This window comes from Cydia fagiglandana, chromosome 18, assembly GCF_963556715.1.
Source record: "Cydia fagiglandana chromosome 18, ilCydFagi1.1, whole genome shotgun sequence".
Lineage (NCBI taxonomy): Eukaryota > Metazoa > Arthropoda > Insecta > Lepidoptera > Tortricidae > Cydia > Cydia fagiglandana.
The window spans coordinates 11,006,082-11,078,170 of NC_085949.1; the positions used below are offsets into that span (position 1 = coordinate 11,006,082).

The following is a 72,089-nucleotide window of genomic DNA, read 5'->3' on the forward strand; positions in this document are numbered from 1 at the left end:
AAAGCATTTTAGTATGCCAAGGCTGATACTCTTCAAAGTGCTAAATGGATTTTTATGAAACATAGCTTAGAACCACGCAAGGAAACTCGCTTTGACATAAAAAACCGCATCAAAATCGGTCTATCCGTTTGAGAGTTACAATGCCACAGACAGACATTAGCGTCAAACGTAAAATAACACCCCTTTTTTGCGTCGGGGGTTAAAAATAATGTAGATAGAGCTAGATCAAGAAAAGTCTGCAGCGATTTAAACAAGCGTTATTTAAACGTCATCATTTCATAGATTTTGACGTTTAAAATAACACTTGCACTGCGTAGGCTATCAAAATCTCTGCAGACTTTTCTTGGTCTAACCCTAATTTATCATAGTTACGACTGTGAAGTATATACCTACTTCATAGTATTACGTACTTCATAGTATTATGCTTACCGGTAGTAAATAATTGCGCTGAAACTGTATTTTCTGTGACATTATAGTAATGTTATACTGCATTTGAAGTGCGGTTGAAAATAGGTCAATGGAATCGCGTAAGACAAGCGATTACAGCCAGGAGTTGCTAGCTTCCTATTGAGCCACGAAAATGTTATTAGGCAGAGAGAGAATAAAGAATGACTGACCAGGCGCATTAGTCTGTTCGAGATCCTGAAAACGGTGAAAACTGCCTAACTTGAAGCAAAAAATAACTTTAAGATAAATTTCTACAAGTATTACATGTGTTGACATGTTTTAAATACACCATATTTAAAAAAAAATTTCAATGAATATTTAATACCTTTAAAATTATATTTAATGTTACGCAATCGTTTTTTCACGCCGCGCGCGTTTCTCGAAAATGAGGCGCGGAGGGCTGTGTTCAGCGTTGAATAAAAGGTATAAATAATGGAGATACAGTTCTGCAAGTATAGAATGTTTGATTGGAAATATCCTCCTCTTTTATAATATTAATATTGGTTTCTTAAATATTAATACTTTTGAGATATTGGCGAAATAAAAAACAACTACTTTTTCTTCCCTTTTTTTGTTTATAACTTTTGATATTTTTTGGGTGCTAATACACACTTCAAATACATTTTTCTAGACGTCATGACGAATCTAATGAGGTATCACACGTATTTTTAGGAGTAGTATCTTTATTTTTTACCGTTTTCAGGATCTCAAACAGACTACATGGTTTTCTATGGAAAGCATCAGGTGACCGCCTGTCATGTCATAGAAAAGTAAGCGCCAGAAGCTCCGGCCCGGACACGGCCCGGTCTAACGTCATCCTTAAATGAAACAATTTTTGCGATAAATATTTTATTTCACATTAATTAGTTTCTCAAATAGATACTTATTCTTCATTATGTACATAGTACAATAATATTGTCATAAAAACATTTAATAAAAATTGACTAGGGCCTGACAATATCTACATAATATTGTATGTACAAATTTAAGCTCCGGTTAAAATTATTATATAAATACATCAGTCTGACTAGATTTATTTAGACTAGATTTATTTACATTTTCATAACTTTAACACCGATCGAGTCAACTAGCTAAAATAGCTATATTATTGGTAACAATGTACTTAATACTCATAATGTCACAACAAAATTGAACCGAACCCGGAGGAGTTAACCCTTTACCAGGCCGCACCAATCTAGCGCACAAGGTTTTCCCAAATAAATTAAAACCGGGCAAGTGCGAGTCGGACTCGCGCACGAAGGGTTCCGTACCATAAAGCAAAAAAAAAACGAAAAAAATGCAAAAAGAAAACGGTCACCCATCCAAGTACTGACCACGCCCGACGTTGCTTAACTTTGGTCAAAAATCACGTTTGCTGTATGGGAGCCCCACTTACATATTTATTTTATTCTGTTTTTAGTATTTATTGTTATAGCGGCAACAGAAATACATTATCTGTGAAAATTTCAACTGTCTAGCTATCACGGTTCGTGAGATACAGCCTGGTGACAGACAGACGGACGGACGGACGGACGGACGGACAGCGAAGTCTTAGTAATAGGGTCCCGTTTTACCCTTTGGGTACGGAACCCTAAAAAGATCAAATATATTCGAATTAATTCAGCTTTGATGATTCATTTGGAAATAAATCACATTTCCTGGAAGGGCAATCTAATTTGAACATTAAATCGGAATGCTTAAGTTGAAATTCTATTGGCGCATATGTGGTCGAAAAATCGGACTAAATATGTCTGGAAAAGGGTTAAAGAAATATTTCCTACACTTAACTATAATTGGGATAAATGGTACAGGGGATTCTAATGGTGCCCCACGGCGCGATTCGGGAAATGAATTAGATATTCACTAGATATGAAATAGTAAAGATATGTGACGTTCCACGGAAAAAGGTGCCTTATGGCGGCTGGCGTTTACGCTAATATTAATGCCGCTCCAATATGCAGCCGGGGCAATGGTACCTTTTACCTTGGAACGTCACATATCTTTACTATTTTATATCTAAAGAATGTCTAATTCATTTCCCGAATCGCGCCGCCAGTCTCGAGCGGAAAGCTGTGCCCCAGACTTCATTATTAATTGCAAATATGTTTCTGAAATTTTATTTTTCACCACACCAGCCCGGAAAGGCTTACTTTGCACTTCGAAAACGGATAGCAAAGTTGCATTTTATTCACATGTGAGGTAAAGTAATCAAATGCAAATTTTCAGTTGTGTTCTTATGTTTGCTGGTAGAATTGAGTTTTAAATGATAATTAATAATATTTAATAACATTCATTTGGATTTGATTTGGTTTGATTTTGTTTGATATTTTACATTTCATATTTGCTTCGGCTTGGTGTGGTGAAAAATTTTGTGTTTCACTCGGGGGCAAATTTTGTTCAACCCTCGTGGTTTGATATCCTCGCAACTCTCAAATTTTCATTTTACGAACCACTCGCTATACGCTCATGGTTCAATTTTGGAATCTTTCGCTTGCTCGGGTATCAATATTAGCACGAGCGGTTAAACAACAACTTTGCCGCCTTGTAAAACAAATAACTATTAAAGGTTGGTAAATAAAATAAAAAATATCTTTGGCAATTTTTGGGTAGTATGCGTTTTTCGTCTTGGGCACATTTTTGAGGCCGGGACTTGACGGACAAAGGATGTACCTACATGAATCGTAATCGTGACCTCGGGTGACCATTATTCTACTTTTCTATTTCAAAATAAGTTAGCTTAGTTTGCCAATTGGCTACAATTAGATACCTGTCAATAGTGAATATAGAATATGAATTGAATATGAACTATTTCAGTGTAAAATGGCAGTAAATGAATCTTTAGCTAAGTTATATTTATAGTAATAGAACAGACCACCTATCTACTTAATTTAATTAACTATTTAACTTAATCTATTTGAATTTGATTCAACGATTTCTGTTGGCAACGAGTCATAGAACAAGGGCAGTGATTGTTACAATCTGCGTGACTTTAAATGTCTATTTGGCACATTTTGTGGCAAGATGTTCTTCTATAAAATTAACATGACACGATTCTTAACCTTTTAACCGTTTAGAATTTTTCATCGAGCGTGCTAGTGTCGCCGCCGCGCTGGTAAGAAGTAACACGAAGTTTTGGCTTATTTATCAGACTGCGGCGGTAAAAACGTTTAAATAATAACTGCACATTAAGTCATGTTCAATTGATCATGCATTAACATTAACTCCTGGGGACCGATTTTTGAAATTCGACCACTCGATTTCGTGTATTTCATTAAATAATATCTCCACTACTAGGCATTTAAATTCTACTAATAGAATTGAAAACGAGTGGTCAATACCACTAGATTCCCAATTTCTATCGCTCGAATTTCAAAAATTAGTATTTCGCCGTTTTCCACCGATTTTCGAGTGACAAAATCGAACGATCGAAATTCAAAAATCGGCCCCCTGGTCTCCCGCCCAGGGGTTTAAATATGACAAAAAGAAACGACTTTGAGGTAATAAATTTAGAGTTGAATTTTGATTTCTTAAGCGTTCATTATGACTTAATGTGTTGTAAAGGTTGATTATAAAAGCCTTAAAACTTAATTTAAATATTTAGTTTGCAACTCTTATTACAAAATCATGAACTGGCTATAAAAATGGAAGAACTAATTTAGTAAAAGAAAGCAAGCAATCAGGCCGCGTAGCCAAGATGCCAATCGCTAACGCTCCGTAGCGATCGAAACGCAACTGTCACTGTCACACTAATGGGGAAGAGTGATAGAGATACATAATGCTTTTCGTTGTCGAAGCGATAGCGATTGTAACCTTGGCTAGGGGGCCTGATTGCTTTACGATTCGTGGCAAGTGAAAAACATTTAAATAGCCTGTTAATGTTTTTTTACAATAAGCATTCCATGTAAGTAATTAAATATTTTTAGATCCAGAAATAATAATGTTGGTTACTAAAATGACGTTATATGTCGTTAAGTGGTCAGATAGATCCAAAGTACGTGTTTCTAAATTTTATTTTAATTTAACTTGTTTATTACGCTGTGTCTTACGTAAGCGACCAACTCGCAACGCGATGCGGCGCGCGGCGCGGCGGGCCCAAGGCGTTCGCAACGATATCGCCCACGTAGGACACTTCTATAGGTATCAAAGCATAGATTCACCCCGCGCCGCATCGCTTCGCTTCGCCTTCGCGTGTTGTTCGCCTACGTAGTACCTACCACTGCGTTATGCGATATGCATGTTTGTTTGCAGCCGTTCACGCTAGCTGTGCTCGTGATGGGTCCGCGGGGACAGTGAGCCGGGTCCGGACTCGGCGCTGGAGTCCCCGGCATACACTTCTGAGAATCCGCCCCCGCTGCCGCCTCCGCCTCCGCTGCTTGCACCGCCTAATGATAGTTATATTAATGTAAGAAGAGATTTAACTGATAATAAAACGCAAATTCAATAACAGGAGATTAATTCAGGTAGATGTGAGCACGCAATTTTCGAAACACAAATGAATCAATTAAGTTAAGACTAATCACAGCTTCTTAACTGCGCTTAATTAGGAACAATTGTTTTCAAATCACTCATATAGCTTTGGCTTTTCATACAGTTCTTGATATATAGGTATATTTATGTTCATCGAGCATTTTTTGAGCAATGTTTCTTTTATTGTTTCAAGCCGTTTTAAGTTAGAAAGAAAAATAATTTAATACTTTTGGTCAAGGTTGTAGGACGTCATCATCATCATTAACTTAAGAATTATTCTCTTGTCGGTGGAGTATCTTCCAGCTTTCCCTATTAGACTTATATCGACCGGGTCCATAACCTATAACCCGGTCCATATCGCGGTCGATATCTGTCTAGTGAAACTAACCGTTAATCAATCAAAACTGTTGCTGTCATCATCATCATCATCTCAGCCATAAGACGTCCACTGCTGACCATAGGCCTCCCCCTTGGACCTCCATACGTTTCGGTTGGAAGCGACCTGCATCCAGCGTCTTCCGGCGACCTTAACAAAGTCGTCTGTCCATCTTGTGGGTGGACGTCCTACGCTGCGCTTGCTAGTCCGTGGTCTCTACTCGCTGTTGCTGTAGGATGTGTTTATAAAATGATTAAAATGTAATTACCATGGTGTGCGAGAGGCACGCAGTACGAGGTGCCAGCGCAGTGTCTCGGCCGCACCTTCTCGTAGCGACTCAGCTGCTGCAGCTCGCAGTCCGAGTGGTGCTTCTCGACTGTTAAACAAACACGCTTCTATTTATAGACCGACCGCTTGAATGAAACTTCGCCTCGCCTCGCAGGCGAGGACTCATTTAAGCGGTCGGCCTATAGAACAAATAGGCGGGTACAGAGAGCCTCCCGCGAACGACGAAGGTCCCAAATTTCGGACATCTTTATCTTTTAACCCAATGCTCTCTCCTGACCGATTTCGGCCACAGCGAATGTGTGGTCTGGAATAGGCAATTTTTAACTCGTGTTATTAGAGTGTAGCTGATCCACTCTAAAGGCGAAATTAGAGTGACAGCGATAGTTGGTCAAAATGTACGAACTTCGATTTTCGCGGTTATAGCCCAGAAACTATAAGCGTTCGTGGTTCATGAGACACTGGCATTTGCAAACACGTACACGAGATAAAAATAAAACGTGATGTCATGGATTTTTCAAGTTTTACTATAACATATAAAATTTTGTAACCAAAACACAAATATGTATTATCAACAACCCTTTCGAAAGTGATAAGAAACTATGCTTACGGTCTCCCCAAATATATCGATGCGCATTCGGCAAAAGCCGATAGGAAAAAGCTTTAATTAAAACTAGTCGTTCGGCTCGGCTCGCATCGGCCGGCACCCGTCCATACGTTGACGGCTTTTTCGCTCTTATTGCGCGGACATAAAGCTTTTTCTTATCGACTTTCGCCAAATGCGCGTCGATATATCTGGGGAGACCCCAACGGAACCGTCAGGATACCTACCATACGTCTTACCCTCAGGCCGATCCCGGTGCCTCTGCGGGTGCTTCCTGCACGGCCTGTGAGGAGGAGCATCGTTGTCGCGATGACCGAAGGTCCGGAACTGTAAAGTGTGGTCCAGTGTCGCTGCTGTTTCGCCTCCGACGGCGAAAGTTGCGTATGGGCTTATTTCGTATACATCTGTGTGTACAGAATGATAAAATTATTACGATTAATTTCGATCGGAAGATACAAATCTTTTACCATACCCCAACACAAACACTTGTGTGTATTCAGGCTTATTGGTACGCTGTATCATAGACATGGGATAGACACAATGTAAAAAGTAACAGTGGTCCGACGGCCGTTGCCGTGTATCAAGCTACTAATAATGGCGATTACAGCGATGTATGCAGCTCGGGAGCGCGCGACCCTCCCTCCCCTCGTCAAATGTATAGACTGTGGTATATAGACATACGAACCCGAGGCCGGAGACAGCTTGTCGTGCTTGTAGTCGTGCTGGCAGTTGCGCATGTTCTGCTGTTCGGGGCATGCTGACTTGTCGGTGCTGGCAACCGAGTGGCTGCAGCGGCGCGTCTCTTCATCCCACTGTTTCTCATAGACATACGAACCCGAGGCCGGAGATAGCTTGTCGTGCTTGTAGTCGTGCTGGCAGTTGCGCATGTTCTGCTGTTCGGGGCACACTGACTTGTTGGTGCTGGCGACCGAGTGGCTGCAGCGGCGCGGCTCTTCATCCCACTGTTTCTCATAGACATACGAACCCGAGGCCGGAGACAGCTTGTCGTGCTTGTAGTCGTGCTGGCAGTTGCGCATGTTCTGCTGTTCGGGGCATGCTGACTTGTCGGTGCTGGCAACCGAGTGGCTGCAGCGGCGCGTCTCTTCATCCCACTGTTTCTCATAGACATACGAACCCGAGGCCGAAGACAGCTTGTCGTGCTTGTAGTCGTGCTGGCAGTTGCGCATGTTCTGCTGTTCGGGGCACACTGACTTGTCGGTGCTGGCGACCGAGTGGCTGCAGCAGCGCGTCTCTTCATCCCACTGTTTCTCATAGACATACGAACCCGAGGCCGGAGACAGCTTGTCGTGCTCTTAGTCGTGCTGGCAGTTGCGCATGTTCTGCTGTTCGGGGCACACTGACTTGTCGGTGCTGGCGACCGAGTGGCTGCAGCGGCGCGTCTCTTCATCCCACTGTTTTTCATAGACATACGAACCCGAGGCCGGAGACAGCTTGTCGTGCTTGTAGTCGTGCTGGCAGTTGCGCATGTTCTGCTGTTCGGGGCACACTGACTTGTCGGTGCTGGCGACCGAGTGGCTGCAGCGGCGCGTCTCTTCGTCCACTGCTCCGCCACATGGCCATAGCGTACTGGACAAATATACATATTTGTTATTAAAAATTTGTTTGAAGGGGCCATCGTCAAAAGTTTGAAGGGGCCGACATATTTCATACGAACAGTCGCCATCAGATATATGGGACCGGTCGAGGTGTTCAAAAATATCTGAACACGCACTCTAACGCCTTGACAATAGAGACGAGAGGAGCACCTTGGCCGCTCCGATATTGATGATGGCGACTGTACATGCGTATGGTTTACCTGGCCCCTGTTTCACCAACGTGACAGGTGCGACGAATTGTAAAATCACTGTTGCTGACGTCACAGGCATCCATGAACTACGGTTACCGCTTACCATTACATTACCATCATTATATTATTAAATAAAACTTTATGATATCGGAAAAAAAACAGATATTTCTCTTGCTAAGTTTATGACAATTGTCACAAGAAACACTACAATTGTCACGAAATTCCGACATATAACTCATTACCTGTCAAGAATTACCTACAATTCTTCTAAATCTTTGACAATTGTCAGAAACTTCGCAGGAGTACGGCCCGCCCGATGGTAAGTGGTAATCGTAGCCCATGGATGCTTGTGACGTCAGCAATAGTGATTTTACAATTCGTCGCACCTGTCACCGATGTGAAATTGGGGCCTGGTGTTAATTATCGTAATATTTGGACACATAATTGTTGCCTTTAGCTGAAACAGGCCTTACCCTAGCCCCATACCTATCGTATCGGCGTCTGGTTTAATTAAGATTAACCTTAATAAAAAAAGAAACGAATTAATGTCAACCAAGTACTCATTTGTAGTCATCTCACAAAAGTAAAGGAACAGCGCATTAATTAGCTAAAGAGATAATTACGATTACTGCACAGGATACAAATACAATATTGACTTTTGTCGTGAAGAAGAAAATAAAATCCACTGTTAACATTTAAAAACTAACGCGTTTAGCGCATGTAAAATGTAGTGCGAACAAAATAAATGGAAACAGAGCTAGCGTTCATTTGCGCTTTACTGGATGCAAATGCCTGCGCTCACAAGCGTAGTGTAGTGTGGCGAAAGACGAGCTAATAGAAAAGACTCCCCTTCATTCATAAAGTACCTATAGCGAAATGCTGTTAAAGTTTGTCTCTTTCTAACAAACGTAAAGGCGACATCCGTTAATTATGTACGTCACACAAAATTTCGAGTTATTGGAAAGAGATAGGAAAAAGGGTGACAAGAGGGGGGCTTGTCATGCATTTTCCTATCTCATTATGTGTAGGTACTGTCACATTTGGCTTAATTGAGTACCTAACGCAATTAATCATGGCGATATGATTGAAATACACTGTATGGAGAGTGACATGAAGACATGCAGTGTAGGGTCAATACCTAAGTTGTTAGTGTAATTAACTTTGTTTGTAATTAAAAATATTATAATTAACATTGGACCTAAAAGCCTTAGCCATAGCAACCCTATCCCATTTCCGTACTATTTCATTTATCGTCAGTATCGTCACATACTTATATCAGCGCTGGAAGCCACCAGCAACATGCTGAGATGGGGCCATTTCGTGGCACTTTAATCTTATTTTGTGTTTTCTTTTTTATTATGTACTTATCTACTGTTCTATTCTATTCTATATAGTGTTATTTTTCCTATATGTAGGTATGGGGTATAGATAAGCGCTCTTTGTTGTCTATATTTATTCTTGTCTCTGGCATGACGTGTTGCCTTTCGCGAGTTTCATTTCCGTTGCAGTAGCAGTGTAGTAGCGCGTGCACCTTTTCAGAGATTTGTACCTGAAGTGTACTTACCAACGAGACTACTTTTAAACGACTTTTAATCATATAAAAGCATACCTTAACTACCACTGCAGTAGTACCGATGTAATGCATAATTGTTTTCCATCGTACTTTCTCGGAAACGTTCGTATTTGTCATGCTACTTCTGTCAACCTCAGTACTTTTTGTACCGAGACCGCCTGAAATAGCAAGACGAGTTCGTCGTTCGTACGTTTCCGTGAAAATAAGATGGATTCACGGAAAATATGATAATTATGCACTACAATTCTAAGTAGGTTAACTCCTTTTTCATTTCTTTTTTGAATTCACCTTTAGTAGAACGATATTTTTATCCTTTTGTTGGTCCAAAATGGCTGCCTACGAGACACCGAAGAAGGCGCAGGCCTGGGTGCAGGCAAGCCGAAAAGAAGTGTGACGACTTGAACGCAATCAAACGAATTAAGTATTAACTGACATGACCGAATGGAAAAACAAAGGAGAGCCATTTCCCAGAGAACCATGAATGTTTTTTGTTCTGATAACTTTATTTTAAACAATTGCTTGTATTCCGAGAATAGGTACACCCTTCGTGGATATTGGGGAAAAATCATATTTAATGTTATCTGAAGCCGAAAATACAAAAGGATTGTTAAAGTGCATAGCTTAAATGCAGCGGACAGTCTTTGTTTGCTCTGCAAACTTAAGCTACATGACTAGGTACACTGTACCTACCTATTGTTCAAGCTTACCCAACTGCTTTCTGATATAAACGAGCTACCTATTATTCCGGTAACGGCCAGCATTGGATGCATTCAGGGCACAAATCGCTCTCCAAAAGCGGGTTAGTAAAGTTAAATCGTACTTGAAGCTGGGTTTAACTGAGTCAGCGATTATAAGGAGTTACACATTTAACATTAAAGTTAAAAGGAACTGTCATTGTCGATGTTCGTAGTTTATACAATTATAACGATAAACTTAAATGTTTAAGTACAAGCGAAATGCACTGCGATGGATTTTAAAAGAAAATTAAAATAACTTAAATTTTTGCCGTGGCAAGTTCGTCTATATCAAATCAAGTTTTTACTTTCGCTGCTCCGACTACCCGCTAGGCTTCAGCGTTGCTTCTAACTGTTCCTATCAAGCTGCATTTTTAAAATGCTGCAAGACGTTAATCTTACCTTCGCTTAGCCAATAGAACAAGTATCAAAGCCGTGACGGTAACGGCAGCCAGTGCTACGAAGGCGAGCGACACTGCTCTGACTACCCGCTTGGCTTCAGCGTTGCTTCTAACTGTTCCTATCGAACTGCCTTCTTGAATGCCACCAGTCGTTAGTCTTACCTTCGCTTAGCCAGCAGGACTAGTATCAAATCCGTGACTGCGACAGCAGCCAGTGCTGCAAAGGCCATTAATACTGCTCCGAGTAGGTACCTGTTCGGCCTCGGTGTTGCTTCCAACCGTCCCTACTGAGCTGCCTTCTTGAATGCCACCAGTCATTAATCTTACCTTCGCTTAGCCAGTAGGACTAGTATCAAAGCCGCGACGGCAACGGCAGCCAGTGCTGCAAAGGCCAGTGATACTGCTCCGAGTACCCGCTCGGCCTCGGCGTTGCTTCCAACCGTCCCTACTGAGCTGCCTTCTTGAAATGCCACCAGTCGTTAGTCTTACCTTCGCTTAGCCAGCAGGACTAGTATCAAAGCCGTGACAGCGACAGCAGCCAGTGCTGCAAAGGCCAGCGATACTGCTCCGAGTACCCGCTCGGCCTCGGCGTTGCTTCCAACCGTCCCTACTGAGCTGCCTTCTTGAAATGCCACCAGTCGTTAGTCTTACCTTCGCTTAGCCAGCAGGACTAGTATCAAAGCCGTGACAGCGACAGCAGCCAGTGCTGCAAAGGCCAGTGATACTGCTCCGAGTACCCGCTCGGCCTCGGCGTTGCTTCCAACCGTCCCTACTGAGCTGCCTTCGGATTGGAAGGCCACTGGTCGTCGAAGACGCTCTGAAAAAAATGTTATTATAAGCGACGTCCCGTGATTCAACAACAAAGACTATTCTATACTTAAATGAGGAAAGTAGAGTATAAAAATTCTACCCCACTTCGTATAACAACTGTAACCGCCATTGGAAAAATCATTGTAGCCTTAGTATTTAGTAGCTATAAGATGTAAAATCAAATTAACGGTTCACGCACGCTGATAAGCACGCTACATTTATAATTTATAAATTGATTTATTCTAGAAGCAACATTTGACATAAGTATTAAAATTGCTTAATCGTTGTCACCATCAGATATACCGGATATAAGGTGCTTGAAAACATCTGTGCAATTTAACGTACCAAACTATAACTACAGTCAAGAGTGACTACTAAGTTATACAATACAATACAATGATAAAATGAGTACCAATTCAGTTATAAATGTTATCCGCGCCAGTGTATACCGTTTATGCCATTGAGAGAAAACTTGTAAGAGCTTTAAACCGAACAATTTAACTTAATTGCAACTTGTTACTTTGTTGAACCGGCCAGACAAGCAGGACGGTGTCATAACAATCGGAAATGTCTCGCGAGTTAAGGTCGAAAAGTTTGAGCGATGGTATGGGCAAGTTAAATTTAATCTCTAAACAACGTACTTACAAACGTAATGCACGTATCCTGGACGGTGCGCTTTGTAAAAATATGGTATTGTTGTGATTTATTGCTCATGCTAAAGTTCCTACACTAAGTCTGAGGAAGCGATTTTCACCTCGATTGCCTCTCACATCTCTGCGCCAGGCCAGATGCCTCTGCTTCTGCTCCCGAATCCTTGGCTTTCGCGATCGACCTGTGATAATGCGAAATGTCACATTTGGAATAGCACTGTCATGTGTAATACCTCCAGCGTGGGTAGTGGTTGCAGCGTAGATTATGGCTTGGTGTCTCGATGACTCCGTGGACGTCCACAGCCGGAGGGCGTACCACGCGCCCGCCGTTAGACCACCGATTACCACCTGCCCAACAGGCGAGTATATACTCGTAAGGGTCAATAATGTCATACAAAATATCTACTTAGTTAGTGAAGGATATAATCCAAGTACAGTGTGATCAAAATGAGTTGTAATAACGGCAAGTCCCTCTCTCTTCCATTGCCATGATGGTCTTAATTTGCAAACCTATTTGCACACAAACCCACGAATTTACGCCCCACGGCCCTTCTAGCGTCCAATTCAAAGACTCTGCTATCTAGGGGAGACCGAGGTGAGTTTTGACAGATGAGAGTTGTGACATTGTCGATTTTTTGGAATCTATGACTGTTAGCGAGCTCGCAACAGCGTGCGTTTGTTAGCTCGTAACTTGAACTAACAAACGCGCGTTAATCAACGATGTCACAACTCGCCTCTGTCACAACTCACCTCGGTCTCCTATTGCTACGTTTGTCTATGTAACTATTAGGTATACTCGTAATCGCTCACCTCCCTATGATGATGTAGTGACGTAAGGTCGGCGTCTGTCCACAACGCAGCGCCGGCGTCAGCTCGTCGCCACTGCAGTCTCACTAGGCGCGCATTACACCGCACGGCCCTTCTAGCATCTAATGCGAGGGCACTGCTGTTGCTCCATATCGCCGCTTCGGCGCCTTCCTCTTGGTCGCGCCGGTCTCCCCCTCCTTCCCATACTAACACTAGGGGAAGCAAAACACATTATCGTTTTATGAGGTTCTTCAATCACTTCAATGTCGTCATTATATATGGACTGAATAATGCATAAATACCGGAGAAAGTGATGGAATTAATTCATAAACTGTGCATGCACTTTTGCAGCTCGCTGTATAGGTATTCCAAGACGGGTGGTTTTTTCCCGACTGGGTTTCTACCAATATTTTAAAACAAGAACCTGCATAAACTAAACTGTGCTGCTATAAACTAAAGATTTATTTAATTAAATATATTAACTAGCATTGTAAGACTGTAAGTACAGAGAAAATGTAAACATATTACTGGACAACAAAGTCCGCAGACATTAGCAGTTAATCCAAGTTGAAGACTTCAGACGCCTTAGTTAATTTCTAGCTAAGTTTAGGCCCTGACACTAAGTAAGTGAATGCACTTAACGAAAGCCTTATCCAAATAGAAGCTAGTCTCTTCTCTGGGTAGGCAGGTAAAATTGTTGTAGGTACAAGTATCGTAAAATGGGAATTACGAGGGCAGTTGGGTTATGAATGGGGTGAGAAGGGATAGTAGAGGGTATTTTTAAACCAGAGTTATCGCATTGTTACGCCCCACAGGACAAATACCTTGAGCATTACACTGGACGCCTATCCACCAGCTTCCTCTCTCCTACTCCTCTTAAACCAGCTTCTACGCTGTCTTCGCGTACTGGAACTTACCATATTTTAAAACCTAAAAGTAAAATTATTGTTAAAGTATCCTAACCTGGCGGTTTCGTCTTGACCAGTAATGGCGCCGATGGTGGCGACGGCCCCGCTCTCGAATGCACCACCGCGCGTACAGAATAAGACGCCCCACAGGACAAAGACCTGAACATTACGCTGGATGCTTCCCCACCAGCTTCCAGCTTCCTCTCTTCTTCTATCGACCCAGCCTTCAAGCTGTCTTCGCGTACTCGCACTTACCATATTGTAAAACTAAAAGTAAAATTATTGTTAAAGTATCCTAACCTGGTGGTTTCGTCTTGACAAGTAATGGCGCCGATGGTGGCGACGGCCCCGCTCTCGAATGCGCCACCGCGCGTACAGAATAAGACGCCCCACAGGACAAAGACCTGAGCATTACGCTGGACGCTTCCCCACCAGCTTCTAGCTTCTTCTCTTCTTCTCCTCTTGAGCTAGCTTCTAAGCTGTCTACGCTATCATCGCGAACTCGCACCCACCATATAGTGAAACCTAAAAGTAAAATTATTGTTGAATAATTCCAAAGTAATATGCATGGTGAAACAAACGTCTGTTCCGGTTACCGGTTACCGAAAACAGAAAGTTTACATAAAGTTCCATAGCATTAGGTATCTAGTGCTGGTGAACTATCAATTTCATCACCAAGGTAAGGAGCATCTAGGTATATCGCAGATTTGAAAGGCTTTGATTTCCAACTAAAAGTAAAATAAAAACTGAAATTGTACTCGTAATCCTCTAGCGGCAATGGTATTAGAAAATGGAATTGAATTTGTTTTGTTTTAAAATCGTACGAAATAAAACAAAAGCAACTCTGTTCCATTTAATGATTATTTAAACATTATAGGTAATTAATAATTATAATTAATACTAGTATTAGGACGGTGGGACACAAGGTTAAGTTATCTCAATTTAACAATTTATACTGACCATGTAGCTTATAGATACTAGTAATTTTTCTCTCTATTGACCCATTTGTATCACTCTTTATTACGGTATCCAATAATATTACTATATTATTTATTATGAACTGCAATTTAGCATGGGTTGGAATTATACATTAATTATATTAGACTAACGTCGTTCAGAATCAGAATATAGGCCTTTTAAAGACTTTAAAAGTAGTTAGAACACTAACAATAACGGGGTGAATCGGAACAGTCATCTGGATAATTTCCGCTTGCCATAGTAACACAATCACGTATAGGAGCGAGCAGTCGCAGACGGCTGCCGTAATCCGCCAAGTGACTTGACGTGCTTAAATTGGGTCTGGGTACAAGGATAGAGAGACGAGAGTTATTGTTAACTAAAGTTTCGGAAGGTAAAATTACTGATTTGTGATTTTCAACCGAAATATTGAGGAGAATCGTCAATTTTTCCATTTTGTAATCATATTATTAAAACTTTAAAGGCAATTTAGAATTAAATTTTGGCATCGCCGTCAAGTACCTGGTTTTGTGTTAATTTACACTGAAACACTGTGCCATGACTGTGTATAATCGAACACAAGGTTTTGAATAGACTGCACCAAAATATGTATTATATGTAAGTTTCGGTTGACTTTAAATAATCTGCTGAACTGAATCGAGTAAAAGTGGATTAATTACACGGGTTACAGCAGGCAAAATTACCGACTTGAATAACGTCAAATATGGTGGCGGCAGCTATTGTCATATCAATATTTTTTTAACGAACATTGGCGGACGGTTAGGTGCAACCGGTCCCAAGGTGCTTATGAACTTGCCATGTGGAGGCGCAGCAGGATGGTGTGTGGTCCGCCATGTGAGCTTAGCTTCCCTGTGCGCCGCATGGTCGAGGAACAGCGCCGGTGCAGCCGGGGGCACGGCACACTCCACCCGGTACGTCACCTCCTCGGACCCGAAGGCGTTACGCGCTGAGCATGTATAGTTGCCGCTTGTTGATGCGTCAACTTCTGTTGTAAATTAAAGAAATAAAATAGTGTAAAATTGTCAACCGTTGAACACAAAATATTGTTATGGTGATGAGACAAAAATATTGATATAGTGACTGAACTGTAAACTGTAAAGCACTAAGATATGGCCTTCGTCCGCTACTGTCCGCACAAGAGCTCCAAAGATTTTTGAGTTAAGACAGCATGAATGTGCGTCGCACCTTACAAAAATCGCGCGGGGACCTGAGGAGGAGTTCATGTGCAGACTGTATGGTGACACGCCCAAGTTATTTGTGCCTAACACACCTTAAATGTAAGTTTACTGGACTCACCAAACTAAATACCAGTTACTTAACCACACTGACCATGTATAGCAAGATGTCCATGCGGCGTGAGATGCGTCCTCGGGTCGTGTGTGACGGGTCGGTCTCCCCGCAGCCACCGCGCGCGCGGCATTGGCTCTCCTCGCCACACGCACGCCAAACGCAGCGAATGGCCGCATTGTACTCGTGCCCACACGCCGAACGAGAGCAAGCGTACTCCCGCTGGATAGAAATAATGATCCCATATGTAGCTATTCATAAAATAATCGAAATAAGAGTAGGGACCTATTAATGGGACCTTGTACGTGGCATCTTCGGACAAGAACTTCAACTCAGTTGAGCAGCCTGAATCCACGGACTTACCTCTAGAACTAGTAGTTGCAGGTTGAGGAGCGGACGGCTCGCCCTCACCAGCTACAGAATGCGCGGCCACCCACGCTTCGTATGTGGCGTCTTCGGACAAGGACCTTAACTCGGCTGAGCCGCCCAAGCCCACTGTTGGATCACTGTCTTCAGCCTGTACTGTTGTGGTTTGCGGAGGCCTGTCCCTAATTAAAAAAAACAAAACTTATTACGAAATTGATATTTGTTAAGTATCAACTTACGAGCAGAACGAAGTAGTGTTAATAATTTCAACTCTCATTAACACAAAGAACGACATGAAACTGTAGCGCTTTATTTCACAGCATTTGTTTAGTAGACAATCGAAATCAAATCGGTAATGGATAACTCACGACCCATTTTTTAAATCATATGTAAACAAAGCACAAACGTTGCTAACACGCGTGTCGGCACTCACTTTCATTTTTTATTCAACTCCTTAAAAATATCCGTAAGGCAGAAAGAAGTATTTACCTGCCAAGTTCACGATAGAACACTGTGTAATACAGCACTGGTCCATTAGGGCGACTTGGAGGCAACCAACTAATTGCTAGCGAAGTCACTGACGTTGCGACGACCTTCACAGCAGCTGGGGGTCCTGGAGCTGTAACATGTCACTTTAGTTAGCAGTTTTATTTACCTATAACAAGAGTCGTACGAGTCTTGTCATATTTTGGGCAAAATATCTGGGAGACCGAGCGTTGCTCGGAACACATAAAAAGATTCAAAAATGCGCGTTTACCCAGAGATAAGACCTAGCTAGATCGATATTTCGCCCCTGAAAACCCCCATATAGCAAATTTAATCGAAATCGTTGGAGCCGTTTCCGAGATCCCCGAAATATATGCATATAAAGAAAGAATTGCTCGTTTAAAGGTATAACATAAAGTTAAGTCCATAAAAATGAATGAGAAAATTACCATCTTGTTGCGTTATACAGTGCACAGGATGGGCCGGCACACCATCCCCTGCCCCAGTATACGCCAACGCTTGTATCGTATAGTTGGTGTACGGCCTCAGCGCCAGCAGTAGCGTCTCCACGCCCGCTACCCTCTTGACCTCCGCTCCCGCTCCTGAATTGCCCCCGCCGCTCCCGCGCACCTCCCACTCCAGCCACTCTGCCGCTGCCGACAAACAACTGCCATCATTCAGCTTGGAATATTGAGATTGTTTCAAGTTTGTTATTTGTTAAGTGGTATCCAGCCGAGACTGATCAAATCGGTTGATTTGATCAGAAATAAAATTCAATCTCCAATTTTAGATTTCTGGTGATATTAGAGCACTCTAAATTGAAAAAATGCGCCAGTACGAAAATACTGGCCTCACAAATTGGTATTATTGCATCTTCACGTAATATCGGTCATTATCGGCGGTTGAATTAGAGCCGAATTGGTATTTGCGTCCGCACTTCCTGATTCGATCGGGCAATTGAATCAGATCGACGAAAAATTTACTAATCTGGATACGCCTTTAAATGCAACGGTTCATTTCCAATGAGAAATGTGTTCGCGTGATTGCGTTGAGTTTATTCGAATTGCGTAATTAAGGAAGCAGTTTGCGTGAGTTTATTAAGATTAAGTTATTGCTGAACTTTATAAAACTGTGCGCACGTTTATGAACCATTTAGCGCCCCAGAGTTATTGTGCAGTTAAAGAACACTTTAAGTATACAGTCACTTGAACGCAACCTACTATAATATTAAGATATCGCAGCTGGTATGGTGTTTAATTTAAATGGGGAAGAAAAAATACGAGTTTTAATATTATTTATACCTATATCATGATGGAAAAAGGTTAGGTAGGTTAGACCTTCAACAATAGACGGGGAAAAATGATTGGACATTTGTTACGGCACGACAATTTTTTTAAAACCATCATAGAAGAAAGAGAGGCAGGGGCAGACCAAGACGTAGCTATGTATAGGTAGACCAAATAAAAGAAAAAACTGGTGTCGTGCCGTATCAAGAAATTCCACCGACAAGAGGATACCTCTTAAATAAGGGATATTACTGCAATGTTTTGCCGCCAGAGTGCAGCACTACCGACTGTAGTACCTAAATTCATAGACTAACTTACACATACTGTGCCTTAAACTGTTTTTTGACAAGTTTTCACAGACAATAAAATATGACATTGATGCATTAAGGCGGTTTGTTAACAAGAGCCTACCGGTAAACGCGACATCGAAATTTAGTTATCTGCCTCTTTATCGCTCGAATAATATCCAAGAGTGATAGAGAGATTAGATAACGAAATTTCGGTTTTCTTGTTTCGCGCTAGACCCCCAGATTGTGACAGATAGTGGTAGTGGCGCTACCTACGCAGAGTTTCGCGTAATATTCCGTATTGAAGAAGAAGCTTGGAACCTAATAACTGGTGCAAGTCTACACACAGGTGATCGTTCATTTCCTCATACTCACTGTGCTCAGGACGGTAGAGCAGCTTGTACCCGAGCAGCGAGCCGTGGTGCGCGTGCGCCGGCGGCGGCGACCACTCCACCGTCAGGTTCTGCGGGGACACGGCGCGGCACCGCACGCCGCGGGGCCCTTCTGATGGCGCCGCACACAAGTGGGGCACTCTTGTGCAAGCCTACACACAGGTGATCGTACATCTCCTCATACTCACTGTGCTCAGGGCGGTAGAGCAGCTTGTATCCGAGCAGCGAGCCGTGGTGCGCGTGCGCGGGCGGCGGCGACCACTCCACCTTCAGGCTCTGAGGAGACACGGCGCGGCACCGCACGCCGCGGGGCCCTTCTGATGGCACTGCACACAAGTGAGGCACTCTTGAAATTACATGAACGTTCAAACAATCTAAGGCAAATATTACTATTAAAAAAAAACACTTTTTACTTATGCAGCATAGAATTATACCAGATAAATATTAAAGAATTTAAAACAAGGATAAAAATAAGTCAGCATGCTGGAAGTTCTTGGAATAGCGAACAAAGAAAATTAACATTTTAATTATTAATTAATGTCATTGGATTCTTCTTATTTCAGAAGATTAAAACATTGATTCAGGGATAGGATAGGTAGTAAGTATTGCTGATATTGATAAATCGTATCTCTCTGCTGCCTATATTTATTAGGACGTGACTGCGTGGTACCTACCTACTGCGCTAACGATGTAACTCAGCCATGTAGTAAATCTGGTTGAATCAGTGGATGGAATGGCAAATCCAATTGCAGGTACTAACTTCAAGTAAATCATCTACCCTAAATCAACAATCAATACAGCAAGAAACGGGAAATTTGGATAAGATCAATGCAAAAGTCTTACTAAGTACTTCCATCGTTCTTTACTACAATTCTTATATGTTTGCAGATTTGTGATATACAAATTGTTACTATGTTTTTAAGTCGAATTTTAAAGCAAAATTATATAACTGCATTACAAGTTTAACTCTAAGTTCAGCACTAATTACAAGTTAATTCGTAGAAACTCTTTCCTTTATACAATTAACATTCCTTTCAGATTATAATTGGTAGACGCGCTACATAAATCCAAATGCTCGCTTTTATAATATTTTGAAGCATTTTCCTTGTCTATTCACTTAAACCCGAGTTAAGCGGGTTCCTGCTCATGAAATCCTCTTAAAATTTTGCATTGAATTGTAACATTGTTGGGTTTTGTCGACACCACAGCGGTGAGATAATATTATCGAATAATACGTAGTATTGTTTCAAAAGTTACTTAGAGAACAAGGGTAATGCAAGTGCAGATTTATCAATAAAATTCGGATTTTTAGATGAAATCAAATCTCAAAGTTAGCACATTCAGTGCCGAAAAACCGACTATCGAGTATTTTATGATTTCGCTCCCAGGCTGGACGACTCAGTAGTCGGGATCGTGGTACTACTGCTTTATATGACGAAATTGTTGTGGCCTGGCGCGGATGTCTTGTTTGCCTGGATGGCAAGGAATGTGTTAACTAGATTACTACCTAATGTAGTAAGGTAAACCTTTTTGTTCATGATTCGCGTAAGCGCAAACGGACCCCAGAATCTTAGCGTTTGTGAGCACGCCGCACAGACAATTTTATCAAATTGGTAATAAATTACGCACAATTGATTTGGTTGCTGTTAAAAGTGCTATAGTCGCACCAATAAAAGTCTGCAGCGGATTTGATAGCCCACGCAGTGTAAGTGTTATTTATACGTCATAATTTCATAGAAATTTGACGTTTAAAATGACATTTGCACTGCGTGGGCTATCAAAATCGCTGCAGACTTTTTACGGTCTAACTATAAATATATGTATTTCAATAATCGGATTTAGGAATTTTAAAACTGGCCGAATTTCAAAAGGCTTGTTCAGTCTGAGTCGATTCGCATAAGAAAAACTCAAGAAAAGCTATAAAAGTATTAATCAATTCCGTAGAGTTCTCGAAGCAATAAATCGCACGTCGCTTACCAACGCCAGACCACTTCCTCCACATATTGCCGCTCTCATAACTTTTGTATGAGAACGAAACCACTAATTACAGGGTGGGTAACCAACGCGCAATCGTTCAGCCAACGAAACGCAACTGTCACTGTCGCGTAATGCCGGCTATACACGTAACTATAAATTTATCTTAGATAAAACTGCGCAAATCGGACTGCACAGATTAATCGCTACGATTTATAGTTAACGTGTGTAGCCGGGGTTAGTGTGGAAGATTGGTAGAGAGATATGAATACGATACGCTACGAGTGAAATTTAACTTGCAAGATATAATTACAGACCCACACGGACAGACAATGGGACAGGTGAAACTGAATATAAGCTTTTTAAAAGTATAAACGTTGTACTTTTATGCATGCGGAGTCTAATAGCAACTGTGCTTACCACTTTCTTGAGTCAACGTATTGACGGGCGCGGTGGCTGGGCCCGCGCCAGCGCTGTTGAAGGCTCTGACGCTCACGGAATACCTAAAACATTACAGCGGTTTCACAGTGTTTCGTCTAGAACAAGCTAGGTGGACAAAAGTCGTTATCAAATTATCTCTAATGAGTCATTAGATATGATAAACAACATGTTGAAACCCCCAAACCCATTAATAGATTATGTCTAACTTTCTAATTTTATGAGCCATAGGGTGCAGAAGTCAGCTAATGAGGTAAGTGCAATTGCACAATTTAATCAGTTGCAATTTTGTGATGCGTTCAACGACATCTCTTACAAGTAAAACGTTATTTTATGAAAAGGTTTGGTAATAGATCTTATAACTGAAGGTAAGCACTTTATATTTTTCATAAAAACATGTTCATATCAGTTGTAATAATGCTCGTATAGAGCAATAAATATGCACTTAAAAACGTGGTGATTTTTTCTTCATTTTAGAACTTTGATAGACTAGCAAATACTTGACACCGCTTGACACCGGTCTAGATTTTTGATATTATTTACTTGCATAATTCTATTTTATGATGGTGTATATTTCATTTTGCATAAATTTGCATAACATTTTTTTTTCATTTTTTTTGCAGAACACGTTTTCTCTATTTTAAGGAAGGGGTTTTTGAAGAATGGACAAATAAGGGGAAAAACGACGAAAATTTCCACCTTTATCAGTTTATATTGGTAAAATATGAGTTACGAGATTTCAAAGAAGAGTCTGAGAGACGGTTAAAAAATATTTTAACCAGTTATTCATCAAAACTGAATACCAAGTGGAATAGTGCGTCAAGATTTAAAGAAGCAATTTGTGGAAAAGTTTAAAAGTGGTATGGATGGCCAAAATATAGAATTACGAGTGTACATAACTAGACCAAGTGCATCAACGTCGTCTGAAAATGTTAATCCTGCAGGAAGACCCAAATTAAACTTCAAAAGTTCCCCTTTTGAAACGGAAAAAACGCTGAGTTAAAGATCTGGTACAATTACGTACCTATATTTTAACTGCTGCCGAAATCCCGATTGATTCGTGATCGACAGAAAATAGAACACGGCAAAAATGTTAAAAAATATTAGAGAAAGTCCACTTAAGCCAACGTAGTCTTGTTCTTATGACAGCAGTAGGTACTTCAATGAATTCTAGGCAGCTAAGTGTTACTGAGGCATTAGCATATTATATTGAGTCAAAATCGACAAATACAAACTTACAAGCAGACTAAAATGTGGTCAATGAAGGGTGATTATCATAAATATTCATCATATCATTATTTGCCCAATGCAAAAGGTACAAGCGTGTTATATCCTTCAGAAGAACTTTAAAAAACTTACGCAAAACAATTATTATTCTGATATAATACATGAGTTAGAACAGATTATAAGTTATTAATAATTAACAGATTAATTATTAATAATAAGTTAAGTTTTAATTAATTTTCTATATTACATTTTTATTTTTTTTGTATATTTTAAAGTAAATACTATGAAAATAATGTATCTAATGAACTGTAAAATTTTGTTTATTATTGTGTTAATAATTTATTTGCAAAAAAATATATAATTAATTTAAATATATATTTTATTTTTATTTTTTTGCTTTTTTTCATGGTATTTTAAAATTTTTAGTAAATTATATTTAATAAATATTAATAAAATAATTTTGTCCACCTAGCTTGTTCTAGACGAAACACTGTGGGTTTGTGCTTGTTTTCCTAAAAATAGGTTTAGGCATACCTAATTAGATGAGAGTGCAAAAATATGTCACTGTTCTTGGAAGTTTTGGAACTGTTTTCACTGAAATTCTTCTATAAGTAAGAGGATTCATATTATGTACAGATGTACCTGCTGCATAATTATGTTCCATCGTATTTTCACGGAAACGTACGAACGTGTCTTGCTATTTCAGTCAGTCTCGGTACAAAAAGTACTTAGGTTGACTGAAGTAGCATGACAAATAAATACAAACGTTTCCGAGAAAATACGATGGGAAACAATTATGCACTACATCTGTACCTCCTTTGTCACCATTTATTGTGTACCTATGTGCGCAATAAATGTTTTTGAATTTAAATGGGTTGAAATTAATTTTTGAAAATAATCAGTTAAGTCACATTGTGAAAACCAGTCCCAGTTTAGTCTCAAGACGTTTCAGAAAACTAGTTTTAACTAGTGAAAACACGTTTCTACTAAAAACAGATTTCACGGTTACATACTAATATACGAATACAACTCAAAGTTTCCATAATTCACTTGACTAAACTAACCAAAATGTTCACTAACCGAGTATAATGCTCCAGCCCCTCAATAGTATATTTAGTGATCTGCCCCCGCACGGTAGCGAACTCCATCCCAACGTTGGCCCCTCCTGACAGCGTGCCGTCGGCGGAGGCCCACCACCAGACAGAGTAGCCCAGGAGCTCGCCGTTCCACGATGAAGACGGCGGTGGCTATAACAATAGAAGGTACTAAGTATATATGTCGGCGGCCGATCGTATAAGATCAGGCATATCGTGAAATTCCTAGGCATATCGTGAAACGTGAAAATCTTTGATTCATTCCCTAAGTCGACGGAGCTCCTCTACGCGGGGCTCCTATTTCTGGGCAATTTGCCCTTCGGGCATCTGAAGCAACCTAACGAACCTATCTTACTTATATATTGGTTTTATGTAACTATCCTCAAAACAATACACAGGAACATTACAATCTGCCTGATCTTACGATCGGCCACCGACATATATATCAACGTAGTTCAGACGTCGACGTTAAATAAATATCAAGCACATATTGGTGGTCGACAAAGAGATTAATTTCTATTCTATTCTAATTTTTATTGCAGTAGTAGCGCTTTTACCGGCAAATCAGTCTTTGGATAAATACGGATAAACGGATAAAAACAAGACAATCTTCTTCCCGTCTATCCATCTCGTTAGTTTCCGCTACCGCCCTATTTTTGTATCTTATTTTTGTGGTGACGTGTAGTGTTTTTTATTTTCTGTGAAATATTCCAGAAGTTTTGGAGAGCTTTCCTAACATTTTGGAAACTTTTGCTATAATAATATCATCTCTGTAGTGGAGCGTAGGTTTCACAATATAAATAATTAGGTCATCTCATTAATCCTATCATGAATTTAATTATCACTACTAATATTTATAATGCGAAAATAACTCTGTCTGTCTCTATGTTACTTCTCCACACTTTAACCAAACCCCGCCTTCGCTTCAGGGGTGAGAAGGTGGGGTGGAATTTACTATGGAAGTGGTATATGAAAATACTTATTCTAACTATGCAGACGAAGTCTAGGGCAGAACCTAGTAGTAAATAAGTAGTAACCTTACCTGCCAAGCTAGTTCAATAGTGGAAGCCCTCGGAGCCGAAGCCCTCAGACTCAGCGGCGCACGCGCCGGCGGTTCATGTGACGTCAGAGCGAGCAGCGCTCTCGTATGAGTCGACGCAAATTGAGCCGTCACTGTGCGAGCTCTGACCAGGTAAGCGGTGGCTGGCTCGAGGCCGGATATCGTGGCGCCTTCGGTTCTGTCACAGAATAAATAATAGTACTACGTAAGTACAGAAGATTCACTCTCTAACAAAACGCATCTGTTACGATTAGGACAGATATGACCGCTAGGTGGCGACAGCGCCACGCGCGGCTTATGGCTAGCCACCAAAATTGGTGTGGGCCGGATGTACTTCTGTGTACGGAGTGAGCCACGCCTGATTCTGTTGTGAAGGTTAGTTAATGAATATACCTTGTAGACAATGACTAGAAATGTAACCACATGCAAGCAGGATATCACACAAGGTGGACACTTAACAGCCTGTCTCAGTTTGAGTTATCATTTATCATTATCTCCCAAATTCTACTGAACCCTTACTAAGGATGTCAGAAATTACGCAAAATTAAACTCGATCATTTTTTAATGAAGTCTAAATTGTGGTGGTAAATATATAACTGTTGCCTTAGGGGGTAACGTTGGCTCTGAATTCCCCCCACCCCCCTCCCCACCCCTCCTACAACATTGAATAGTTCAACATACTCAGAGTAACTGTCCAAGTTATGCGCCGAGACCGACACATTGTGCGTGTCCGCGTCTCTCCAAGTATCCGAGCTGGTTGAGTCGTGTTTCCGATACTGCACGACGTAGCCCAGCACGGGCGAGTTGCCGTCGTAAGGGCGACGCCATTGCAGGCGGACCGACCTCGATGTGGTCTCTAACACTCTGAAGTTTGACGGTGGCTCCGGAGGTTCTAAGAAAACGTAAAAATATACATTAACAATAAATATAAGCTATCATCTCCTCTGTTTTATACCAACTTGCGTCTTTTACTAATAATCTCTCTTTCCTTGGACGGTCCCTCATGTCTGAGGATCGTGGTCAGTATCAGGGTTGCATCTGGAGCGGATGATCTGTCTCCACCGGTTTCTGTCCAACGCGTCTCTGACGACCGTATAGAAAGCAGAGGATGACGAGTCTTTAACTTGATCGGTCCATCTTATTGGTGAACGACCGCGTGATCTTCTGCCTTCGGTGTGACTAATAATAATAGGGTCACCACCTGCCTCGATAACGTGTTATGGCAAGTGTCCAGACTTCTCTACAATAGCCCAGTCTCATTGTCCATCCAAACTTCAAGCCATAGACCGGTATACTATTCACTTTTTCTACAATAGTCCCAATGCCTGCTGCGACCGGTTCATGGGTGTTTATTGTTGCGCCTGTGAACGGGTTCCAGCAGGCGTTCTATATGACAGTAAAGCTCTCCAAGGGGCCTCTACGTGTTGGATCTATATCCCCACGCAAGCCTATGAAAAGACCGGGATTTGTAGGCCCGTGTAGTCCAAAAAAGGGTTATAATAGTGTCAGTTACTTACCTTGAACTGCAAGATGAACGAAGTGGTCGGACCGCCCATATGGATTGGTCGCCTGACACCGGTAGACGCCGGAGTCTCTTCTGTCAGCCCGCTCCACTACCAATTCACTTCGCAGGCCTTCTGCGCTTCGGGTTTCTGATATGCTCATTCTAAAAACATGTTTCAGTAAAAAATACAAGAATACAAAATAAAGATTTAACTATACTTATAGATTAAAAGTTAACTATTGTAAAGAATTTAACCCAGTTATAACATAAATGGATGAATAATTTATCCTGCGGGCGTATGATGGAACGGGTCATCCACGCGACAAAGCAAATGTCACTTTTTAACACCGCAGGATTGAAAGAGACGGACACATTGATTATCACATTGTCACGTAGACAAAGACAGACAAGAAAGACAAGCTAAACAATTCTACACTAAGCGATAGTGGAATAATTGGCAAATAAAACAACTACTAGTAAAATTACGCTTTTATGATAAACCCAGTCCGTCTTCGCAGCTACAATTCTCTTTTATGACTCTCTTTATGTAAGACGTAAATTGCCTCCGTCCGTTTTTCCGGTTCAGGAACGGAAAAACATCGGATAAGGTATTTTTATGAGACAACACACATTAGCCTTTCGGTGTGCGGGTAGCTATGTTAGACTTTGATTTTACTCGCAGCAGAAGTTGCTAAGCGGGATGTTTAAAATTACCTTGACGCGCTCTTATTCTCTTAACAATAAAGTCGCGTCAAGATCATTTTGAACACGTCGCCCGCTTAGCAACTATTGCTGCTGACTGTACAAATCCTACAAAAGCTTTAACGTAGTGTGAACCATAGCATTATTGTTCACACTTTGTTTTAAAATTAAGATCCATATCTTCGACCATTCCTTACCTATTCTTATCTTATTGTTTTCGGTGGTCCTTAGGGATACACTTCGACTCAGGGATCTTTCCTTACCTATAATCAGAATTAGGCAGGGCGCGTCCAGAGTGACTCCACGTGGTAGAGAGCGGACTGTCTCCACGGGCTACACACGCCAGCCTCACTGTGTCGCCGAGCTTTGCAGTCACATTCACCGATGGCGTCTCGAATCTTGCCGGCTCTAAAACATTTATTTTTTATTTTTTACCTTATAGGGCGATAACGATAACGCGAATTACTATATGAAGATATATGTACTAGCAGAATATATTATAAGAGCATGTCTTACAATATAATACTACATGCAGATGTAGTGCATAAATAATAATTTTTCATCATATTTTCATGGAAAACGTGTCTTGCTATTTTACTCAGTCTCGGAACAAAAAGTACTGAGGTTGACCGAAGTAGCATGGAAAATACGAATGTTTCCGATAAAATACGATGGTAAACATTTTTTTTATTACCTACTCAAATAAATGCCACAGCATTACAAATTAACTAAGGCACTGTGAAACTACAAAATAAGAATACACGAAAACAACAAAAAGACTACAAATAAAAACCAAAGACAAATTACTTAAACATTAGATTTGGGCGACGACGTAACAGCGTTACTCCGTCTGTGTTAGAAATATAGCAATGTAATTGCACCTTTGTGGTGGTTTATTTTATTTGTGTCGATGACATGTAGTTTAAAACTTACTTCCGGTATCCGACGTTCTATGTCTAATGTCACTCGTGCCTAATTCTTGCTAATATGAGTAACGTGTAATGGCGATTCTTATATAAAATAAAACTCACATTACCAATTTAAACTGTTTTCTTTATTTAATTCTATCAGGTTATGGGCCCAGCCACATATTCCTGTAAAATTATCTAAAGAATTCAGGAAGTTCATCGCCGAAAGAAATGTGTCGGCGATCGGTATAAAAGTGAGGTCTGGTACGGACGCCATTGTTGGAAGTACAAAATAATTTACTTGCTCGGCTGAAAGGGTAAGGAAGGACAGCAAGATGGATTTAAATCTCAATACAAATAACAGCTTGATAAAGCTGGAAGGATCCAGTAATTGGAATATATGGAAATTTCAAACCACCGTGTTATTGCGAGGTCAAAATTGGTTGGACATTGTCGAGGGAAAGAGCGTAAAACCCGAAGAAGCTGGTAGTGCTCGAAATACTTGGGAAACAAAAGATGCAAAGGCCCAAGCCTTGTTGGTTACGCGTATGAAGGAGAACACCATGCTGCATATTATATCGTGTTCAACCTCGGCTGAAATGTGGAAGAAACTGCAGAGTGTTTATGAGCAAAAGACGGAGACAAGTATCCACATCGTACAGCAACGTTTCTTTCAATTTAAATACGAATCGGGAACTGAGATGTCTACATTCCTATCAAAGATTCAGGAAATGCAGAATCAGCTCAAACAGATGGGCGAAGAAGTCTCTGATAAGTTCGTTATTACAAAAGTCTTAATGTCGTTGCCTGATGAGTATAAACACTTTGTATCAGCTTGGGAGTCTGCCCCTGATGACAAGCAAACTATGGATAACTTGGTGGCGAGATTACTAGTAGAAGAAGAAAGAGTAAAAGAAAAAGGTGAAGAACCTACCCCGTCCTCGTCAGCTTTCCTAGCGAAGAATAAAAAGAATGTAAAGTGCATGAAGTGTAACAGACTTGGACATTATGCCAGTGAGTGTAGAAGCAACAATAGTAACAACAAGAGTGAAGGACATAATAACAAGTGCTTTTACTGTGGTAAAGGGGGACATACTAAATCACAGTGTTGGTTTAGGAAGAACAAAGAACAGAAGAAAAGTAACGCGTTTATCGTGTCTGAGTCGTTAGAACCGTGTAATAAGACTCTCTTTTTGGTTGATTCTGGATCGAGTGAGCATATATGCCGCGAGCGTGGACTATTTTCAACATTTACTAGAGCAAAAGTTTGAAAATCAGCGCTGCGGCTTGCTGTAGCATTACGCTGAGTGGGGGTCCTTTTAACGTCCATCAGACCTATATATTGTTTTAATTTAACTGATTTTGTAACTAATGATGACGTGAATAAATGTATTTTCTTTCTTTCTTTCTTTCTTTCTTTCAAAAAATGATTGGAAAGTCGAAGTAGGTAACGGTGCGGGACTTAGTGTGCTAGGACATGGACAGATGGCGGTAGAAGTGCATAACGGGAGTGAATGGGTTGAAACAACCTTAGACGACGTTTTGTTCGTTCCGGAAATGAAATCAAATCTATTCTCTGTGGACTGTATGACAGCTAAAGGTTATGTTGTTGTGACAGATGATACGTCAAGCAAAATTTGTAAAAATAACGAAGTTTGTGCGGTCGCAAAACGAATTGGAAAGTCTTGTTATTTAGAATTTCGGTTTAAAAACAATGTGGCGAGTGTTGCTAAAACATTGGACGGTACCTTGATCGAGTGGCATGAAAAATTAGCGCATCAAAACTTCGATCATGTCAGAAAAGTGCTTGCGAAAAATAACATTGATGTAAAGAGTTCTTCAGTTCCCAAGTGCGAAAGTTGCCTCGAAGGCAAAATACATCGCTTGCCGTTTAGTAACAGCGAAAGTGTGACCACTAAAACGTGCGAACTTATCCACGCGGATACTTGCGGCCCGATGGAAGTTGCGTCTATAAGCGGTTCAAAATACTTCGTCGTATTGAAGGATGACTTTTCGAACTACAGAACAGTCTACTTTGTGAAAAACAAATACGAGGTGAAGGATTGTATCTCGGATTTCCTGAACAAAGCTGAAAACATGACAGGAAACAGAGTTCGAGTGTTTCGTAGTGATAACGGAACAGAATTTGTAAACAAAGACGTGAAGGAGATGTTTTCGAGACGCGGAATAGAACACCAGACAAGCGTTCCATACACCGCAGAGCAGAACGGTAAAGCCGAACGTGAAATACGTATTCTGGTCGAAGCTGCTAGAACTATGTTGAGTGCCAAGAACCTGCCAAAAGAGTTGTGGGCAGAGGCCACCGTGACAGCAGCATTTGTACTGAATAGGACTGGGAAAAGCAAAGATAGTGAAAAATCCCCATATGAAGTCTGGTCAGGGAAAAGTTTTGACATCCACCGGTTAAAACCCTTCGGTACCCCAGTGTATACTCATATTCCAAAGGAGAAGAGGAGGAAGTGGGACCGAAAAGGGGAAAAAGGATTGATGGTTGGATACGGAGATACTGTGAAAGGCTACAGAGTATACTATCCAGATACAAAGAATGTGGAACTAAAGAGGGATATAGTTTTCTTGGAAAATAAAGAATCAAAAGATGAGAGTCAGCATGAGGTCACAGTGACTACCACAGAAAACAAAGATGATAATACTGAGCAGCCCTGCAATGAGCCAGAAGGGGAGTTGCCTAGCGTCAGTGACAGAATGGTGACTTCAAGTGCAGAGGAATCAGGAAGTGAATATATCCCGTCAGGTGATGAAGGTGACAGCTCATTAGAGCTAAGTGATGAAGTACCTCATAGAGAACCCAGCACACGAGTTAGAAAACCACCTGAATTTTACAACTGTCACTGTCAGAGTGTCCGCACTACAGAAAATGAGCCTACAACATACAAAGAGGCGATGACCCGACATGATGCTGACAAATGGTCTGAAGCTATAAAGCGAGAAATGAAGACACTGGAAGATAATGACACTTGGAAAATAGTGAGTGATCCAGGAAGTGAGAAAGTGATCAGTAGTAAGTGGGTGTTTAAGATTAAAAGTGGTAATAAGGACACTCCGCAGTACAAAGCCAGGTTAGTTGCTAGGGGTTTCGAACAAGATGACATATTAGATTTAAATGACATTTATGCCCCAGTTGCCAAGTTGTCAACTCTTAGGTTGTTTGTAGCAATTGCAACTAAACTTAAATTGCCTATAATTCAGATGGATGTGACGGGAGCCTTTTTATATGGTAAAATAAATGAAAATGTGTATGTTAGCCTACCAGAAGGTGTCTATGAGGGTAGTAAAACTATTGTGAAACTAAATAAGTCTCTTTATGGACTTAAAAGCTCACCAAAATGTTGGAACGAAACATTTAATTCAGTAATGGTTAAAGAAGGCTTTACTAGGTCAAGTTGTGACTCTTGCCTGTATACAAAGTGTAATAAAACTAGCCAAACATATCTGTTGCTATATGTAGACGATTTGTTAATCTTTGGGTCAAATGAAAATGAAGTGGAACAACTTAAAAACAAATTAAATAAAGAGTTCAAAATGAAAGACCTAGGGCTAGTGTCAGATTACTTAGGTATTAATATAAAACAAAATGTGCAAACAGGCATTACTGAACTGAGTCAAAAGAGTTATTTGGAGAATGTACTTAAAAGATTTAAGATGGAAAATTGCAAACCTATGTTGACACCAATAGATGTGAATATTAACAGTAAAATATTTGAGGCTGATAGAGGCACTGTAGATAAAAATATTGAAAAGACTTGTAGACAAATTATAGGCTGTCTCATGTATGCAGTGTCTGGTACTAGGCCTGACCTATGTTTTGCTGTCTTTGAGTAGAGCCTTGTTGAGTAGATATCAAAAATGTGCAAATGAGATGTTATTGACAGCATTAAAAAGGGTCCTGAGATATGTCAAACATACTCTAGATTATAAATTAGTATATAAATGTGAAAATGATGTTTTAGAGGGATTCTGTGATGCAGACTGGGGTGGTGATCTCAAAGATAGAAAATCCACCACAGGCTACTTGTTTAAATTTTCAAATTGTCTGATATCTTGGAGTTCAAAGAAACAAGTATCAGTCAGTTTATCCTCAACGGAATCAGAGTATGTTGCACTTAGTGTTGCAGCCAGCGAAGCCTGTTGGTTGATAAATTTGTTGAATGATTTCGGGATTAATAGTGTATGTCCAGTGAACATATATTGTGATAACCAGTCAGCCATTTCAGTTGCTTGCACAGATACTGTTAAGCGCCTGAAACATGTTGACATTAGATACCACTTTATTAAGGAGTTGGTTAAGAATAATAAATTAACTTTGAAATATGTTAGAACTAGTGATCAACCAGCAGACATGCTCACTAAAGCCCTAAACAGGGAATTGCTCACACGTTTTCTTGTGTTGTGTGGTATGGAGAACATTTAAGTTTGTTGTTAATGTATTTGTTGAGAATACTTATTAAGTTTTTAAAGTGTAATTACATTGAGAAAGGGTGTTAGAAATATAGCAATGTAATTGCACCTTTGTGGTGGTTTATTTTATTTGTGTTGATGACATGTAGTTTAAAACTTACTTCCGGTATCCGACGTTCTATGTCTAATGTCACTCGTGCCTAATTCTTGCTAATATGAGTAACGTGTAATGGCGATTCTTATATAAAATAAAACTCACATTACCAATTTAAACTGTTTTCTTTATTTAATTCTATCAGTCTGACTTGGTGTAGGATTCTGCAGGTTGCCCCGGTACCACCGAAACATCACACACTTCGGCCGGACTCCTATTCGACAAGCGACGTTTGACGTATCGTGTTGATATCCCGTTGATGTGGGAAAAATCATAAGTTCTCGAATACGTACAATGTCAAAATTTAACATTAACAATCCATAGTTAGGGTGACAAGCAAACTAAACCGAACCATCCTTAGTTTAGAGTGGAGTTTTGGTTGTATCAAATGATATTATCCACCGTTGATGGAATCATAACTCAGTATGGGATAAAATCAACTGTTGATTTGACGTGGATGCGAAATCTGACAGTTGTACGTGTCGAATTTGGCCCCAGAAGTCGACGCTTGCGATGGTGTCCTGCAGCGGCACTATGCATTACATCTGTAGGTATGTTTATTACCGTTGACGTGTATGGTGAGTGTTTTGGACAGCGCGGGTGCGACGCCGTTGTCGGCGCGACACCGATATTTGCCGGAGTGTTCGGCGCGCGCCGACTCCAGTCTTAGAGACCCGTTGTTGAGTACCGCCGGCTCCGAGACCGCTCCTAACGTCGTTTCGGCACTGCCTGTTAACAAATAATTTCTTCAGATGTAAGATAACGTAATATTTTACGTACACACATATGAAGATAAATAGATATCCTCACAGAGCACATTTTTATTAAAGATGTGTAATTGAGTATCAAAAATAATAAGGTCAATACGGCTTATGGCTACGGGATAAGTGTGGCCTATTTACCTAATATAAAAAGAATTTAAATTAACTAATATTTGCGAATGTTGGTTAAAGAGCGGTTTAACCCCAACCCACCCAAAAATCGGAATATTTGTAGATTATTTGGGAAACCCTTTTCTAGATTGGTGCGGCCTGGAAAAGGGTTAACACATTCAGTGCTGACCTACAATTGTAGCGCTACGTCGTAGCCGATAACATGGGTATCCCAGAATGTAGCGGAAATGCTTCGTAGAGGTAAAACCACAATGTGTCCTGATTAGAGTAAAATGGGTTAAAAATAAGTAGTTGCCTGTCGCGTAACGTTTTTTTTAAAAAAATCATAATAAATTATTAAAAAAAACCGGCCAAGTGCGAGTCGGACTCGCGTTTCCAGGGTTCCGTACATAAGTCCGACTCACGCTTGACTGCTCATTTCTAATAGGTAGGTTTTCCTGTCATCTATAGGTAAAGAACAATTTTGTATATTTTTTTCGACATTTTAGACCGAGTAGGGTTCCGTTTTTTCCTTTTCAGGTACGAAACCCTTAAAAACGCAGGGGAACAATTAAGTAGACGCTATTTTTAGATTAAAACTTACCAGAGAACTTGGTCCAATAAATAGCCGGTGAAGGATGCCCCCGAGCCTCGCAACTCACGGTTAGCGATCCGTTGAGCAGCACCGCCGTGTCCGAAGGCTCGATCTGCCAATACGGAGGCACTGAAACAGAACTAACGCGTGAGCTCACCGAAATAGAAAAAAGAAACTCGAAAAAAGGAATCGAATACCTTTGATAGCTAATTCCGCAGACGTATTAGCTTTGCCGGCAGTGTTGGTGACGACACATGTGTAGATTCCGCTGTGAGCAGCTGTGAGACTTTTAAAAAGCAACATGCTGTAAAATTCAGCACCTCGCTCATCGACCTAAAATGTAATAAACAGTTAGAATTTAAACTCGACTTTAATGATACTAGCACAAGTTTCAAAATTACCTGTAGTGCGCTAGGTATGTTAATTTGATCTTTAAGCCAGGAGAAATAGACGGGCATGTCGCCAGAGGTGACAGTGCAGGTGAGTTGCGCACGGTCGCCAGCCCTTAAGCCAGGTGGAAATACGATGGGCGAAAGCACGGGCGGCGAGACCACCGTTATTTGCACCTGGAAAAACGTAACTTTACACATTTCACACTCGGGCTTTGCAATGTACGGACGTGAACGTACTTACAGTGATTTGTGTGCACTCGCTAACGCCTGATAGCGATAGTAATTTAAACGTACCTACTATTGTTGTTCAAATTTGATTTAATTTTAGCAGTGATATACTTTCGTTTAATTATCTCGGAAATAAGTTAGCTGAAGTATTCTAAATAATCTAAACGTTATACGAGTATTTGTACAATTTCATTAATTTTAAAGCTTTGCGCGGAATTTTATTCAGTAAGTAGCTCTATAGATAGAGCTAAACTTGTAAACAGTTTTGATTTGAACCTATTTTTAAAGTCATAACCAACAATGGTATGATAATTTTAGTATGCATACATTGATACCAGATCTCATGCATTTTTATTCCACGTATTTTTGCACCCGGCTGAAAATTGGAATCCTATCGGATAACGTTCTATAGCATTTTATATAATACTTTGTAGCGAGAATAGAGATGAAAGCTAAACCTACAAAAGCGTATACCTATCTGATACTTTTAGTCTGCTTTATATTGGGGTATTAAAGCTAACGTTATTTCTATTTACTAAAAACTCCATTGTACACGTGAACCTGTATTTCCACGAAAGACGTTTCTTTAGAAACTGTAGGTACTACACAACCACTACAAAGTAACGCAATACCCAACGTAAGAGAGAATATTTTTAAGCGAATAATAAGAAGTAGCCTTTCAAGTCTTAAGGTTATTTGAAATTCTGAGCATATTGAAACAATGAATAAAATATACCTCTCGCCGTGCAAGTTCCCCGCCAGGTGTCAGGACGGAGCAGACCCACCCGCCCTGGTCTCTATTTCGGTCTACATTACTTATGGTGAGTTGACCGTCGATTTGCTGATATCTAGGATCGTTGCCAGTTCCTCCGTCCCATTTTACTGAACTATAAAAAGATAAAGCATGTTTAATTAATTTATTGTATCTTACAGTTAAACGAAAAATCTTTGTTTAGGAGCTCAAAGAAGCGTAAAGCGGGTGATCGACGTACGAGTTATTATACCGCGGTTATACAGCGACGGTTTTACGGTCAGCCCTGATTGACTAGATACTTGACGAGCCACGAGCCCGGCTCGTGGGTATATAATACCGCGGTATTGCAATGATACACCGGCAAGCATTACCGATGAGCCGCAAAACCGCGGTTTTGCTCGCCCGTCGATCAGGGCCTTAAGGGTATGGGCTGCGGTAGGGTTTCTGTCGCACTGGCGAGGTTGCGGAAGAGTACTTCGGCGTTCCTGGGACCTCGCCATATAGCAGCGAGGCGGCAACAGAGGGGTTTTAGTGGGTAAACCTGGGGTCTCATTAGCCCACAACAGGGAGTCCCACATAACCATCCCGGCTAGCGATGTGACGAGTCCACTTTTTTTCGATTCGAATCATTCGAATCGATTCGGCCACTGATCCGAGTTGAAATTCGAACTGACTCGACTCGACGGTTTGCGTGGTTCGCGACAAGGTCACGGGCCGCGGAGCCGCAAACGAGTCAAGCGGCAGTTGTTGTAAACAGAACCTTCAGGACACCGAATTAAGGTTTATTTTTCAATGGCCATACTACCAGTGAACTCGACTCGGGATGGCGAATCAAGCGGCAGTTGTTGTAAAAAGAACCTTCGGGCAACGGAATTAAGGTTTATTTTTGAATGGTCATAGTACCAGTCAACTCGGATTGAAACGGCCAATCAAGCGGCAGTTGTTGTAAAAAGAACCTTCGGGCTCGATCGAATTAAGGTTTATTTTTGAATGGCCTTAGCGTAGCGTTGACTCGGCTCGGAGAGTTGGTGAATTGGCGATTCATTCGCCGAGTCAGCGGATCGGATACCAAGTTACCAGTCAGTTTAGTGGCCGAGTTGATTCGGATTGCCAATAGTCTTGATTCGAATCAACTCATCTGTAGGTTGATTCGGATTATTCGAATCAGATAACTCGACTCGCCCATCGCTAATCCCGGCCCGTCCCCGCGCCGGGTGGTATGCGTAAAGCATTTCCCCTCTTAAAAAAAAAAAGGGTTTCTGTCGCAAGGGCGTCGGAGGCAAGCGGGATAACAGTTCGCTTCCTCGGTCCTCGTGTTGAAACTGTTAGGTACTTTAATTGTATAATGCGTTGTATTAAACATGTCCATTTTCTTTGGTCTCCTCAAATGTGATTTTTCAAAAGCAAGTACATATATGAGTCACTTTTTATTGAGACTTCTATACGAATGCTTTTCTGTGTATTACGGAAAGTAAAAAGTGGAGCGTGTTTTAGGAAATGTGTGAAAACAGGTATAGGTAATAGATATTTGTGCGTTTGACTTACTCAATTGGGAATCCGTAGTATGGACACCACACTGTTGTGTCTGAACCAGCGACTGCTTTTACAGGACTCATAGATCGAATATATGGGGGCCCTAAAATAAATTGTGAAATACAGCAATCATACTAAATATTATACAAATGAATGTTTTATTTATTTAGGTACTTCAAAACAAAATACTAATTCAAAATTTTATGCCATACATATTAGTAGGTAGGTACCTAAGCTAAGTGCAATCCAGTTCACAAACATCTTCTCAAGCCAGCGTTCCAAAAACATATTAACACGACTCTAAGACACTGACAATAATGTCATGTAAATATATTTCTAGAACGTTGACTTGTGAAAATGTTTGTGAATTCTACCGAACCAATAGCCCACGTAATTTTAACGAATATTAATTACTTTAGATTCTTTCAAGGTGCAATAGTTTAATATTTTCAACAAAACAGGTTGTTGATTTGCACAACTTTGAAATCTTTATCATTTTTTTTCATTGATTTTATACTTCAAAAAGACATCTACAATAGAAATCGTAATGTTGATAAGCCACTTAAGTAATGGGCGATTCTCAGAGATGACATTCGGTGCCTGACTTCGGTGCCAAAATTTTTTTTTAACTTATATAATATGCGAGTTTATTTGCTAAAATCTACCCTTAATATAAAAAATATTGGTAGTGGAGGCCTCCATTAGAACCTTATAGTTTTCAAGATATTTGAGATTTAAAAAACACCGAAATCATGTGCAGGCACTGAAATCAATTTGCGTCACCGAATTCAATAATGCTTACACCAAAATCACATTTAAGTTTTACATCTCAATTATATAATTATTTTAATCATATTTTTCAATCCTATTTGTTGATAAGCGATGTAACAAGGCTAATGGTCTCGAACGCTTACATAAATTTAATAGATATAGACTCAAGATTTTAAAATAACCAAATTACGGCTTATAAATCAACATCTCTAGAAGATATCCCACACTATATGACTGGCCTCATATAATAGGGTGATGGGTGGTCCTGAAACGAGTTTCAGACCACAAATTCGCACATTATAATCATTTATTCATTGCATTATTATATCCATGAAGGAGAAGATATTTGTTTCACGCAATCCGACCGCACACGCATCTAAAAAAAACTTATGTTTCCTGCACCCGATAAACAATACACTCTTGAGTGGTGTTCAATGCTCATTAAATATTTAATGTACTTATAAAGCAATGTGATGCAATACGGAAAACAAGTATTTTTTTAATAAAAGATTTTAAAAGCGTGAACTCCGTCAATTTAAAACTATAATATTTGAAGTAGTCGAGTAATGCTTGAAGATCCAATTACCAATTAATTATGATCTCCAGCACCCTCAAACACTTGAGCTAAATTGTAACAAAGTTGTTGACAAAGACATAAGACATTGAGGATTGTTAAAACATTTGCTGTGTTCAATTTGTCTCTATGGCTATCCTTTATCCCTTATTATATCGATCAGTAGGTACTCTCAGTGCCTTTGAAGCGATCTCGACATTAGAATGCTATTTTATTTTTAATCCCTTGTTCTGTACATCCTGTCCCTTGGGTTCACCTTGCATAGTACTTACAAACACAAGTTATTTAAAAAAAAGTGGGATCTAATTGACTACCTACATTTATTTAACATGGCTGACATGTTTAAAGGTATCGAGGTGTAGGGCCTCCGGTGATACAGAACACAACGAACATAATTTACTTAATTGGTTGGAAAAGAATATCAGACAGAGAAAGAAACATTGGGTCTATACGTCTGGTTTAAAAAACTACTAGCTCATAGTGAACTAGTGATTTTGTGTACCTACTATGACATAATTTACTTACAAACATAATTTTACGTTTGTACAACGTATCTTTCACTTTTTAGACATGATAAATTAGTACAACAAACTAGTTTACAAAGCAGGATTTGAATTCAGTGATCACTTTTTTGATATCGGTGGTCAAAAAATCCACCGAAACCAGGGAAATCAACACCAGCGATATCAAAATTAATCGCTTTTTAGCAATTACAGAAATAGCATGAACGATACAGAAGAGATGTAATAATGGTGGATTTACGTACTTTCGATGACTTCTTAATCACTTACATAACGATAATTGCACTAAAACTTTCGGAGTAAATTGCACCACCGATCTCAAAAAAACATAGGACCAAACCCAGCGAAGGCCGGAGAAACGTTTAAAAAATCACTTTATTGTACTGTGACTGTACCTCTACTTTATTCAACGGTTAAGGCACAACTAAAGCATACTATGTTTGAGACACTGAGTTCCTGGTCTACAACTTTGAAGGAGTACTGACATGTTTTGCAAATTACACCGATATCAGTCACTAGCCCGGGACACATCGTAAATTTGGTTTTATTCAATGTGGTGAGCAAACACATTATTGTGATATAAAGAATATGATAAGCTAACTAATACCCTATGCGTGAATACCCATAATAACTCCGATCTAATGCCCCATCTTGAGTAATAATTTTTTGTTTCATAAAATCTGGGTGCGGGACACGCCCACCGAACATCATTTTTGGCATTTGAATTTTTTTTTCTGGTATTATATAAATAATAAATAAATAATTTGATAGTGTCCCAGACAGAATATAAGCTGAAGATCATGCCTAAATTAATTCAGATTTATTGAACAGTAAATTCAATCAATTACTGCCCCGGACACGTAAAAACGGCCCTCCTGAGAAATGCCCTAATACGATTGGAGACTATTGCGGGTGCGAGATCTTCCCGCAAAGCTTCATTCGTGGCATAAGCTTATCGGCACAATTTGGCTAATTTATGCTAACCCGCTTCTCCTAATGTGACTAAACGTGGGAAATCTCCGTTGAGACGAGCTCTAGTGTCTACTGTAATATCAGTGTATACCGGGTGTGGCCTGTACCTAACACGAGCGAATAACTAAAACATAGATTCTACTCCTCAAACGTGACACTTTAGTTCAACAACTTACAAAAATTATGAAGTATTTAGACTCCCTATTTTTCATACAAAATAAATATTATCTTCAATGGACGCCATCGCCATGCCATATCATTGTGATTGACGTTGCTAGTCACGCATTTAAACATAACAAAATTCGCAATACAATGCGTCTTAGAATAAACTTTAAAGTGAATTAAAAATGAAACCACAAGTTATTTTTAAAAGTCGCTGAACAAATGTTGGTCAGTATGAGGGGTACAGCCTACAGTTTAATTTTTTGCTCATATTACAGACCACACGCGGTATAGAGCTGTTAAACTTTTTTAAACGATTTGAACAATGATACATGGTCAGGCAGCGAAAGATAACTGAAAAACAGTCCTAGAGTCCGAGAACCCAAAGATTTAGACTTAAATCGAAATTGTCGATCAGAAATAGGCCATACAGGATTTATTTCTAAACGGTCAATTAAAAGGGATGTTTTAAATTACCTATTTAAAAGCTTCAAACAAATAATTATAGCATAAATCTTTAATGGTAAGTACAGCTCGTCGACTGATGTCACATAAGAATATCGAGTACCAAAAACTTGCCTGCGATAGCAGTTAGTATACTAATTACTAATTAGTAGGTAATTAACTAACGCAGTTAAATACTAACTGCCCGATTCGAACTTTAAGATACGTCCATTAATAGATCTAGAAACGATAATGGATTAAATGTGTCATGTAAAAAGTGACGTTTGTGTTTGAAGAAACGTCCACTGACATATCTAGGCCTCCCTTCCGTTTTTTCCATTCCTCCCGGTTTTGAGCAGTCTTCGGCCATTATTTTAAGAGTACCTAATACGGACAGGAAATGTTAATTAGATACTTGCCATAGACGTTAAGCCTGGCAGCGTGAGCGACCGAGCCGTGAGCGTTGCTGGCGCGGCACTCGTATCTTCCACCGTGCTCGACCTTCGCACTGCTCAGCGACAGCGTCGACAAGACGTAGTTACCTCCAGGCCCCATCCCCGCCGGCCCGCTGTCTCTCCCCTCGGTTATCACCGCCCTAAACATAAAAATAATCGCAAATTCGACCACTCCACTAGCCTTTTAGCTGGCTATAAGCTTATTTATTGCACATAACGCGTAGTGCTTGCGTTGTTTTGTACATCAATACCAAACGATCCGAGTAAGGGCCGATCGCCGGAGGTTATACGCTTCCCAAGATGTAATAAATGTCGTCGCCATACTTAAAAGGGTCTCATTGAGATAAAATGGAAGGATTTTTTTTTATAACTGACTGAAATAATAAGACTCCCACAAATATATTCATTACTACCAACATTTCATCATCGTACTATAATAATATGAATTATAATTGCAGCTTTGACGTGATCAGGAAAAATAAAAAGTACCTAGTAGCTACGAAATTTTTAATATTTGTCTTTTACTTATCTCAGGCGGTGATTATGAAGTTGCGCGTGATTTTTATTAGAAACTAGCTCAGTTTTAGGTCTGAAACTAGTTACATGATAAAAATTAGAGCTAATCCTCCAACCAGTCCAGGCGGCCATAATACTTTTTTACTGTGTCTCACTCATAAAAGTGACCCAGCTATAAAAAACTGATTGAGATGTCTGACTTTTTACAATTTATAAATATATAACTTGACGACCGGTCTGGACTAGTGGGTAATAGTGACACTAGTGACCCTACTGACCTATGGAGCCGATGGTCCCGGGTTCGTAAACCGGTAAGGGCATTTATTTGTGTGATGACAAAGATATTTGTTATGAGTCATGGTTGTTTTCTATGTATATAAGTATTTATATATTATGTCTATCGTTATCTAAGTACCCACAACACAAGCCTTTATGAGCCATGGGGCTTAGTCAAATCGTGTAAAAATGTCCTATAATATTTATTTATTTGTAACTGACCCATGGTGCGGCGGTATTGGTTGCGAGTCGAGCGTCCATTTGAATCGAGGCGGCGGCTCGCCAACCGCCGAGCATTTTAACGCCACCTGCGCTCCAGGCTGCACTGCTTGCTCGATGAACGTGTACACCAGCTCTGGTCGAGAGTCTGCACACACACGCACACACACATCACATCAGCTACAAGATGGAGCATATTGGCTAGTTATATGCGGCGTACGTGTTGAGGGAAATACAAACGATGACTAAGTAAGGTGTGGCAAGAACGAAGGTGACGTCGGAGGCGACTGTTGCGAACATTACTGCTGCGGCCTTGACGAAGGCGCTGTATTTGACAATTTCCTTGCTACAATGAGTAAGGGATTGAACGACAAAAACATGTAATGTCAGTAAGGGTAACATTCCATTTCTGACCGCAGCTGTACTACTAGTACGAAAGCGTCGCCGTCGGTGTAATTGTCAATTTACATAGTGAAATGAATGGTAGTGCTGCTGTCGTTGGAAATGGACTGTTACTTTATGCGGAGCTGAACGTTAGGTACTCATTTTATCAAGGGAATTAACAGATACAGTGCCCGCGGCAACAGTAATGTAGCTGCAGTTGGAATGTCACCTCGACTTTCATGTTCATGAGACGACATCTTCCTACTAACAATTTGAAAGCTATAATCTGTCAGGTAGGTAAGTAATGTTTCCCAGTCATACACGGAGCAAGGTAAAAACTCGCTATACGCACCGTCACAATTTACAAACACACATATAACAACTAACATGTTAAAACTTTATCGATGTAATAAAGGTCTCTGCCGTGCTATGGACGTATCAGGCATGGGCAGGTATGGTATGATACGGTGTAGTGGGCAGAGACCTTAACTCTTATTTTATTACTAGTTGCACCCCCAATCCCCACTCACCCGGCGAACGTTTTATCCTTTTCTTCTTCAACGGACGCCAGGCGCGTTCCATTAATGAGCACCATATTACTGAAAATGTAAACGTCCGTATGTAAACATGATTATTAACACGCATTACACTTTTACGATCGCGTCATCGGCAATAAAATTACCCACAAACAACATGTAGCGTAAATGTAATAAGGGCATGTTGAAAAATTCACTCAGCTTTCCGTTTTACTATCCGCATTCGTTCAGAATTTATAACCTCGTAAATCGTAAAACCGGCAAAAAATTTACAGCTATGTAGAATCCTGAATTGCCGAGATAAACCGGAGTCCCGATAGCTTTGGCTTATCTTCGCCATAAACAACGGATGCCTATAACGTATTTAAATCGTTTGTTTTCACGATTTTATTGTAAATGTTTGTGAAAGTAACAAAATAAACACACGCATTTATTTTATCTAGCAGTACTCTGTTTTTGAAACAAATTCCAGTGATCGCTAAGTCAACAGCAGCGCACATATCAAGAGTCGGGCCGGCCGGACAGAACTATCCTTCAAAGCAATGATAAAATAGCTTGTACACAAAACGAACATTGTGACGAGCGAAAAAACCAACTGCCCCCAACATCCCCACCGCCCGCCCCCACAAAGATGGATGCCAACGCGAGAAATATCCGGGGAACTATTCCAATTTGGAAAGTTTCCTTTTGGTGAAGCAACCGCACTTGGTTGGGTCCAAATATACTCGAAAAATTGAATCGGGAATCCCTTGAGGTCATCATATTTTACGGGTTTAGATTAAATATTCAAACTAACATTTAACGAAAATTTTATCTGTATAAACTGCCGGCCTAGCCAAGATGACAATCGCTATCGCTTCGACAACGAAACGCTTAGTGTCTCTCTATCACTCTTCCATATTAGTGCGACAGTGACAGTTGCGTTTCGATCGCTACGGAGCGTAAGCGATTGGCAGTTTGGCTACGCGGCCTGAGTATATAACAAGACACGAGAGCCCGATTTAGACTTGACAATTTGTTACGGTTTTGATCTCATTTTGATACGACCTTGAAGATCGTTCACATCTGATTGGTCATAGAGAAATATAGTAAGAATAGAGTGCTCACTCCATACATCAGTATTGGTGCCAAAACGACCACTATTTTCGCAGTCGACATCTAGCATCGAGTAGCGGAATTATCAGTACCGCTACTCGATACTAGAATTCTCTCGTGGTGCGACTCATGAAAATCGTTTTGAACAACAATTTAATACTAATATTAAAAGCAGAAGTCGTTGAAAATAGAGTTCCGGTTAATCCGGTTATAATATTAGCTGAAAAATTTGTTGAGCATTACTTAGTCTTTTCGGTCGGTGCTACATCTATTGTCAAGTAGCGGTACTGATAATTCCGCTACTCGATGCTAGATGTCGACTACGAAAATAATAGTCATTTTGGTACTAAAGCTGATGTATGGAGTGAGCACTCTATGTATTTTTTTCTCTATGGTGAAAGTGAAAGTTGTGCGTGAGATGCGCTAGAATGACTAAGATGATCGTCAATATCGTAACATATCTAAACCAGTTCAAAACTGCCACAAACCTGAATCGGACTCCGACTGAAGTCTTAAAATTCCCGGACCGGTCATCTGACACAGTTAGTAGGTCACAGAGATCACGTAGCGAGAAGCGAGACCTACTAGTCAAACACAAATCACACATTCGGTGAGATCAAGCCCGTTTTGTGTTTGTACTCATCTGCCATCTGGTCCCGCTGCTTCTCTCGTTTGATAGATTAGTAGACCGCGGTGACATGTTAGTAATCTAGGCAACGACGTTTCAACGTGTCGAGGACATAGCAAACGTGTAACATGCTTGAATGAGCGATATTTTTCCTTTCAGAAATGATAGACATTTTCACGGTTCGCTTGCTAAAGGTTTCTACGTCTCGTAAGACTTCTGCTTTGTACTCTGGATTTTAATATGTTTCTAAATAAAATTTCTTGAGTGAAAAACCGGTCGCAATATAGTTTTGAACATACATATGATTGCAAACGGAATTTCCTAGCACAATGCTCATAAATTGTCTTTTAGAATACTGAATATTGATGTTTTAGAATACTTAAATTTTGATGGATTACTGGACCGTAGCGTCATTATAAGTCTAAAATATTGTTATTGATATTCTAAGGCTCTAAGCGATTTCTTTCTCGCACCATAAATTATACGTATAAAAGTACGAGCGGATAGCACGGGCGAGTGAAGTAAAAATGAAGTCATTCTCGTAAATTTGTAGGAACAGTTAGCAGCAGAAGTTGCTAAGCGGGCGAGGTGTTCAAAATTACTTTGACACACTCTTATTCTCTTCATTATCTACCTATCATTTTGAACACCTGGCCCGCTTAGCAACTTCTACTGCTGACTGTAGGTATGTTATTTCGAATCAGCGCTTGATGCTTTAGTCTAGTTACTAAACTTCAGTATTTATTGACATGCTAAAAGCTAGATTACGCATCAGATAAGCTACCCAATGTCCTAAAATTCATCGACCATTTCAAATGGCGCGTTAACTTTCAGACCTAGATATTCAGATAACATAATACAATATCAATGATTTTAATCTTAAGTGTTCGCTGTCCGCACTCATGTCTACTTATCAGTGAAGCGCACTGAGACTGAAGGGACAAACAAAAACTGTGTTACGTCTTTCCTGTAGACATACACAAGAGTTAAGGGCTATAAAGGTAAATTTTCTTATTTAACCCTTATCCACGTGAAAAGGTCCTCCGGAGAGAAAACTAGTGTGTTCGCGCGAACTGTACATTTTTCTGTCCTGTGGGCAATAGTTAACAGCTTGTGGGCATGTAGGTAATGATTTTATCATAGTTCTCTAAATAAAAGGAGGACCTTATCACGTGGATAAGGGTTAAATAAGAAAATTAACTTTTATAGCCCTTAACTCTTGTGTATGTCTACAGGAAAGACGTAACACAGTTTTCTGTTTCATCCTGAAATGAAAATGATATTAATTGGATAATGTTTCACAAATCTGAATAGAGCTACCGTAGAAATCACAGGTGAATGCTATGTAATACGGGGTCCAATTAAATCCAGGTCGTTTCAATTTCGGTAATTGGTTTCCTATGAATTTGATTTGATCTGACGTCAACGAAATACATTTCCGAAATGGAACGTTCATTCGAATTCGGTATTACTTATTCATTTGCCTTTAATGTATTGTTGGTATTAAATTAATTCTCTCAATGTACCGTTCGACGACCGGTCTGGCCTAGTGGGTAGTGACCCTGCCTGTGAAGCCGGTGGTCATGGACATAGAAAACAATCATGACTCAGGAACAAATATCTGTATCATCATACAAATAAATGCTCTTACCAGGATTCGAACCCGGGACCATCGGCTTCATAGGCAGGGTCACTACCCACTAGGCCAGACCGGTCGTCAAATACGGACCGGTCGTCGCCGCTTATGTGTGAAAAATAACCTAATAAGTTAGTAAGCGCCGCCACGCACCAATTTCCTCTGAGCCGACTATCCGCAGTCCTTATATTTCTTTCTGAGTGAGTACGGAATTTATGAGAGACCCCAAAGCAATAAAATACCTTGTGGGAAAATGAAGGAGCAAATCGCAATATATTTGTTTCTTGGTGGCTTACGGGAAAATGTCTTTAGTATCCGCACCTAGGAGATATATAGTGCTTTATGCAATTCATTATGTGCCCCGGCCACTATTCGTTGTGTCCGAAGGACATTTGAGGTAAGAAAGCTTTCTTTTTTGCGGAATACAATTTTGTTGTAAAGTAACAACCTTGAGGATGGGTTATGATATGAATGCAGTGATATTATGCGGTCAGGAGGTATATTCTAATTGTAATAACAGGTCATGAATTTGATCTGGATTTGTTATAATCAAATTATATTTGATGCAATCTGCCAGTGTCAAAAGTGACTTCAACAAAATCGGCATTTGACAGTTCATATACCTACCCATTACAAATCCAGCTCAAATTCATAACCTGTTATTACAATCCGAATATGCCTCTTGGTATAGATAAATAAAACTTTGAAATTAAATATATCTAGGTAAATGTAGCAATGCACGCACGAGAACTTTCCAAAGTTGCGAAACTTTCCACATGAGAAATTCTCGGTAACTTCTGAGAATGTTCTCGAGAACGAGAATTTATTTATTTATCGTAGTTTATACCATGAATATTCACGATAGTTTAGGTGTAGTCCTTACCCCCATAAAATTCCGACTTTTGGTCGTCCGCTTCCGGTCAGAAAAATGTATGACGGCCCAGCCAAACGGTCAGACTTAGGTGGGGGGTGCTCGACCAAATGTCATAGAGGGACCCTGGCAGTTTTTGACGCCGCCATTTTTTTTCAATATGGCCGACTTTTTTTAAAACTTTTTTAATTTTGTCCTAGCGGGCTGAAATTTTGGTCACGGAATCTCGGGGTCCCCTAGATACTTATGAAACATTTTATTTTGGAAAAACGCTACAATTGCGGGAAAACTGGCCACTTTTATTTTGTATGGCAACTTTTAGACGGTGCGTGATAGGTAGGGGGTGCTCGACCAAATGTCATAGAGGGCCCCGAGACAAAACAATCTGCATTAAAAAAAACAAAATGGCCGACTTTTTTTTATTTATTTTTTAAGTTGGTCGGAGCGCGCTGAGATTTGGCATGGCGGGAGATAGAGGCCTCTAGATTCTAATGAACCAAAAAAAAATTTTTGGAAAATATTGTCGAAAGTCGCAATGTTCTCTGATATACAGTGAGAATTTAAGCAACTTATTCGTAAATTTATCACATCAACAAAATAGCTAACTGTAATAGACAATAATATATGCATAATAACATTTAGTTTTAAGTTATGCCTATTTAAACTTTATTTCAAGTATATTCTCTTGTTTAAACAATAATTTCCATGTTGCAGGAATGTTCTGAGAACATTCTCGAGAACGTTTCCGCTTTTTGGGAATGTTCTGCAATTTGTACATTGCTAGGTAAATGTCTTAAACACTAACTACAAGGTTTAAAATACGTTTATGATATTTATTAAAGATTAGTTATATAATAATACAAAATTGTATTTTATCGAATTTGATTACCTACTGCTATTTGGACACCAAAAACAAATTACGTTTCTGCCTACTGCAGTGCTGCAACATCAGCAAAACAGCCTTATTTCCGCACTAATATACCTACAGCATTGCAGAAATAAGATTTGGTATCCAATAATGGTGTAATATTCCGCGGCGCTGGAGCCAGCCTGTCACAGATTTAGAGCGCGTGGATGTCGCAAGTGCGCGATGGTCCTTGTTGGTTGACCTAAAGATTAAAGCAGCACATTGTGTCTTTTAAATTGTGAAAGTCCCATATTAAACAATGACGAAGACAGATATACACTTGTGTTTTTGTGTATGTTTTTTTATTAAGTAGAATAAATGTGACGTCCTACGGGTAAATGTACCCTATGGCGGTTGGCGCTTACGCTATCATTAACGCCTCTCCAATATTATTGAGGCGCTATGCGACGTAAGTGCCAGCCGCCATAAGGTACCTTTTTACGTGAAACATCACAAATAATAACTAAAAAATATGATGAGGCAAGACGAAAACGAAGACTCTAAAGACTATGTGTTATATTTTTTTTATTTTGTTAAAAGTTAAACTATTCAAGAAATAAGCAAATATTAATCTGCATTTTTTTAAAACAATAAGTAATGCACTCAATGTAATTCGGAAGTATTAAGTATAAACATACAACGTATCGTAAGGAAGGTTTGCGCATTAAGCAATGTAAGAAATATTTTTTACACATCAGGAGACACACAATCGAATGAACCATTGAACGCCTTGTAGAAGCTTAGTACAAAATAAACTTGAACTTTGTCTCCCTTTCGGTACAGAACCCTAAATATGCTCATGATAACATTATTTTCATTTACCCTCAGAGTTTACTCAGGGATTAATGGCGCTTATGTTTCCAAGGGACTGAAAGGCGGACAGAGGAAAATCCCTTTTGTTGCACATTCTATTCAAAGGTACGTCCATGTTCCTCGCTAACCCGTTTATATTTATAGCCCGTCTTATTATGAACCGCAAAGTATATTCCTTTTACTAAATTTACAATATCGTAAGTTACTTTACGTCTACCATTGCAAAAGCGATCCTAGCTTCATGATCGTAAGGTTACAGTTTCTTTAAAAAAATATAAGAGGTGAAGAAACACGCAGTATATTTTAAGTCGGCCAGTCCTTTTGTTACGAATAGGCTGAACAAGATTCATAATTGTATTAAAGCTATTTTTAATGAAAATGCTATAATCAGAGAGTCTAGACTGTTTCATTTAGTAGGCTTTAATTTTCTATGTCTGCGTGGTGGAATTAACTTACGTCAGTTAATTGAAGCTAAGATTAAGTACATAAATTAATACAAATGCCATTTTAGAAACACAATTTGTAGAAATCAGGTATTATTTAGGTACTTAACTATTATATTTTACGAAGTAAATACACTAGAGAAAGTACCTACAAGATAAAATTGTATGCCTAAAATATGTAATTACACAAACATTCATAATAGTATGTAAAATCTTTGTATTCTGTTTTAAGCTGTCTAATGTTCATCAAATATATATATCACAAGATGACTTCGTTTCACCTACATATTAATCTATTTTTTTCCACATTTTTAATTTTTTCTTTCATAAGAACCATCTCCTGATGATAAAAAACACAACACAAAAATTGCGCGAAATTGGTCCAGCCGTTCACGCGTGATGCCGTGACCAAGGGAAATAGGGATTCATTATTATAAGCAGGGGTCGTACAAAAAGTGCGGATGACGTCAAACCACTTATAGGATGATTTCAAATAGTATTTTTGATTTTCATAAACAATTATCACTTATCATTTATCAACCTCTTTATTAAACGATATCGCCACTTGAAATGAGTAAGTACGTTTTTGACTGACACATTGTCAATCAGAAGAACAAATTGACTTCGTTATTGTTTAGCTATTGTATCTTCACGATTATATTTAGCTAAAATTTATATTTACTAATGTATAAGAAAACGCTCTAAAATGTCATCTTTACTGACTTTACTCGAATATTGTGGCAATTTTCCGTTTTTGGAGGTACGTGACAAACACGTACACTGCTCTTGCTGTAATCAAGATATACCAACGAAGGTAAGCAATATTAAAAGACATTTATTCGTGAAATTTATTTTATTCACTACATCACCCTACCACCTGTATTATTAATTCCATGGATTTATTTACGATTATTTTGTTACTTCATTAATACTACTTTGTTACTACATGTCACACGGAAGTTTAAATACAAACTCAAACATCATCCTGTGTGCAAGATTACGTCATTTTTACGTCATCCGCACTTTTTGTCCGACCCCTGATTATAAGTGACGTTATCAATGAAATAGGACCTTATTGTCGATGGCGCTTACGCCGAACGCGTCGCGCGGCGTTGTATTTATATCGGAGCATCGTAGTACTATTAGTTATTCTGTGGAGTGTGTACTGTCTCTTACACGTCAATACCAATATATATAGATTAGACAAAATACAATATTATTAAACATCTGGTAACATTTTGTTTTATCGGAATAATATCCGGAGCCAGGGAACCTTAAAAAGTAACGTGCTCGAGTTAATGGAAAAATAAACGATCCCTAGAAATCCGCATTTTTTGCCCTATTTAATAATATAATTTTATGTTTCTTGTTACGTTGTTAGTTATAATTGATGTTTTATCAAACCCTTAGGTATTGACGAATGTAGGCTAAATAGGAAGCAAGATTGTTTTATTTATTACTGGGAGCAAAGACATATGTAACTTCGTATAAGATGAATAAAGTCTAAGAAAAAAACGTGCCTCGGAAATCAAGAAAAAGTCATTCTCGGGTAATTTTATACGTGTTTATTTTGAGTTATAGTCGTGTGTCGATAGATGGCAGTAAATTTACAGTGACTACAACATTTACTATGACACAGGACCCCTCTATACTATCTATTCTTTTTGCTGCGAGTAACACCAACAGTAAACTATACTGAATGAGCTACGCTTTGCTACGGCGTAGCAGCAGTAGCATCGTAGCCGATCGTAGCGCTACTACATAAAATCGAAAGTGAACATTGAAGAGTTTTCCGACGCGATTCGAACTTTAAGATATCGCGCCGTTAGACATTCACTAGATATGAAATAGTAAAGATATGTGACGTTCCACGGCAAAAGGTACCTTATGGCAGCTGGCGCTTACGCTTATTATTAACGCCGCTCCAATATTCAGTCGGGGTAATGGACCTTTCGCCGTGGAACGTCGCATATCTTTACTATATCTTATCTAGTGCATCTCTAATTCATTTCCCGAATCGCGCCGATCTTTATCAATATATTCCATACCTATTGTAACGGCCCGAATCTGTCCGTAAGAAAAAAATAAAAACCTTCTACGCTAACATAATATTTAGAAATATGTTATTCAGTAAAATAAGGATCATCATAAATAAAATTTGAACCGTAAGCTGAAACTGGAAGCTTTTCCATTATTATCCCTTTGTTCATTGAGAGGAGTTCCGGGTAAAAACGCGTTTACCTTTAAATATTTTTGTTAAATGAGATATACCTATAATCAAATTATTTACAATATCTCTATTATTAGCAACATTCTTACTTTGTACCTTAATGAAAATACTTATTCTTTATTCTTTATTCTTCCATAATTGCATACATGTAGTAGGTACAAAAGATATTAAATATTATATTAGGATCTTACATGCTACCCGATTCGGGTGTTGCAATATTTACACTAATTACTTATTCTAACATTATACACATAAAATATACATATTTACAACTTATACTAAATTTAACCCTATTTTATTTAACTTACCCTTATTGTTGTTTTTTTCAAAAAGTGATTTCCTCGAAGAATTTACCCTGTACGCCTTCGGCGTTCTATTTCTGAACAGTTGCTGATATCTGTAAAATAAATTTACATTGAAGAAAATAAGATTAACTTAGGCTCACTTGCACCATTCCACTAACCCGGGGTTTACCGGTTAAACTTGGCGTTACCATGGTTACCAGTACAATTTGACACTAGGTTGACGGTTTAACCGCTTAATCTCGTGTTAGTAGAATGGTGCAAGTGGGCCTTAGGAAACGGTAAAAAAAGTAATTAAACTGTCTGTTAAAGGACCCCGGACGTAAAGTATGGAAAATGTGGTTTCAGTTATATATCTAGATATTTTGATATGTTATAGATTTCAGAGTTCTGAACAAAAGTTTCAAGGGGAGCTACCGCTGTTTCAGAGTCCTGTTCAGAGTTTCCACTGATGTTATATAGTACAAAATCCGTCGAAACTCTGAAAGGGACTCGAAAACAGTGGTAGCACCCATAGAGACTTTTGTTCAGCACTCTGAAATCTTTAACATATCAAAATCTCAAGATATTTACCTGAAACCACATTTTCCATACTTTAGGTCCGGGGTCCTTTGAATCATATTTAAGATATTATCATAAATCTAGCATGATAGAAATAGTTCACAGACGCCTTATGATAACATAAGGTGTCTGTGATTTTTTCTGGTTTTAAATTTCAAGATAACAGACATAAGTCACTTATCTTGAATTTGAATATCAGAAAAAATATATATACTTTAAGAAGTTGTTCATAACACTACATTTAACACTTAATGTGTGCCCTGCCATCCTCCTTCATACTTCAAGTAGGTAAACAAGAGCTAAGTTTTCCATTTATTGTGTGGGTGCATATTTTCTTGCACTTCTTAAGCAAATAAATATCATGATATTCTGTTATGATGCTGTATAATAAGATTTTAATCATATATTTTTAGAGTAATTATTTTGCCTGCCTCCTAGAATAGTTGGCAGTGAACCTGCCTACGAAGCATGAGGTCCCGGGTTCGAATCCTGGTAAGGACTTTTGATATGATCTATTATATCGTCTTCTAGTACCCACGGTACAAGTCCGGGTTTTTCACAATATTTTGAAATTTCTTCTAAATAAAAACAAAAAGGGTAAAGATGAAATGTCACGTTCCGCCCCTATTTTCTAATAGAACCCCCGATCACCAAACCTCGATCGAGTATCCGCCATGGCGGCTGTGCCCACAATAACATTATTAAAATTAATTCCCTCGACGTAATTATTTTACAGAACGGGTTTGTATTCATTTATTATCAATCGGGAATTAAACGTATGTAATTTAGGTTTTGTTTGATGTACCTGAACAAAGGAGCCTGCCAATTACGAGCTTCAATAATGAACTTGAGTTATTTCTCAGTCTCCTTTTTAATCTAAGCCTGCCTTCTCCCTTCCTTAATGTTGTATGTTTAAAATAGGTGAACTGTACACCTAATATGTAGCTACAATAAGGGTCATTTTCCCGAATTTCCAGATCTGTGGGTTTGTAAAATATCAGCAGCCGATTTTGCTAATTGCAAGAAACAAACGACGGAAACACAAAGCGACATACATCAATGGAAGCCATATTGTATAATTAGAAGGATAATTATTCTCACAAACTCACTCGATAATTTAATTACGAGACCTTACCTCGTTTGGGTGGAAACGAAACTCTCGAACAAACGAAAGAGTACGTGATAGTAAATACAATACGTTTAATTAAAGAAGAGAAGGTATGAATTGGAGAACTAACAAATATATCGACGTTAAAAACTTATTGTAAGGAGTCTTGAGGCTAATTTTATTTTATTTTTACATAATATCATATTGTACATTAGGCGTAGCTGAGAGTGTGATTATTACTAAAAATCAAATAGTACATTTTTAATCGACAAACTTTAATGAAGCCATTAATATTTTTTTTCACTTCAACAGACTTAAAAGTCAGTCATATTTGTGTACAAAATATTTGCTGCTTTAAAATACTTTACAAATTTAGCCGGGGAGGTGACTCGTACAATTCTACTGCGCTTCGCACGCGAGAGTACGTATGACATTGTGCATTTTAAAACATGTTAAAATGTCTACCTTACTGTATGATATCTGTACAAAAGCACTAAGTTGTATATGATTTACAAATGTATACATTTGTAACATGTTCCTTTTTTCCCAAAGGAATACTATATAAAACAGACTCCTCAAGTTCAATAAACTATTTTATATCCTCATCCTTTTATGTACCATCGGATATCGCGTCTCCGCTTTTGTAGATTATATCAAGCAAAAAGAAAACCTTACTACCGCACCGATAGCTTGATATTTAAAATTGAGTTTCAGTGACACAAAAAATGGGGCGCCGTGGAAATATTTTCACGGCAAAAAATGATTCAAGAGACAATTTATATAGGCAGCTGACCTAGTATTCAATTCGCTACTTGAAATTAAATTCTTTTGACCATCCGCGAGTGAAAACTGTGGCATGTTTTTCAATGGGTCATTCTTAGAACTACTATAGCTTTTCCTACTTAATATTATATTTAAGTAATTAATAAGTTGTCGATGCCGGCATATTTTGATAGGCTTTGTTTACCCACGAAATGTGTCAGATCAACGGTAAGTAGGTGTACGGCTAAAAATAACTGTATAATTGAAGAAAACACAAACATCTCTCCTAGATATAAACCAAACCCACGCCACGAAACCAATGTTTTTGTTGTTTGTTTGTCTTAATTTTCCTTTTCTGCATGTACTAAGTTCTGGTGTTAAATAAATGTATTTTCCTTCTTTCTTTATACATAAGTCGAGGCAAATATGAATGCCTACAGTTTATAATTATTTAACAAACAAATATGTTACAGTAGAGCCTTTGATTTCATATTTGTTTACACTTAATTATACGTTATATTCGTACCTACACAGAAAACATGACAGATGTTTGAATTTCAAATTAATTCTGGTTTGCACAGCGATTATATAACATTTCCTCCACTGTAACTAGAATGGTCTGAGTTCGAGATATGATTCCTATTCAATCCAATAGATTGAGTTGTTGAAACGTCAAAGTATATGTATTCAGGCAAGTTCGTCTATCGAACACTAGAATATGACGAAGTTCGTCGTCGCCAAGGGAAGTTTTATTGCGATTCTACTTCACTCAAACGGCTATTTGCAATGTAAAACTTGTTCGGGCAAAAACGTATTTCTTGTGAAACCATAGAACACTATTATCTATTGGTTTGCCCGTTGAAGTTAGTCCGAGTAACTAATAGACTTACTGCGGAACTGTACTCAAGTTTAATGAAAATGTACAACACATTACTCTCTCTAACCTAAGTAACAAATCGAATCTAGCTTTGCATGGGTACGTGTACCTAAACAAATAACCACTAGAATTAATTAACTGTTCCATTTAAGCGACGAATATAAAACTGTAAAATCTTATGCATACTTTTATAAAATGTTTAATAAAAGCTTTGCAATTTTAATCATAATTATTAAAATACTAAGGGCCAGTTGCACCAACCACATTTTGACAGACTGTTCAACGTCAGCCGGCGCGCCCCAGCGCATTACTATGAAATTTCCATACATAAAAATTTTACGAACAAATTAGTAGCTCGAAATTTGATAGCCAAAGTGCTATGTTGTCCCCTATATTAAGTCGTACAAGATTAGCACTAGCAATCGTGATTCGTGAATCCAGTCAAGTACGTAGAATACTATACTTATGTGTCCGTAAAGCACCTTCTACTTTAGGTATCTTTTGGCTATAATATTTTAACTTTGTGCTTTATAGATAGTATTCCTTTGAACATCACCTAAGATCATAATTAAACCCCTTCTCATAGTTAGTTTCATTCAGGTATTCAATAGGACACGGTTCTCAATAACATGCCTACCTATCTAACGAAACGCAGTTCCCAATCATAAGCGGCAAATTGACATGCAGTCAGATTCAGGACGCCTGTTCGAAGAAATAAAATTATAACTGGATTTATTAGTGATATAATACGAAGTGTTTTCCACTCGCAGTGTTTCTCGCTCTCGCTTATATAGTGCGTGAGATGCACTGAGAGGCGTGTCATGCTAGTATCATAAAGTAATAAATCAAGTTGAGATATTTAAAGTTCAAAGTGTCGCCCTGCATGGTTATGGAGTGCCAGGCGACCGAAACACGATTGGCAGTAGTAATTGAAATAGGTTTGGAACAACAAGTCGGCTATTGTATAATAGTAGTATTTCTGTCGGATAGCTACAGATGTCCCATGTAATAGTATTAATTAAGTACAGTTGGCATTTCAACGTGCACAAAATTGGATAAGGGTAACCGGGTGAACGTGAACTAGTAGTGATATATGTATTAACCATTAAATTGTTTGAATTGTAATACACAAACTACAGTACGATCACGCGTAACAGAATTACTGTTCAATATTTTCTGTGGCATTCCCTGCAGCAATATTCGGCTAGATAAACATCGATGTGTGAATATTATTGAGGTGAATAAAAAAAAGACGTAGTTGTTATACGTAGACATAACTGTTAAAATAAACCTTAAGTCAATTGATTCAATTTTGTTACGAAAATTAACCATTTGGATGTACTTAAGGAGTGGTTCAGTAAAGAAGTGGCAGTGAATTATCTGGTATTTTTTTATATCTTTTGCTAAATTATGAAGCAGTTAATTTTTTTTAGTAATATGTAGGTATATAATATACTAATAAATAAAAATAAAATCATATTGAAAAATATGAGATTGTTTGAGTTATCTAATTTTTATTGCAATGTACTTTTCCACAATGCCGCAATTGAATTTCTATTTTCACAACGCGCCATAACCTTAAGGCTTATTTTAAGTGATAGAATAAGGATCAAAGTCAAATGGCGTGCTAACAGTTTTAGTCTTCTGTCGAAAGATAGCAGTAAATGTACTGTGGTTACATAATTTACCATGACAGTACCTAACTCTCTAAGTATACCTACACTCTATTCTCTTTGCTATATATAATAACTTTTCAAGCGGTTCTGTTGTAGACAATGTAATAAGGTTGTATATGAGAATGTGAGACAGGTATGTTAGCTTCTCGCTCTATCACTCCGTGTATCATGGCGCTGCTAGGCAGCACGTTATATTCTGTGTTGGAAGTCAATAAATTATATTTATTCAATTAAACCAATATTTCATTCTTATTTTATCTGGTTCGATTGTCCAATCATTCCAATCAATGTACTTAAAACCAAGTTTGACAATTGTTTAGTGGGAAAAATGTTCCGCCTGTCAACCCTTTACTTTGAAAATTAACGTTAAAATTGTATATTCATTTTAGTCGCGCCATATTAATACCTATGTTCAGCAGTGGACGTCTTATGGCTGAGATGATGATGATGATGATATTAATACCGGGTAACGTTAAATCGCTTGCATAGCCTCGATCCGCAAACTTAGCCTAAAGTCCTATCAACTAAGATATCTATTACATACAATTAAAGATGATTCAAGCTTTTACGAATCTTGGATATAAAGTTAATGAAATATTCACGTCGCAAGTGCGAATACTCTCCAGTGTTAAAACATTTTGCAGCTAATGGTAACTTTATTTTTTAATTCTTTCATTCTATAAATAGTACACTTTTTGCAAATTATATATTTAGTATTTAAAATTTACTTTGTAAATATCAACATTGTGTATAACAGTAGCTGTAGCTTAAATTAATCTAAAACGTCAAGTGTCCCAGTTTGCGCAAAGCTATCACAGCAACAAGGAGGATGAGACGCCGGCAGGGCACAACAGATAAAGTTGTCTGGGTGAGACGCGAAAATTAGGGTAAGAAGTGGGTCAAAGTCGAGCGGGGTCGATGCCCGCGGCCCCGTCTAATTACGTAACGATGTCGCCGCCGCCGCCGCACGACTTTACTACCTTACACAAACACCTCTAGACACACTTTCCCTTAACAAGTATCCAGGTCGAGTGACTTCCATACTTTTATGCAGAAAGTTACATTGTTGTTTGTAGCAGCACTAGGGTTTACAGCACTGTTGTGACTTATGAACTTATAATCATTTAAAGCGTACTTACTCCTTCAGTTGGATAATAATGCATTTATGCAGCTCTCCCCTTTTATAACTGCCTTTCTTTGTAAGCTGGGATAGACCTGCGGAACATAATAATTATATTAGATATTTAACATAACAGCTTTATTCAAACACAGTGGGTAAGATAGCAGTAAGTAGGGTTTGCACGACGGATCCGAATGTATGGGAAGATCCGCGGATCCGGATCCAGGCCACGTAGCCAAGATGCCGATCGCTTACGCTCCGTAGCGATCGAAACGCAACTGGCACTGTCGCACTAATATGGAAGAGTGATAGAGAGACATATTGCTTTTCGTTGTCGAAGCGATAGCGATTGTAACCTTGGCTAGGCCGGCAGATCCGGATAATTTCATACATTTCGGATCCGGATTGCAAACCCTAGGATTAAGTAAGAATCAAATTCTCAAAGGAAATTAAATATAATTCTCATACTTTAGTGTTAAAACTTTCCCTGCGACAAGTTAACAGGGCAATTAAGTGTACTTGATCCGACCTGCTGATAAATCGAAAGCGATAAGTCGTACAAAAATTAAAGCGATCACTTTGAAAGATTTCTCTTCCAACGCCACTTGCGATATTAAATTACCTACTTAAACAGTCTCAAAAACTTTCAAAAGCCTGATTCCGTGAAACAATAGAATATTTTACTAAGCGTCCAGCTTTTCATCTACCTACACGCCTTTATAGAAGTGGGTCACGAGCCAGAAAACCATTTAAATAAAACGGTTTGAGTGCCTACATACTTACTGACACAGTTACATCATCCAACACACGCACAGCGTCATCCAAAAGGCACATTTCATTTATATTTTCGGGCATGCCCAATAAAATCAATACTGTGAACTTTCCAAGAGTGCAGTGACCTAGTGCCAACCCCGCCACACGTTGCATTGCATAAACTTGCCGGCCCGTAAAATAAAACTGGATGCCTGTGATTTTCGGCAATTTGGAAATCGGATCGTTAATTAATCCAATTGGATTTATTGGGTTCTTTAACTCTTTATAGGGCACAATCTGTATTGTAAGGCAAAAATGAGCACCTTATAACAACATCTTACGTAGAATTTTTAAAACTATTAATTTTACTAGCAAATAGGATTGAATTGTGCATTTTTAAAATTTACGATGACTTCACGAGTGTGCTGAGATTACTGTTAAAGGGTTAAAAGTAATGTCATCACACTCGTGAAGGGTGTTGTACTTAACAGCGTGTTACAGCTAATATTACTCCCATGGGAATAGATAACCTTTTTTTTGAGATGACGACATTACAAATAACTGATATATATTTTTTTTATATCATAAAAAACAATTAGCACGAAATAAAATTAAGTTTTAATATAACGATTTATTATATACTTTTAATATTGGTTAATATTACAATTAAATAAAGGTCCAAATAAATATACGAATATTAAATAGGTACATCGAAAAAGTAAAGGTGATGTTCACTGAATATAATATAAACACAGACGATATTCATGAAATATGTAAGGAGCAAACAACTCATACTTCATTCCGCGGCACGGAAAGATTCATGATTGTCAAAAGGCCCACTATTCACCTAGACGCGGGGAAGACTAACCTTCAGGGAAATATATATTTCTTGGCCTCTATTTCGTAATATCGTACTGTGCCTTTTACCTCTTACCTATATGCAACGTGAGACGCGGTGAGAACGGAACAGAGTAATATATAAAATAATCAATTACCTACACAAAATTGTCTTTAGCGTTGTCACAGAAATGTCACGGGCTTACAATAAAAGTTTAATTTGCTTTTGCTTCTAACCTTGTACATTTAGTTTTAAGACAAAATTGACCACATTAGTGGCAAACAAGCGTAAGGCCTGCCTAATGGTAAGCGGTCACTGAATTCTTTGGACGTCTGCAACTCCAGGGGTGTTAAGCGCGTGTTATTTGCGTATCGTCGGCTGACAAGCAAAAGTCACAAAGTACTATCAAAAAATTAAAGTAACAATACACTTTATTACATTTGCAACAAGGTTCATTGTCCAATAATTTCAATGGTCTTAAGTAGTTAGTGACTTTTGCTTGTCACCCGACGGTATGATACTTGCGATGTAAACCCTCGCCGGGAATGACAAATAGTTATTCTTGGTCAGCACCTAGCTTGCTATACATATCTTCCACTCCTGGATGGGTACATTAATTTCCCATTGGTGCTACCCTAACAAACATTCGTTTCATATAAATTCGAATGCCGTTTTAAAGCACACCGCGTATTTTCTTACGACAACACGCGGCATTCAGCAGATTTACATTCGCCGGGACAGATTACCTCCGCACACAACTAAAGCGTACCACTTGAAAAACGATAAAAATCCCTTCTGAATGCGCATATTTCCCTGCGTGCCACGGGACCGAGACAAAGGCCTGCGAAATTACAGTCTTGCTTTTAAATGCGAGAATGAATCGCAATGTCTCATCCCCTCAAAGCTTTGAGATCCGTTGTGCGATGCAACGTACCTATTGTTTAACTGTGTAGTTCACTTGATTATACATTCACGGATAAGTTTTGGTGGAGCGTAATAATGGAGATAAATGTTATTCTCGATTACCGTATCATTATCAGCGCTTATACTAATATAATACGTTTGTAATGGGCAATCTTAATTAGCATCACTCACTAAGCTTATAGCTAATAATTGCTCATAAGAAATCTCAATCTAGGAACAAAGGAAGATAAACCACATATAAAACTATGCTTACATATAATTTAACTAGTGACCCGCCCCGGCTTCACACGGGCTACACAAAACCTTAACTAATTATACAACCAAACCTTCAGACACACTTTCAGACAATACCTACAACAGACACGGCGGAGGACTTTGTTTTATGAGGTGCAGTGAAATTCAAAAGCTGAACGTTCTTTGATTATTAGTTATAACCTACGAAGTACCTAATCTAAATCATGTATCTGACAGTGACGTTGGTTGATTGGGGTTAATCCCAGTTTCGACATAAGTTCCACGAAACCGACGTCATTTTGCGGCAGCAGACGTCCACTTAGAAGTTAAGATATTATATAAGGATCACGAACTATATTCGTAAAATCCAGAGTCTAGTACATAAAGAAGACTTACAACCCCCATATAATTCTGCAAAAGATTTAGATGACATTAAATAATCTTTTTACATTTTTGTTTTTTACGCAAGGAACCGCCCCCCTACTGATATTTATTATTTCAAAGCGTCAATATTGGACTTGACTGAGCGCAGTTATAGGCACAAAAGTAGTTAAAGTAATGTGAGCCCTTGGAAAGGTTTAAAAATGTTAAATCTAGATGGCGCCATGAAATAAGAATACACCTTAATGATTTTATTCAGCTTTAATTTTGCTAGTGCACATGAAAATCGAATTTTACATCTAGATGCCACAACTATATAGGTGACAGATTTTATACGTATATATAATGCTATAATGTAAAAATAGTAAAAATGCACGCGAGGAACGCGGTGTTAATAATGGAGGTTGTCCGTCTTGAATATTTACTAGTCTCTGACAAAATCAAACTAAATAAAACAAAAGAGTACCTACCTACATTTTCGATAAAACCATTATCATTCCCATTAGGTACAGTCACCTGCAATAATATGTTACTCTTTGAAGGCCGCAAAAATATGTGACACGCTCTTATAGCTCTACAAATAAGATCGTGTCAGATATTTTTGCGGCCTTCATTGTGTAACATACTATTGCAGGTGACTGTACATTGAACCATAATGTTACCAAACACTTCATAAAGACGCATTATTTGCGCATTAAACTTTACAAAGAACACAGCGAACAGTTAAAGTTTCGCAATAAGTCGGATACAAAAGGGAGCTCGGAGTACAAAATAGTTTCAATGTCGCTCTCCGCGAGCTGCTAGTAATCGCGGCCAATTGACTACAAGCACAGCGAAACTGCTCCAAATTTAGCCTCCTGAGACCCAGAAGCAATTGTTTTGTTTTCAAATTGGAACCCTATAGTTACACAACAAAAGTTCAAAATAGATTTTAGGATATGTACAAAAAATTTTACACAGGGACTTAGGAGGTTAGGATATTGCACTGGTTCGGATTGTGTGTGGCTTTTGACACTGGATTTTTTGAAATTGGGGATTGCCAAGCGTCGTACTGTTATGTACAGTGAGCAATTGAGCATACCCACTTTTCGAATGTAGATCATTCATATCGGTTTAGAATCGAAAATTATGTCTTTCCAAAATATTATTTATGTCAATCAGTTAGACAATCACGGTCGTTGTCGAGACAACAGGAAGATTGAATTGGTTCCTACTATATTTCACTTAAATTCCCTGAACCAACTTAGATGAAATTTGGTATGAATATATTTTGAGGCCCGCGATCGTTTGGTATACGGTATACGTCACTGTTTTCTTCTCATTTTCTCTGCAGAAGCTTAGCAAGATCAAAGTGGAAGCTACACAGATACCTAATTATTTTGCAAAAAGGTTGACACGGTTTTCCTCTAAGATATTAGCATACATATTTACGTAAATTGCGGGTAACAAAGTGGAACCTTGCGCTTTTAAAGTCCATTAATAGGCGAAGCAGGGTCGACTTTTTCCGAAGCTACCGTCCAGTAGCGGCCATTTTAAAAATTCAACAACTCCCTTTGAAAGTCGGCGTCTTTCCATTTGTGGAATGTGTTGCCGTAAGACAAAAACCTGCGGAAATTACACTCTTGTTGCTCAAATACGAGCTCGGCGCGCAATATCTCTCCCTTTGAAAACTAGAGAAACTCATAAATAGACAAAACAGGGGCGGAGAGAAAAAATGCAAACGAGAGCGTTTCTCTTTATGCTACACGTGTGTTTGTGTGCGGCTTAATTGCTTTATTGCATTGTTATGACGGATTGTTAAGGTTTTACACGAGCGCTAAATGAGGCATGAACGTGATAAAGACTTTAGTGCTTTGAGCGCTGCAAGTACTTTATAATTTGGTTTCACGCTGGGTAAAATAATAAATATCTTACAAGCTAACCACGACTCTCCTAAAACTTACATAAGTGTTACACGAGCCACCAGGGAGCTGGAAAATTGAGATAAAATGTCGCCAGCGCAATTTTCGAAACGCGGGAGAACTTTACTCTATCTTAATATCATGAATTGTGTAGTGTTATTCAATTCGTGCCCTAATAGTGGGTGGAAAGTTTGGACCTTTGCGGCTGTTCAATTATTTGTGGTGGTCCGGGGGAATAAATAATGGCGAGGCTTGAGCGTAGCAACATTGTGACACGTAAAACAATGAAAAACGGACTGTCGTTCCAGCGGCTTCCACGCATTTGTTCCGTCCGAGATAGTGTTGGTAAAGACTCCTTCAGCACTCGACTCAGATTATTTATACTTGACTCAGTTTTTTTTTAATCTAGACAAAAATGCAAAGCAAAAAGTCATTTTCAACTAACAAGTTGCTACAAAGCTTTCGACAAAACTCAAAAAAATTACAGTAATTTACAAGACACGAAGACATATAATTTACAATTTTAATAACAAAACTTGCGTGAGACACAGGCATATTAAATATATTAAGAACGGGTCACTCACGTAACCCACAAACGTGGTTCGAGTGAAACATGTCGTGCATTTTTCGACTTAAAATACGTGAGTGACCCGTTCTTAATATATTTAATACATATAATTTACAGTTCTAATATGCGTACCTATTAGTATCTATTAAGTAATTAAGTAAATACACTTTATTGCACCACAAAGAAATATACAATAACAGATTTACAGTGTAAATAAAGGTAGGTATTAGTATTTCAATAGGTATGATTTTATTTAGCTTATTATGAGCAAACTTAATGACGTCGTGTCTGCCTCTATTCTGGGACTCATGACCTTTTCCCGCTTTAGAATTATTAGAAAGCTTTACTCGAGACTAAACACTTCGTAAAAGACATTTTCCATCAAAAGACTCGTGAGACTCAATTACAACTCTAGTCTCAAATACCAGCAATGGAGACAAAGTGGGGCAAAATGCGGGAATTTTACGAATGCCACTAGAGCAGGCTATTGTGCGATACTGGCAAACAAGATGTTTTATGTACCCGCATTTAGAGGGCAATGGATCGAAATTGCCCGGTAATTTGTCCTATTGTTGTTGCTCTATTGAAAACGCTCTGATAATACAATTTATGATGGCTTTATTAACCTCCGACTGCATTTGAACAACGGCGAGCTAGAGATTGTTTTACGGGATTTTTACTAAAAAAGTACTGCCTTTTATGCTTAAATTTTTTTTTACTTAATTTCACGAGTCACCGTTTTCTAAAAAGTAACAGTCGAGTAAGAAAACATCGACATACGTCAAATATGTTTGAAAACAACAAAATAAAAATTTACTCTGTATTCTTTTTTTCTAATTTTATTCTTTCCAGAAGAGCAACGCCACTTGGCATTGTGTCTTCATGAAAACCCGGAAATGTTTTCAGGTTAACTTTAAAACAAACGAGACATTCCTCGAACAAGAATTTAGCTTGTTCAGCAGCAGAAGAAGAAAAAACAAAGAAAACGAAATCTAGAAGAGTAACTACTACAAAACTGCAGAAAAAGACAAAGCAGCCTCCTTGCACCTTTTATTTGTCGAGCTAGATCGCGGAACTGCCGCAAACTGCCGCTAATTGGATCATTAAAATCTTCGAATCAGGTGAGCAATAAATCTGTATTTCCATTTTGCGTAACTTCGTAGATAAGAAAGTTTTAAAGGCGGTATTGCAGCGCGGCCCGCGGCGTAATGATGATGTAGTGATAATTTCAGAAAACTTTGTGCAAACACAGGCATTGAGTAAAGACTGATAAATTTCAAAGGAATAATGTTGTGAGCCTTAAATATTATTGTTGTAGGTGACGCTAGCTAAAATCGTAAACGTGTCGTATCTAGAATTAGGTAAAAGGTAAGGTACAATCAAGATATTAAATTTTGACATGGATAGTGTACAAAAATATATACAGGGTGATTCATGAGACGTGAGCAGGACTAATCCTGCACACTCAGTAACTGATAATTGACCAATCACCGTCGTATTTAGGTGAAACAACCACACTTTTTCCTATTTTTCAACTTTTTGGTGAGGGCAAATTTAATTATCTACAATCATGGTCACCCTACAAGACCTAATTAATAAACATAAAACCTCTTTTACGAAGAAAAAAAAATGTCAAACCTGGGTGAGATACGAATTTTAAAAAGTAACCAGACCGTGATGACAGTGATGACATTCAATTTGACACAGAATATCGATAGTTTAGTATTCTAATGTTAGGGTGACCATCCATGTCATAAATAAATTAATAACTTTTTTTTTCAACACGACTAAAAAATTAACGTTAAACTCACTAATACTGATAGGAAACAGTTGCTTATAATTTACGAAATGCGCAGTGTTAGTCCTGCTCACGTCTCCTGAATCACCCTGTATACACTACCTAAATGCATGGGTAAAAGGTCGCTAAAATAATTTGGCACTTTTTCGTGTGAAACGTCGCACTTGCGGGCGACTTTTTGGTACCTATAAATCAATCTTATATTAGTCTAATTAAAACATTAGTTATAAAATAAAGTCACTTTTATATAAGGTGTATTCGGATAATACCGAATGTCGGATAATTCCGAAATTCAGATGAAAATCACCCTTAATTCCATCATAATAAAAGTCTCTTTTCGGAATTATCCGACAATTTTCGACATTCGGAATTACCCGAGTAAACCTTACCTAGTCTAACATATAGATCTAGGCTACATAGCTCGGGCCTAGAAAAACAGTGCAATACTTTCAACAACAGCTCTGTGACACAGTTAAAATAGATGCCGCTGTGCTGGGCTGGTGTTTCCAAGCTTAATACTTTTCTAAGCGGCCTCATCTACAATGATGAGCCACTCACTGTGTACGAAGATTTACCGTCTTCATTTTTAACTAGTCTAGTATACTCGTAAGAATATGAACTCACTTGTGTTGGCGGAGTTTGCTGATACATCTCCGCTGAAGCCCGTTTCGCTCGCTCTGTAAATAACGGCCATTTTCTAGAAAACTCCGAGTTTCAAACAGGTGGACTAAGTGTGGGATTTATAGAACTAACTCGACTTAGGAAAGTTTGTGTTTGGTGAAGTAGTGGGGAACTTGGAAAAAAGCAGATAAAATTCAATTTGGGTAGAAGTTTCGGAGTTGGAAGTCTATTGTTGTAAATCAGTATGTCGTTCGCTGACGCAGCGTCTTACGTAGGCGACGAACGCGCGGCGGCGGCGCGGCGCGGCGGCGGCGCGACGCGGCGCGGCGAGGAAGAAACAAAACGTTGATACGTATAGGTGTGTCCTACTCACACTTCGCGAAGCGGCGCGGCGCGGCGCGGTGCGGCGAACGCGCGGCGAACACGCGGCGAGGCGCGGCGCGGTGAGGAAGAAACAAAACGTTGATACGTATAGGTTTGTCCTACTCCCACAGCGAAGCGGCGCGGCGCGGCGGCCTTGTCCGACTAGGGAGACACTCCCGAGTCCGACCGCCTTGGCCTCACGCAGACACGGTGTATTAGAAAATTCGTATTTAAATTATGAGTAAACTATGTCTTTTTATGCAAGTACGTGCAGCGTTCTTCGTTGTCTGAAATTTTGGTTTACTGGCATTTTGATTTGGCACCGCCTTCAAAAACTAAGTACACAATTACCCGGGTGGTTATTTAATTAATTTGCTTATTATTAGGTATTAATTCCGTTTTGGCAAAAATTGGCTTTACGACGGGATAGGATCGTAAGTGCCATAGACGCTACTGGAGTTACGTCTTTTATACCAATTTCCGCGAATTTGAATATTTTTTAGTTTTGTGCCTATTGATTACAGGAAAACCTATAAAGAAATCAAACGGGAGTCGACTAATCAAATCAAAGCCGGTAATTCTATATACGCCACGCCTCTAGCCGCGTCATATTCGCGTCTAAAAATCAAATAGATTGATCGCGCCAGATCCGCGCCGCGCCGCGCCGCCGCCGCGCCGCGCCGCCATCGCGTCAAAATCGCTCACCTAGGACACTTCCATATGCAACAACGGTTTGTTTTTTTCGTGCCGCCTCTCGCCGCGCCGCCGCCGCGCCGCGCCGCCCGACATTCGCGTGCAAATCGCGCCGCGCCGCGTTCGCAACGAGATCGCTTACGTAGGACACTTCTATGTGCATCAAAGGATTGATTTAGCCGCGCCGCGCCGCGCCGCGCCGCGTTCGCGCGTTCGTCGCCTACGTAAGACGCTGCGTTAGTAACGAGATGGTATACATTTACACTATAAAAGATATATTTGTAGTAGCGATATCGATTGAAAAAACTAAAAAAATGCATTAAAATATTTTTAAGAGGCATTATGAAGTGCGTTCGTAAACCTGACAGGGATGCCAACTTAGTGGTTTTACCACTAAATTTAGGGGGAAATAAACCAGCTAGGGTTTTTTTTAGGGGCTAAATAAATTTAGTGGTTTTTTTAGGGTTTTTTTTAGAGTAGAAAAGTGCGGCAAATTTGAAAAAATGTAGGCGCGAAGGGATATCGTCTCATAGAAAATTTGAATTTAACGGCTTTTTCTACTGACAAGATTTTCTTGACCATCTATGTATAACGTTCATATGTATGATCATTAAAATGTCGAACCGGTTGAAAATCATAATAATGTTCTAAATTTGGAAAATCTATAATAATTTCTTTTATTTTTTATTTAGTGGGTTTTCCAAAATAATAGTATAGTTTTAGGGGTTTTTAATTTGAGCTCAGGGATAAAAAAAATTGGAGTTGGCAACCCTGAAACCTGATAAAATCTGGTCCTCACTATGCTATTAGAATTTCTCAAATTGTACAGCACTTGAGATACATTCTTGACTACAATTATAGCACTACATATTTTTATTAAATACTAGTATTTTTTATTATATTGTAAATAACGCTCCATTAATGTTATTAAGCAGCATCATTGTTACTTTATTTTATCGGTAAATGTAACTAGAAACTAAATTGTTTCTTTTACACTTACCCGTGGATATATTTGTCTCCAATTCGCCGCGATTGTTCGTCGCATTTATACACGCAGCGCTTGGAGTTCGCCCGCAAAAAGCCGCACTTTTCCACGTGTGCGCGGCTCGGCGAACCTGCGAACCCACACCGCAATGTCAACCGCAGGCTGGAAATTCTACATGCGGTGTATATGTCTGTGATGTTAGTTGCGTTTTGGATTTGTGTTACACGTTAGTAAGTTATTGTGCCTACATTATGGGCCTCGTGCAAGTTAGGTGGAGGTTCTACCTCCATTACGTAGGTAGGTGTCGTAGGTGTATTGTAGGTGGCAGTAACGTGAAATTATTTTGGAAAAATTGACGGTCAATGACAAGATTGCTATTTCATATTGAATCCCTTATTTTTTAAATGGCCAGTATTTTTGAGTGGAGTTAATATTATAAATCTTTATAAATAATATAATATTGTAGGTGATGAATAGGTATGAATTTATACAGGTAATGAATTTTATTTCGGTACCACTTAGTACCTTGTCACAGGATCTAATTATATTGTCACTTTAGAGTCTGTCAAGGCGTGTCTCACTCCGCCATTTCGTCGCTTTGCTACAGGTAGCTAAAAGTACATCCGTTCGACCCCAATTTTGGGGTTTGCCATAAGCGGCGCGTGGCACTGTCGCCACCTAGCGGCCATATCTGTGCTGATCGTAACAGACGCGTTTTGTTAGAGAGTGAGTCTTCTGTACCTAGTACTATTATTTATTCTGTGGTAATAGTACCTAGTAGTAGTAAACACTTTATTGTTCAAAAATGGAAAGAAAACAAAAAAATAACACTTGTCATTAGTAGCACGGAAATCAAATTCCTTGACCGCACATAAGAATTAAATTATCAAAAATTACATACTTATTCTTCTGGGCCAACAATGCAAGCATTATAAAATAGACCCATAAAAAAGAGCCGATATAATAAAAAGTACATTACTCTGATTTATGCTATCGTTCAGAAACTATAACCGCGATATAGACTTTTCGTAACGACCCGTTATATTATAGTATACCTATAATAGCTTACATTATATCAATACCATAACTATAATATCTTAAATATATATACTATAATTATATTTCGCAAATCAACCACATACAAATATTTACCAAATACTTACTTAGTATTTTTCTCATTAACTTTACTTTTATATCGAAAAATATAGAGGAATATCCATTAGGCGAGTAAGTTCCATTTAGAATTATAAATAATCGAAGTATGTTTACGTCAAGATCAAAGAATTTTATCCGACTCACTGCATTAGTGCCTACAAATAGGTTCAAACCAATTACCTTTCTAAGTTAGTTCAGATACGTAAAATTTATGTACTTAAATAAAATCAAATGATTTAAGAACAGCGAGGGTAGTAAAGAATAAGTATCATATCGTAGGCTTACGGCTGATCTGCCGGCCTAGCCAAGGTTACAATCGCTATCGCTTCGACAACGAAAAGCATTATGTCTCTCTATCACTCTTCCATATTAGCGCGACCGTGACAGTTGCGTTTCGATCGCTACGGAGCGTAAGCGATTGGCATTTTGGCTACGCGGCCTGGCCCGTATTTCGCCTTTCAATTCCTTTTAGTACTGGATCGCATATAAATGTCTGCTCCATTGGCTCCGCCGGCGCCCCGACGCGCGCTCGAGCGTCAAATAGGCGTTCTTTTAAATGCATGTCACGTTAACCTCTGAGTTCGACGTGTCGTGTGCATGGATTGGGATTAACTTCAAGACTAGTGTATGTTGATGTGTGGATACCTCGCTTTTGGCGGTGATGGTGTTACTCGACCTTCCAGTGGCGGAATGTCCGAAGAACTCGATTTGGACCGTCTTACCTAGTTTAAGACGATCGTGGACCTTAGATTGTTACGTTTCAAACGTAACTGAGGCAATTTCTTTTTTTTTAGTTCCATACTCACAGCGACATTGTAATAAGACAGGTACAGGATTGTTTTCAGCGCCATCTATCCGCAAAGTGAGACACTTCAACACTTGGTCGCGAGCTGTTGGTCTAGAAAACTTTATGGTTCTTATTTAGTATTCAATATTTTCTTTAATGGTTGAAATATTTAGGTTTAGTTCCTCAAAAATATTAGTACTCGGTATCGTTGGTCTTATAATATGATAATTTTCAAATATTGTTTGGGACATTGTTTGCAATGCCTGGCAAAATTCCTTGGCTCTGCGCGTGGGTTCATAGATAAGAAAAAAAAATTACAAGAGAGGAAATGGATTGTCGAACGAGATCAAGTCACTGAGATTTCCGCAGCCATGTGAGGAAGCTGGTGCAGATCTACTCTGGTCGCTTTGTACGGGAGCCATCCCAGTAAAATATGGAAATACATCTTCACTTTTTGTAGCGAGGTAAGCCACAGCGCAAATCTTTATAGAAATATAGCCCGGTTTTTTATAACGTTCGTCTTTACTGATTTTACATTTCTTTGTTACAGCAAACAGCACAATATGGCGTCCTACAGCAAATTCCTGTAGGGAATTCTTAAATAAATATTTTTTTATAAATGTCAGCAGTGTAGCATCAATCGCTTCACTTGAAATCCGGGTAAGCATTTGCGATTTTATTGTAGGAAATGTAACCTTTTTTTTCGTCCTTGCCCATGTGTGTCGGATGACCGCATGGCCAATTTGTAGGTTTTCCTGTAAATGCCAGATCGGTGTGTCAGATTAGTAACTGTCCAGTTAATTTCAGTGGAGAATCAATCCTTTTTTTTTGATATTGGGTTTCAATATGTGATTTTTTTTCCTTTAGCCTTTATGCCGGTCCCTACCCTGGGCTTTTTCTTCGGGCACGTGTCGGCGCTGGGCGTTGTTGTGGACCTTGGGCTGGAGCTTCGTGCTGCTCAGCGCGACGTTGGCGAAGCGGGCAGGCAGCCACCTGGACACGTGGCTGACGGTATCACCGCGTGTCACCGCGACTCTTGGCTGTTCCCCTGCGCGCCTCTGGGGCAGTGCGTGGCCACGGCTTCACCGGCTTCTGCTACGGACACGTGACTCAGGTGTGGTCAGATCTAATTTGTTATTGGCTCTTTCGAGCTCGTGATTCCTGTTGCGCATCGCGACGTTGGCGTGGTAGATAGGCGGTCACTTGGACACGTGGCTGACGGTCTCAGCACGTGTCACCGCGGCTTTTGGCTGCCACCTATGCGCTTCTGGCGTGACATGTGATCACAGCCAGGCTGCCTCTTACTATAGACACGTGATTTAGGTGTGCTACTAATCAATAGACTTTAATTAGCTTCACGCAATAGTGGCCTCTTAATAAACTTCAAGTGCTCAGTGCATAATTAGTGTATAGATGTTATATATTGACATGTGGGTAGATGAGAAGATCTGCGGGTACCCCCAGTTCGGTTCTAGCTAGCAAGCCAGCACACGTACGTAACATTCTGGCGACGGGATTTCATTCGGGAATACGCTAAAAGTGCTTTAAACATAGTGTTTGAATGTTTAAAAGTGTGTTTTAACTGTGATGAATAAAATGTCGGTAAAATTTAGTGAATTTCATATGGACAAAGACAATTGGAAAAATTACGTGAATAGGTTCGAATATTGTTTGCTCGCGAATAGTATTCACAAACGGACGAGTTAAAAAAAGCGAATTTCTTTGCGGTTTGTGGTCGTGATTTATATGATCTAGTTGAGTCGTTAATTTCACCGAAAAAGATCGTGGACATAACCTATACAACTGTAAGGTCCGCGTTAGACGATCATTTTAATCCAAAACAAAATGAAATAGTGCAATCGTAAATAGTGTTAATAAACTTTAACTGAGACTGCGTAACCAGTCCGATAGCATAGTGTTCTTAGTATAATAATAGCATAAGGTTATTTTCTGTACTGCCTTACTGTACTACTGTTTTTGTGTGAAACATTGATATTATATTTAATTGTCTCGAGCTTAAACAATAGTTTTCTTTTCCTCATCTTATTTTTACCTATTTTGTACGCTCTACAGCGTGCTGGCGCCCATTACTTCTCATTCTCCCTGTCTAAAATGAATTTTAGTTATTAAATAGATTTTTAGGAATATCACAGACGTGTAGTGTGACAATAGAGCGTCAGACCCACGAACCCTGAGTACCACTGATAGTCCATAGCTCTTAAAAACCATAACACCAATATAGCCTGTTAGAAGATCTCAAAAATTTACAAGCCAATTTTAACTTACGCATTGCTACTTTCTCGATGGAGATGATGAAGTTGTGTATGTTTATGTTTAAATTCACACAATAAGCATACAACACATACACACAACAAAAACACATTAAAATTGACAAAGAAATATAAT

The 72,089-nt window shown here is 39.1% G+C and overlaps 1 protein-coding gene across 1 annotated transcript; it reads right to left on the reverse strand.

The window, feature by feature from the left end:
• Positions 1–4,674: 4,674 nt before the first annotated feature.
• Positions 4,675–43,472, reverse strand: LOC134673508 (cell adhesion molecule Dscam2-like). Its single transcript, XM_063531501.1, has 29 exons — positions 42,648–43,472; positions 41,737–41,881; positions 40,687–40,862; positions 36,836–36,926; positions 35,273–35,423; positions 34,318–34,482; positions 34,114–34,249; positions 33,926–34,045; positions 33,014–33,178; positions 27,214–27,358; positions 26,262–26,410; positions 25,426–25,636; positions 24,727–24,922; positions 23,671–23,837; positions 21,346–21,428; positions 19,140–19,277; positions 17,436–17,639; positions 16,990–17,119; positions 16,498–16,682; positions 16,177–16,356; positions 15,644–15,832; positions 14,170–14,394; positions 12,965–13,173; positions 12,388–12,502; positions 11,346–11,511; positions 7,615–7,766; positions 6,407–6,583; positions 5,559–5,666; positions 4,675–4,829 (listed from the first exon to the last, which is right to left on the reverse strand). The coding sequence occupies exons 1-29, from the start codon at positions 42,760–42,762 to the stop codon at positions 4,705–4,707; spliced, it is 4,518 nt and encodes a 1,505-aa protein (XP_063387571.1). The 5' UTR covers positions 42,763–43,472; the 3' UTR covers positions 4,675–4,704.
• Positions 43,473–72,089: the final 28,617 nt, after the last annotated feature.

What these genes read in the sequence shown, in the direction of transcription:
- LOC134673508 (XM_063531501.1), bottom strand. Translation starts at nt 42,762, where the DNA reads ATGCGTGTTAATAATCATGTTTACATACGGACGTTTACATTTTCAGTA. An exon ending in TACTACGGATTCCCAATTGA is followed by an intron (nt 35,424 to 36,835) that starts GTAAGTCAAACG and finishes ATCTTTTTATAG; the next exon opens with TTCAGTAAAATGGGACGGAG. An exon ending in AACCACTACCCACGCTGGAG is followed by an intron (nt 11,512 to 12,387) that starts GTATTACACATG and finishes CATTTTTTTCAG; the next exon opens with AGCGTCTTCGACGACCAGTG.